This window comes from Panthera pardus, unplaced genomic scaffold (genome assembly GCF_024362965.1).
Source record: "Panthera pardus isolate Hobbes unplaced genomic scaffold, ASM2436296v1 HiC_scaffold_2, whole genome shotgun sequence".
NCBI classification, from domain to species: Eukaryota; Metazoa; Chordata; class Mammalia; order Carnivora; family Felidae; genus Panthera; species Panthera pardus.
This window is the reverse complement of record NW_026526765.1, coordinates 81,686,896-81,758,984: the sequence shown is the minus strand read 5'-3', so window position 1 is coordinate 81,758,984 and position 72,089 is coordinate 81,686,896. Positions and strand designations below refer to the sequence as shown.

The following is a 72,089-nucleotide window of genomic DNA, read 5'->3' as shown; positions in this document are numbered from 1 at the left end:
ATAAGGTAGTAATACTCTTTTTATTACTTATATTAGTTAGGATGTATCTACTTTAAGTAACAGAAAAACCTATTCCAGCTGATTTATAAAATAAAGAGATTGTATTGTTTCAAAAAACTTGAAAGTTTAAAATAGGGAAGTTTCAAAAGAGGCTTGACAGCACTCTGTGAAGTCATCCAGGATCTAATGTTTTCATTGTCTGCCCTACTTTTCATGGTTTTGCTTCATCGTAAGACTGGATTCATTACCCCCAACAAAGGTTTGTTTTTTGTCACAAATTAGATCAAATGAAATCTGCAGGCCTTATTTCTCACTTCCAGCTCCAGTGTTAGTGCTTGGATTTCTGTAACACTAGTGTAAACCAGTCACAAATCCCTGACTGATCACTGGTTTCCAAAAACAAACAACCAAAAACACCATTCTCACCCAGCATTTAAAGAATCAGAAAGGGCTGAAGATTTGCAGACAAAGGAGAGGTCACCTCAAGCCCAAAATGGTCCACACCTGGATACTCTCTCAATCTCCCACACGTCCCAGCAATTCTCCTCCCTCAGGAGCAAACCAGCCCTCACTGGCTTTTCCTCTCCTGTCCAAAGCCAGGGCACTGGTAGGCATGCTCCCCAGGAGATGATGGAGGCATTTCCCTTTAAAAACTGGTTTGCTCCACCTAGAGGCATACTCACCACACTCAGCTAATAGGGGAAGGGCCCCCGTGCAGGGACTGAAACATAGTCTGGGGCCATATTGTCCCCTATTCCTCCCACCAAGTGTGGGAGCAGGCTCCAGGTCCTTCCACTTGCGTGTGCCACCTCGAGAGATGTTAAGGACAAACTCCTATTGGGTATTTGGATGACTTTCTGCAGTTTTCATCATTTATTCAGTTCCATTATTACACATTTATTTATTTATTTACTTTTATTTTGAAAGAGCGCGTGTGCGCACACAAGTGGGGGAGTGGCAGAGAGAGAGAGAGAAAGAGAGAGATTGAATCCCAAGGGGGCTTCATGCTGTCAGCACAGAGCCTGACACAGAGCTCCAACTCACCAACCATGAGATCCTGACCAGAGCCAAAACCAAGAGTTGGATGCTTAACCACCCAAGCCACCCAGGCACTCCATTATTACACGTGTTAATGTTATAATGTGAACATCTTTTGTTCTCCTTCTTTCAATTCGAATACATTCAAACTACCTCATTGAATATGTAGGTTTATTCATAATTCAATACACTTGTATTTATGTATTATTTATTTATTACTTAAACAAACTAGACTAACAAAGAATTATCCAGTAGAATTCCCAAGGACTTTTTGAAGAGATTTTAAAATAAATAAGCAAATACATACATGTACATACATACATACATATATACCAGACATACTTACATAAATCCATTCTTCTGACTTTCTTCAAAGTAGTGAGGTTTTCCCTCATAAGTATCTTCAATTTCCCTCTTCAACTTTATTTATACCATTAGCATTTAGACTCTTGAGCTTTTTAAAAAGAGTTTACTAAAAAAAGTTATCAAAAACTTCAACCCTCATAAGATATCCCAGATTCTATACAATAAATTTGAATTAGTACAGTTATACTCAGTGTTATTTGCATAAGTTCACTTATTCAATGTCAGAAACCTAATATTAGATTACATTTGCATTTTTTCTTAAAAGTTGCATTTTTAAACTGAATTTGCAAATACAAAAAGTAAGTACGAAACATGGTTTAAAGGTAGAGACAGAGGTGACTGGAGACATTTTGGTAGATAGCGTGCTTTCGCATACAGGTCACAGGTTCACCCAGACACTTCCGTCCCACTGACTTACCCAGCTGGCTCCCCATCAGACCCTCTCCCTGCCACACTTCCACTACCTTCTGCCTTTTCCAGCCCCATATGATCTCCGCGGTGAACACTACTCTGCGCCCGCCTCAGCTGTGGGTGAAGCCGGAATGAATAGACCCTCTGTGGGATTTAGTAATACAAATGAAGAGTGCACATGAACACCAGCTCTGTAGCGTATAATACGAAGCAAGATGCAGATGGAAGGCTGGGTCTCCCCAACAACAGACAACTTCAAGAACAGTGTCCATTATAAGGCCAAATGTTGCTGGGGGGGTGGTGGTGGTAAGGAAATAATCTGCTTTGCCCATTTCATAATCTAAATTTTACTCTTTCTAACCAAGGGTATTTTAGCCATTTCTTATAGTCGAGTTTAGTCATCACCATGATTAAAGTAAACAATAGGATAAAAAACATAATTAAGTTCAGCCCAAAACTGCCTTAAGAGATACTCCAACAAGCAGTTGGAGAGATGCTTGGCTCAGAAATAATACTGTTTGTCTTATTAACTTGTATACCCATTACTCTTCCTGAACTGTGTTTGATGCAGTAATGAAAGAGAAAGAAGTACTGACACAGAGAGTTGGACTCTGTCTCCATGACACCAAATCAAGAACTGCCTCCTTCTCCGTCTTTCGCCACCACCTGGGAGACTCTGTTGGCAGAAGACAGAGCAGAGCAGTTTCTGTGGCAGACTGAGGTTGTGATGCAAACAGCTCTGATGACATTTCCTTGAGTGGTGCCCTGTCACCTGAAAAGCCACTTCTGCTTCTCGATCACGCCCCAGTCCTAAAATGGTCACAGAGAATTAATCATCTGAAACCCACATGTCAGCACAGATGGGGGAGGGAGGAGGCCTGTAGTGATAAATGACAATGTCTTCAAAGCAAGTTCTAAAACCACAGTTTCAGTGAATGAAATGCTTTTGTCTAATAAACTTTATTTATGTGGAGTTTACCCATAATGGACATATTTTAAACATATAGTTCAATAGAGTTTGACAAAGGCTACACGCCTCTGTAATCACCACCACAGTCAAGATTATAGAACATTTCTATCACTCCAGAAAGTTCCCTTGTGCCCTTCCCCAGAAATGGCCACAGGAAATATTTTTTATTTTATAAGCCATAGAACATTTATTTGAACATTTTTAAAATTGGAGTAGCATAAAGAAGAATCTGTTCACTTGCCAGAAAAAAACATTTAGATCTTAAATCCTTAACATGAAATCAGATAACACTTCCCTCAGCATAGTTTTAGCATGAACTAACTACTAATGAGAAGACATTGCCATAGTACTTTCAAACATGGCTAACATTTGAAGTGTAACATTCACCCAAAAATCTGAGTGGGAAAGGAATGTTTTAGCTTACTTGATATATCCTGAAGTTAAAAAGGTAGTACTAAGGCTACGTGGTAGGTAGCTCACATTGGCGAGAAGACTGGAAGAGGGAGGAAGCAAAAATGGAAAGAAAAAAGACCACGTAAAATACATATCATTCATGTACTTATGTAAAATTATACATATGTATGTACATATGTGGAAGTTGAATTTAAAATACAAAAAAAAAAATTACAGAGACCTCAATTCTTGCAAAATTTTAAAAGTCTCCTAGTGAACTCCCTTCAAAACATGTCCAGTTTTATGTCACATCAAATAACTTTCTCGTCCATCTTAAAAAATAAAAACAAACTACAATCTAGAAGAGATTATTGACTGATGGAAATAGAGTCTGAGATTTGGAGTGAAAAGTGCTTTCTCAGCCTGCAGCTGAACATTCTGCTCCGAAAGTGCTTCCCTGCCTGCTTCTCCACAAATCAATAATAGATCAGACAAGAACTTTTGTTGTTGCTACTTTCTAAGAGATGCAGAAAACTGGGCAAGTCGGGAACCCAACGAGAATTCTTGACTGTAAACCCCATATCCATCTCTGTCAAGTGCAGTCTGTGGAAGCATTTCGGAAGGAGAGCCACTTTCAGCCTGCTCTCTTCAAAGCAGTCTGCAGCTAGGAAGCTCCAGTGATTTCTAGTGTGACTTCTTAAGCAAACCTTAAGATTGGTTCATGCCATTAGAAAATGAAATTATAGCTGAAATTTTATCCAAAAACTGACACTGGTAAGGAAATCTAGGAGGAAAAAAACCCACAATTGCACAACAAAAGATTTACCTTACTTTTTAAAATATAAAAACAATTCACTAATAAAAATATGGCAAGGAAACAAAACAGATGAAAGTTGGGGGGAAAGAAAGGAAACATAAGATAAAAACAGAGAGGGAGGCAATGCATAAGGGACTCTTAAATACAGACAATAAGCTGAGGGTTGCTGGAGGGGAGGTTGGGGGGGGGGGGGCGGGAATGGCCTAATGGGTGATTGGTATTAAGGAGGACACTTGGGATGAGCCCTGGGTGTTATATGCAAGTGATGAATTACTAAGTTCTACTCCTGAAACCAATACTATACACTCTCTGTTAAGTAACTTGAATTTAAATAAATAAGTTTAAAGCTATGCCTGGGTGACTCAGTCAGTTGAACATCCGACTCCTGATTTCAGCTCAGGTCATAATCTCACTGTGAGTTCAAGCCCCGCGTTGGGCTCCACGCTGACAGTGCAGAACCTGCTTGGGATTCTCACTCTCTCAAAATAAATAAATAAACTAAAAAAAAAAAAAAGTTTAAATAAATAAATTTAAAAACAAAATAAAAATATGGTAAACTAGAAAAAAAATTATCCATAATTCTTCCTCCCAAAAAGCTTTGATAAAATTTAGTCTACAATATTTCTTAACATCGTGGAAATCAACCATATATAACATTTTGCATCTCAGTTTTCCACTTAACTATTGTAATGTATATGTTTTACAAATCATAAATAATTGTTAATAAACTTTTTTGTGGTTGTCATAATTAAATCCGACAAAAGTAATACTCTTGCATCCCCAGAGCTGGACAATTCAGCTGGTTCCAATATTTTGTTATCACTATGGCTAATGTATTTATATGTGAGTCTTCTTCTGTATTTTGGAATATTTCCCTAGAATATATTTTAAGATGGGCAGTCTCTGCATTTGGGTGTAAAAACTTTACATCTCTTGTGACATATTTCCAGTTTGCTTTACAAAGCATAATAGTCTCTTTTTAGGGCAATTTGGCAGTGTGTATCAAGATCCTCACAAATATTCCATTATTTTCCTAGGGAACAATCAGAGATGCATAAAATGGTTTTGTTTACAGTATTATTGCAGTACTACTTCCATTAAAAAAAGTTGGCCACAATCTAAATGTCAAAACTAAAAAAGCAGTTAGAAGAAAATTATGGTAGCCATAGAATATACTTATACATCCTTAAAATCCTTTTTTCAAAAAAAATGTAAAAACATACAACATGTCAAAATATACATATAATTAAGACAATGAAAAAACTAGAATATAAAATTATACATATATGCCAATTATATACCTAATTATGTACATATACACGTATAATTATATGTATGTGTTCACAGAAAAATGTCCAGAAAGAAACACATCAAAATGTATACAAGATTGTTTTCAATGATTATTTCATAAGGGATGATTATAAGTGTTCCTTGTTGTATACCTTAATGTATATTTTTACATATTCAGACTATTAATCTTTTATTGCATTTCCATGTTCTATCACATTTATGTAAAAGTATATATGTGTATATTAAAGAATAGATTGAATAGACTGTTTAAAACAAAAAAATAATTAGAGACACTCCAATTCTTACAAAATAAATTTTTAAGGTTTATTTTTGGTCTATTTTGTTTGAATAGAAAAAATGATTAATTTTTCAGGCTGAGTTCTTATATTTAAACACATCCAAAGTCCTCAAGTAAATACTATGTGACCACTCAGCTCTCCGTCTACAGGGTACATTCCAAACTCCTCAAATGCCCACACAGATCCAAGATCCCTCAGAATCTGGCTTCTACTCACCTACACAGCCTCCTCTCTGATTACCAACCCTCCCAGTTCACAACACTCTGCCCTCCTGGCCATGGGAATGGGCATTCGCCAAGCAGAAACATACTTCATCCATTCAATAGAGGCAACTCCTACAGGGCCACAAGACTCTCCTGAGATGTCACTTCTGAGAAGTCTTCTGTTCCCTCCTTCCCCGCAGGCTGCTGCGTGTCCTTCCTTTGAACTGTCAGCATGCCTTCACTTTTGCAATTCTTGATAATTGTACTCATCACACTTCATCTTGAATGCTTGTGTACTTACTATACCCTCCCTTTTAAAAAGTCAGCAAGGGCAGAATTTTTTTCTTGTTTTGCTCACTGCTGCATGCCCAGTGTCCAGAAAAGTACTTAGAGGTACCCAATCAATGTTTGAATGTTTCTATGACTGACTTACAGAATCAGCGAGTCAATGAATGATTGAATGGATTCAGCAGAAAACTTCAGTGTCTAAAATACAAGGTATCCAGCAAGGGGCAGAAGTAATGCCAAAAAGGAGGCAGAAAAGGAAGAAGATATAGAGAGACTTCAAAGATAAGTAGATTGGCAATGTGGAAAAAGCATAGACTCTCACCAGAAACTGCTATATGACTTTGAGAAAGTTCCTCAATTTGCACTTGTAAAATGGGATATAATACTCATTTGGTTGAGAATTAACTGAACTATATTTATAAATGCACACACAGTGCCTTGCATGTAGTAAGCATTCAGTGAATTTTTTAAAAATTTTCTTAATGTTTCATTTATTTTTGAGAGAGAAAAAGTATGAGCAGGGGAGAGGCAGAGAGAAAGGGAGATACCAAATCCATGAAGCAAGTTCCAGGCTGTGGGTGTCGGCACAGAGCCCACAGCAGCACTCAAACTCATGAACCATGAGATCATGACCTGAGCTAAACTGGAAGCTTAACCTACTGAGCCACCCAGACGCCCCAGCATTCAGTGAATGTTTGACCTTTTCCCTATCCCCTTCCAGTTTGATCTAGTTGTTTAGATACCTATGAAAAACTGGTCACAAATTCATAAGAAAAAATGCACTGGATAGAATTATGTTTACTATAATTTTTTCAAGATAAGTCATTCTAACAGTAAAGGGAAGATGCCCAAACTCTTACAAGGTTAGGCATCACAACCACAAGGAGATGCTTTTAATGTGACCCATACTGAAGGAAGGGGCCCCAGAGGTCGCTCAGGGGTGAGTTTTGTACAGAACTCACCTTATATACTTTAATGACGGAGCAAAGAAGTATTCCCAGAACACAGGAAAACTACTCTCTTATGGGTTTCGTTACCCTTTCTGTTGATGAGACAAACACATGCAATATTAAATTCTGTCCTAGAGCCATTTGGCTAAATGTGTGGATGTCTAGAACCAAAAATACATTCATCGATTTTGGGATTAGACTCTATTAATATGCTTTTCAAACAGATATTTCTGTTCACCTTGAAGCACTGGTGCTCATGTTAGGCTGGATGGTTGGGAACACTGGTCTTACTAAACAACAAAAATCAGCTCTTTGAGATCATTAGAGCCACACATGGGAGGGCGGCCCACCACAGCCTGTTCCTGATGAGCTGGCACCATCAGGGACGTCAAGGTGAGTTTTCTAGAGCAGAATGCTGCATCCACAAGCCTCACTCGGGGCTTCCCTGGCAGAGCAAGAAAATTTGCCACAGCAAAAGAGTTTTTTGCAGAAAAAAAGGGAAAATAAGCCATGGGATTAGAGCAGCAAGAATAAACATTCCTGCTGCCAGTATCATAAAGATTCTTTAACAATGAGCACAAGCCTTTATTGCTTCCACCAAAATTTATGGCTCCCATATCTGGCAGCAACACGATAAATCTTCACTCACATTGTCATAGCCTTTTTTATTTAGAACTTTTCATGCTTTTATTTTATTGTTTTAGTTTACAGGGAGAGAGTGCAAGAGAGAGAACAGGGGTGGAGCAGAGGTAGAGAGAGAGAATCTTAAGCAGGCTCCATGCTCAGCACAGAGCCCAGCACAGGGCTTGATCCCACAAACTGTGAGATCATGATGTGAGCCGAAATCAAAAGTCAGAATCTTAACCAACTGAGCCGCCCAGGTGCCCTCACTTGTCATTGCCTTTGAAGTATTAGTTGACCTACCTTGGTTCTGCATTATGAGCCACGTGGGATTTTGTCAGTATTCTTAGGTGTTGTGTTTTGCTTCTTTGTTAGTTTGAAACTCTATTTATACGTATGAATATGTGTGCTAGACTGATACAAAGATGAGTCCCCTTCTCCTGAGTATATATTTTCCTTTGCCATTTTATGTCATTGTAATCCTCAAACTTCCTACATTTGAATGTCGAGCACTCCTTAATTTGACTAGTCAACTCATTTGGCTGATATCAGCCAAAGTCAGACAAAGGGCAGAGGGAATTGTAGGCAGGAAACATAGTTAAGCAAGGTGGGAATTCACCACAGAGCTTGGCTACAATTAGGTGTCTGGGGAGAAGCTGTTTGTTCAGAGGTGGGGGAGACAGAAGGGGCAACGAGAAACCGAAGAAGGAAGAATGGCGCCTTGCCGGCAAGTGGAAGGAGGAGGAGCAGATGGATAAAAACGACAAGGTAGGAATGATAGCAAATTCACGGGTGGCACCTGAGGAGAGACTTCCTAGTAGGATGTGGTGTGGCCTTGGGGGAGGTGCCGATGGTAATTAGGAGCTGAGGCAGTTGTCTCCAGGGGAGAAAGCTCCCCTAGCACTGCTACAGTGCAGGAAAATTCACGTAGACACAAGATCTAAACACAGGTTTCATCCGTTATGAGATGGAAAACTATTGAAGGACTCTGAGCAGATGAATTCCATGATTGGTCTTAACTTTGAAAACATCACTGGCTACTTCGTTGAGAATAATTAACAGGTGGCAAGTTTGATTGACAGAAGGGAGATTGGTTTTAGAAAGCCATCGGCATAGTCCAAAGGAGAAACAATGATAACTTGGACCAGTGTGGCAGCAGAGGAGGCATATATTTTTAAGGTGCAACAAATATAGGGGATGAAAGAAAAAGAGAAGTAAAGGAGAATTCCAAGGTTTGAGGCCTGAGCAACTAGAAAAAGCCTGGTGCCATTTTACTGCAATAGGGACGGCTATACAGGGAGCAACTTTGGGAGAGGGAAGAGATTTGAGGGATCACCAGCTTACAGCCATGAGACTGGCTGAGCTCATTAAGGTGGTGAGTGTGGGAGTGCAAGGACTGAACTCTGGGGCACAACACTCACAGGAAGGGTGACCAGCTATTCTGGTTTTCCCAAGGCTGAGGATTCCCAGAACATGGGACCTTCAGGAAGCCTCTGAGAAAACTGAAATCATTGATCACCTGTTCAGAGGTCAGGGAGATGAATGAGAAACCCATGGGAAGGAATAGCAGGGCGATGAGAGACACGTTGCCCGGGGAGCCAAGTAAGGAACACACAGCCCTCAACTCTGTTAAATGCTGCTGATGGGGCAAATGACAGGAAGACTGACAGCTGACCACTGGATAGACAACAGAGAAGTCACAGGGGACCCTGACAAGGGCAGTTTTAGTGGAAGTCACCTGGGACAGAAAGCCTGATTCTGGTGATACGAGAGGGTCTTAATCTGCTTAGGCTGCTATAGAAAAATATCATAATCTCTGTGGCATAAATGACAGAAATTAATTTCTCATAGTTCTGGAAGCTGGGAAGTCTGAGATCAAGGTGTTAACAGATTCAGTTCCTGGTGAGGACCCTCTCTACCTAGCTTTCAGACAGCTACCTTCTCATTGGGTTCTCACCTTCCTGTGTGTGTGTGTGTTTCTGTGTGTGTGTGTGTGCACGCCTGCAAAGACAGAGACAGAGAGGTTGAGATTCCTTTCTATTCCTATAAGGCCATCAATCCTATCAGGTTAGGACCTCACCCTTATGACTTCATTTAACCTTAAAGTCCTTATCTCCACATAGGGTCACATTTGAGGTTAGGGCATCAACATATGAAGGGGATGGAAGAAGTAGGGGACACACAGTTTAGACCACATCAAAGAGAGAAATTAGAATGAGAAAAATAAAAACACTTTCAGGGAGTTTTCCTGTCCACAAAAGGTAGGGGGAGTGGTAGTTGATATATAGGATTGAAAGAAGGTTGTTTGTTTGTTTGTTTTAAGGTGGATAGAAGGGGGGAAAATGTGTTTGTATCCTGATGGAAATGATCTAGCAAATTGGGAAGCCGGTCCTTGAATAGTTGAGAGGGAGTAGGACCTAGGAACAACTGGGGGATAGGCCTGAACAAGGAACACAGATGGCTCATTTGCTGGAAGAGGAGCGAGGGCAAAATTTTTGGACAGAGATGCACGTGGGTCTGTAGATGTAGCATGTGGGCTCATCAAAATTCTGTTCCGATAACTTCTGTTTTCTTGATTACATATAAAGGAAAGGTCATGAGCTGAGAGTGAGGATGGCAGCAGCCGATGGCAGTTTGAGTGCAGAGGGAAGGTAAGAGAGTCATCTAGAAGAGTAGGAGAGTCCTGTGGAGAGGAAATCCAATATAATTGTGAGGGAGCATTAAGGACTCCCTTTGCATTGAGCATCCTTTACAATGGAAGTCCCAACACTTACAGCTTAGCAGAATCCAGTATGATCATCGCAGGGGGGCTGTACACAAGGCTAAGGGTTAGCCGCCCTGGGGTCTGGTCAGTCAGGGTTTCACCATCCACATATGTGAGTCAATCTCTCTGAACTTCCTTGCATTTTAATCTGTAAAACTGGGATATTCGTGTCTGCACTGCCTTCCTCAGAGGATTCAAGAGATGGCACCTGAGGAACATCTTCTAAACTGTGAAATGTTCAACACAACAGAGATTACTAGAAAATTGTCCTGATATACTGAGCTTGTTAGAATAAGATATTTTCTTTAAATTTTTTTAATGTTTATTTTTGAGAAGGAGACAAAGCGTGAATGGGGGAGGGGCAGAGAGAGAGGGAGACACAGAATCTGAAGCAGGCTCCAGGCTCTGAGCTGTCAGCACAGAACCGAACGCGGGCCTTGAACTCACAAACCGCGAGACCATGACCTCAGCCAAAATCGGACACTTAACTGAGCCACCCAGGTGCCCTGAGAAGAAAACATTTTCTTTACGTGTGAAAACTTGTAAAAAGTAGGAAATCTAGTTTTATCGCGTGAAAGATGCCCCTAGGGTTGTGTCGTGCATAGCACACAGTGGTTGTCTCCACTGACCCTCAACACTCACCAACCCCTTTAACTGCCCACCACATCACAATTATTTCTTTATGCCTATATTTAGAGTTATATCAGAATATAATGTCATTTTTAAGTTTTAAGATCTAAACTGAATGTTATTGGTTTTTGTGCTTTTGGGCTCTACTCTCGGTAGGCCTGGATTAGAATAGATCTTAGAAGATTACTGCCTTCTAGGAAGGATTTTACATACACATTGGTCAGGTGGGAATCCAGTGGTACAAATATCCTATTGCACTGCTATGTTAATAACCAAGCAACCATTTAGAGAACAAACAAATTAGATTCTTATTTCATTGGAGTCCATTTTCCTAGTCAAGTGCTATCGACTAAAAGCTGAATTTAAAGAGGGAGAGAACCACAAAAAGTTTCTTAGCAAGGTCAAATCCAGTTTTCCTTTCTCACACAGAGCCTGTATCTATTTCTTGGATAATTGCCACCTTGAGAGATAATCACTAATAATAGCTACCTTTTAGTGAATTCCCAGTCTGGCACTCAGCTGAGTACTTTAAGTGTATCATTGCGTTTAATCCTCAACCACCTTATGAGATCAATATTATTAGCTCACTTCACAGATGAGAAAACTGAGTCTTGAAAAAGTGAAGTCATTTTGCCCAAGTAGCCAGTTGGTTGAGGAGTCAGGGTTCTAACCCACTCTCTTGGTATCCATAGCCATTGACTCTCACTCATGGTGTGCCATTTCCCTTGGTGCTTGATAAAATGATGATTAGGATGGTGTAATGAGCTGTTTGGACAGCTTACAAACCACGAAATACTGTATTTCTAAGTGTTAAGGGCTAAGCACTAGAAGACATACCCCTGAAGCAAAAAATCATAGGCAGTATTTATCTGTGGGATCTAAGTTTGTCATTTGGCATCCTGAACATTATGTGTGTCCTCAGAGCAAGGCAAATCTGGCACCATAATTTGAAAAGTAACTCAACCAATAATATAATTTCTGTATATGAGGGCCAAGTAGTATTACCAAAATGTACAAATTCCAATTTTAGAACTCAGGAGAATATTTCAGAGCTGAAACAATCAACATCTTGTTGACCAAGTAACCAAGCAAGACTTTCTCTACAGAGCCAAAGTTCAAGATTTTATTTATTAAAAAAACAAAAACAAAAAAACAAAAAGCAAACAACAAAAAAACTCAAGATTTTAATTTGTTTAAAGCCAGGATCTACCACTCCCGTCATTATTGCTGCATTTTTTTGTGAGACTCCCCCTAGTGGCCTACAAGAGTTAGCTTCCTGAATGAGCACACTTGGAGGAAGACTGGGGAGTATGGCAGCAGTTCATTCTCTTTGTCTATCTAATTTGATGGAAACTGGTCTTCCATCAAATGGGAAGGTGAAATCAGGGGAAGGTGTGAATGTCAGCCTAAAAATAACCACTTTCCATCCAATGAGACCAAGAGGTGAAGGACCTAGTAATTTTATGACAATGAGCACTTTATGACAATGAAAACCCTTGAAGCTCTGAATCCCTGGGGGCTTGACTTAAAGTGTGGGGTCAACCCCATTGACATCACAGATCCTTCCTGCAGTCACAATGCTACTGAGCCACACCGGGAAGATGCCCTGGAAACATAAAGACATTAGTCAGATTGTAATCCAGTTTCTTTAGTGCTCTGGCTTTCTGAAAGACAAAACAAAAAGTTCTGCTCCCTTTAAAAAAAAAATCAAATCAGCAAAAAATAAAGCCAGGAAATCAAGCATCATGAGTGCAGGTATTTAACCCACGGATTACCCAAGGTCTCTAAATTCTCATTCTTTACTACCTTACTTATATTTCTTATTACATATAAGCAAGGTAATAAATCCCAAAGAAGATCCTTGGGTGGCTTGGGCACAATAGTGTGAGAAATCTTTTCCCATTATTTCATAACAGTTTGATCTAAATGAGTGTGTCTCAACAAAATTTCCTAAATGTCTAATGGGAGTACCTGGGATGATAAATTTTTGTAGCTGACTATGGGTGTGATGGGGGCCTGGTGAAGAAATGATGTAGGGGAGGACAGAAGAGGAGGGTGTAAAACCAATTAGAAGCATCCCTTGGGGCACCTGGGTGGCTCAGTTGGTTAAGCTGCCGACTTCAGTTCAGGTCATGATCTCACCGTTAGTGGGTTTGAGCCCTGTGTCAGGCTGTGTGCTGACAGCTCAGAGCCTAAGCCTATTTCAAATTCTGTGTCTCCCCCTCTCTCTCTGCCCCTCCCTGGCTAGAGCTCTGTCTCTTTGTGTCTCAAAAATAAATAAACATTAAAAAAAAAAAAAGAAGCCTCCCTGAACTTTTGCCATAGGTACAGAAACTGCCCTTAGTTTTAAAGAGAAGATTAACTACCACTGCAAAAGTTCACTTGCCTTCGTTCCTGATCTAATGCAGCATTCTGGTTGCCTAGATACAGATGTAAACATAAATGCCTCTCCGACTGCAGAGGAACAGCGGAATGAACCTGATGGCCACCTTCCTGGCTCAGTCAGTGACCAAGAAAAGAAAGCAAGTACTTTTAGACATTCATAGTAAAAATAGAATATTTTGTTCAGCTTCTTTAAAGCTTAGCGTTATTCAGAGAGTTCTAAGGGGTCCTAGAAGTGTTGTTTTTCTTTTCACTCTACCTACATTTCTTATTTGTTCTGCTTTTACAAAGTGACTGATGACAGCACAAGCTGAAAAGAAAAGGGGCCTCAATTTGTGGATACATTCATTGGACTGACTTTTAATAGGCAGGGCTAGGTATTAACAAAATTTGACAATTATTTTTTATAAAGATTCAAAGGAAACTATGATAAATTCGAGATACAGACTTTATCTCTAACATGAAAAAGAGAAGAGCTAAATAGGTTTCTTTTATTGGTACTTGTCATTAATGAAAAAGAACATTCAAAGAAGCAGTAGTTTTAGCCCTCATCAGTGGATGAAGCCTCTTGTGATAGAAAGAGCACTGGAAAGCTAGCACAATATCAATATCAAACATTGATCTTTGGTATCTGATGGCTGTACCATACCCAGGCTGTGTGACTTTTAGCAGTTACTTAACTTCTCTGTTTCCTCTTCTACAAAATGGGCTAATTAGGCCTAACATACAAAGATGTGAGATTTGAATGAGCCCTAAGAAAAAGGGCTTAGCAAGTAAAAGGGACTCCATCAATAGCTATATATAATTATTATCATCATCTATAGGATCCTGAGCAAGTCCACTACTTCTCTAATCCTCAGATTCCTCACCTATAAAAATAATCATCTTAGGGGTGCCTGGGCAGTTCAGTTGTTCAAGGGTCCGACTCTTGGTTTGGGCTCAGGTCATGATCTCATGGGTTCGTGAGTTTGAGACCTATGTGGGGCTCCTTGTGGAGCCTGCTTGAGATTATCAGTCTCTCCTTCCTTCTCTCCCTGCCCCTCCCCCACTCACACTCTCTCACACTGTCTCTCTCTCTCTCTCTCTCAAAATAAATAAACTTAAAAAAACAATAATCATCTTAAATTTTTCTGTGATGAAGTAGGATCTTAGTAACTACGATTCCCACCTTATAGGACATCATATATGTGAAAGGGTTTTTTTTTTAATTTTTTAATCTTTATTTATTTTTGAGAGAGAGACAGAGTATGAGCAGGGGAGTAGCAGAGAGAGAGGGAGACACAGGATCCGAAGCAGGCTCCAGGCCCTGAGCTGTCGGCACAGAGCCTGACGTGGGGCCTGAACCCACAAACCGTGAGATCATGACCTGAGCCGAAGTCGGATGCTCAACCCACTGAACCACCCAGGCACCCCTATGTGAAAGTGAAAGTATTTTATAGGCCATTTTATAGGCCATTAAGCCATAAAGGATCATAGCATTTTAAGGTATTCTTATAAAGCCGATGAAAACTGACACACATAAAAAATCCCATGTTGTTCCTGAGAATTGTTAATATAATTACATTCTTGCTTGTAGAAATAGGGATGAAACAGAGCTGACTCTTATATTCAATTACCAAAGATATAGAAATTTACATATTACCTTAGATACATCAAAAATTGCAGAGAAGAAAGAGGAAACAGATATGTCACAATGTGCTCTATGTAAGTAGTACAATTACAATAAGATTTCTTTTTTCTGTAACTTTTACTTTTCTATATTTTCCCAAATTCTTCTCCATTATCAGGTTTAACATTTATTACTTTAAAAGTATGTGAGTTGAGGGGCGCCTGAGTGGCTCAGTCGGTTAAGCGTCTGACTTCGGCTCAGGTCACAATCTCACAGTCTGTGAGTTTGAGCCCCACATCGGGCTCTGGGCTGATGGCCCAGAACCTGAAGCCTGCTTCCGATTCTGTGTCTCCCTCTCTCTCTGCTCCTCCCCCGTTCATGCTCTGTCTCTCTCTGTCTCAAAAATAAATAAACGTTAAAAAAAAAATTAAAAAAAAAATAAAAGTATGTGAGTTGTGTTTTTAAGAGGTGCTATTTACAGTTTTCAAAATAAGACTTAAAAATTAATAATATAAAAGTAAAAGATATATATCCAATTGTTTCACTTGAGAAGGGGGAAGGAAACAATAGACCAGTAATTTAGTGTCCTTGGACACAATAGTCACAGACTCTTTCATCCCACAAAAGGGAATGAAAGAACTACCAGGTGCCAAACATGTAAGGCCCAGGACCAGCCAGTTGCTGAGGAAATACCACAGACTCCCTCACACAGGCCAGGACAGCCATGGCAAGGTGAGAAAGGAAGAGCTGGCACAGGTCGGGAGCCCAGGACCCAGCGCTGTTCCAGCTCAAAACTGGAGTCAAAACACAAACCAGGGCAGAAGGCCAGTCATGTTCTCTAAGGAGTTAGGATGGTTTCCATAACATGGATACCTGAGTGCCCTGTGGATCAGTGTATATACATCCTCTAGGGGAAGACTCAGCTTCAGGCCATCAGACCCATTGCAGACTCCATTCAGCAAAGGGGAGGCAGGGCCTACAGCACTATCATGGCGATCACTGGCTCCATTCTGAGCATCCTCGAGCCTGTGCTGGTTGACCAATAGCAAGTCAGCAGGGTCAGGAGAGCCTATCGTCAGGATTCTTTATTAGCTTCCTTGATAATACATTTCTTTCTTTTTCTTTTTTCTTTTTTCTTTTTCTTTTTTTTTTTTTTTTAAGTTTTATTGGAGGGGAGAGCTTTCCAATTAAGTCTCTTAGGCCCTACATCAAGAAGTAAGACGTGGTAATTCCTTAGGCATTTGCAAAACGAATGATTCCTGTATGTAGGTCTTAAATTTTACTCTGCTCACCATTACAGTATACAATAATATAAACCAAGACAAAATATCCCAGGAAAATATTTTGTTTAAGTTTTAAGCAGAGGTGGAATACTACTCATACTCTCCCTATTGAATCCAGTTCAGTGACGGGCTATTAAAATGAACATAAATCTGTGTCCTGTTTTTAATCTTAAAAATAAAGAACATTAGAGTTTAAAACAGTTTTAGCATATGCCAAACAATGAGTGCATTTGGTGAACTCTCTCCTCCCAGAAATGCTGCAATATTATGAACTTTGATGCAGTGGAACTTTCTTTCTAGTAGCACCATGTTATTGAATTAGGTAAGTGTTCATACAGTCAGCTCTATTTAATACTAGTAAGTAATGTACATAACTGTGCTCTACTTTTATTTCTCGTTGACTATAATAATCTGACATCCAGGTTTCCTAGAAAACAAAGTTATCTGGATAGACCAGATTTCTAGTTTTGGAGTTTGTTTTTGAAAATTAGCTGATTCCCCGCAGAAATTGGTATGATGGAATAATTTACTCCGTGAGAACTTCTTTAGTAACTCAGCCAATAATCACTGGATATTTCACTTTAAAAATTTTCTAAGAATAATCCATGGTTTGACTTGTCTAAAAAGTTTTTTCTGACTGTGATACCAATCTATGAAATGCAGCTCTCTAGTATCTTTCCAGAACTTGACTTTGGTTTTAGTCTCCAGAAACACAGATGGGACATGTGCAAGTTTAACTGGGCTGATAGTCTATGGTATATATTTTGTTTAAAACTAAAATATTTATATAAAAATAATATGGATAAGACTTCCGTATAAAGTAGATGATGATACATTTTAAACCCGTGACCTTTATTTTAGGTAAGATTATCTCCAGCCACAATGTCAGCTAAGAATTCTACGGATCTAGTTGAATATGTTGACAGGTAAGTTGGTAAATTACAACGTGTTTTAACTACTTACTATATTTAGTGATTCAGCTAGAGATTCAAGTGCCTGAATGAGATGTTTGAGTTCATCTAAACTAGTTCTCTGCTTTCAGAAGAGACACATTAAATCATGTCAGAAGATGAACCTCTCTATGCTATTCCTTTCTGATTCAGAAAACAAGCCAGTTTTATTTTATTAATTTATTTAAAGCCTCCTCTTTAAATAACTTCCATAGGTTCCTATAGATTATGAATAATGCCACACGAGTGACATGAAAAGATTGATATAGGTACCTATGACTTTCAAAGTAAATCAATAAATCTATTAACAATTTCATGATTAAAACTCAGAGAATTTGTAAGTATGTTAAATTAATCATCAGAAAATTTTGTTTCTGCTGTCCAGTGCCACACCTGGAGCTCATCCAGGGAAGGACTGCAGAAGAGGGTCTACTCTGGGGACTTGGAAATAGGACATATTATTAATGAAAGTGCAATGTCCAAAAGATCCTAGAACTCTAGTTTGTAAAGGTGGGATCACAGAGGCAATGCATATTTGTTTGAATTGTTTTCTATTTTGTATGTCAGGAGATTTGGTCTGATGCAACAATTAATGCTTTTAGGACACTTGGGATTTAGTCTCGGGACTTGCACTAATTGTCTGTATGACCTCAATCAGGCCCATCATGTGTCTTGGCTTTAGTTCTTTCATTTGCCAAATGAAGAGGTTTGATTAGAAGCTCTTAGGACCCACTATAGTTTTTAAAAAATTCTGGTCATAAAATATACATTATGACAAACAAGAAAAATTATCAAACAAAAGAAATGATCAAACAACATGAGAAAAGTCTAAATACTGAATTTTCATTTTTTTAAATTACCTTTAACAATGAAGATGATAAACAATTTTTGAAGATGACAAACATTTTAAATTCACTGATTTTTTATCACAGTCTGTTCACATGAAGGATTTTCCTGATCCTTTGCCAATCGAATGAACACACCACACAGAGTTCAACCACAATATTTCAGCCCCTCTTTTCATGCTGCCCATAACTTGTACTTGTTTAGGTGACAATAAGGTCATAATCAAGGGAAAATGAAACCAAACAAGGGAAAAGGATTTTTTAATGTTTAAAAATACAGTATTTGGACAGGTGACATTTTTTCTGAGCTAAGGACAATGATTGTGGTGTGCATAAAAATAATTATTTTACAGGGACATATTAGCTACACTTGCCATCCAAGGAGGAATGGGAGACTTATTCTTACTTGAATCTACACATGACAAATAGAAAATAGAAATCATTCTTCTGATCTGTCAAATTCCAGTATGAACCCACGTGGATTTCTTTAGCCCAGGCTGGTGACCTATATACCAGGAGATGACAGAACAAATTTCTGGAAGACAATGACAAACCTACAAAGAAATTCAAGGAAATTTTTGCCCTTTCTTGGATTCCAGAGAAACTAAAATTAAGACAAAAGGGGAGAAATATTATGTAATTCAAAGCAAAAGTATAATGAAGATTATCTGGTGCCAACATTCATTTCTCCCTTGATCTCCTCCAAAACCCCTCTCTTGTGGTCTAAGCCATATATCTATAACTCCTAGGTACCACCTAAGATGGTTGGGTTTTTTTTGTTTTGTTTTGATCTTTCCCCTCTAATCTCCCAGAGCAGGCTGCAAGCTCCCGAAACGCAGGGACTATAGGATATTATGCTTTCTGATCTCCCCCCCCCTACAGTAGTAGCCTATCACGGAGTATTGAATATTGATTCCTGCAGAACCATAGTGGACGGACTGAATGGAGAGTCTAGTGGAACAGCTGAATCTTTAAGACTCTGCTTCATGCAGTAGACTCCTGGGTAGCTGATTAACTGGAAAAGCAAGGTGGCACACAGGCATGTTAATAATCAGTGAAGGTACTTCGAACTGACATGCTGACTCCAAAAACATAAACATAAAAAACAATTTAAAAAATAGCTTCATCCTTCAAGTCATAGTATTCATTGAGTGACAACAGACTTATTGATATGCAGAGAGGGTAATAACAGAAGCAAAAGTCATTATGAACTTAAGCTACCAGAATCTATATTACATATTCTCAGAGGTTCTGCCTTACAAATCTATATGGGAATATTTACAGGAAATACTGGAAAAAAAAAAAACAAAAAAACCAATAATAACAGCCCCAAAAAAGTGAGAATGAGCAATAAAATGGGTAATACATACCCTAAGAAAAAGGTTTGTCTAGAGACATGCACATTAAAAGACCTGGCAGACCAAGCACTGACAAGGCTCTTCCCAGCCTCAAGCAGTTGGAACAACACCCACACATTATAGTACTTGTTAAATATTAGGTCATATTAATAATCCATGGAACAGGGGGAGGCGGAATGCTTGCAATCATTTATAGGACAAGTACGGTGACATTATATTAAAGGCAGTAAATAATTCTGATTTCCACAATGTGTTCGTGGATTCACAGTGGCAGTGTGGCCAATGCTCATTTAAGCTTCATTGAACAGGAAAGCACCAAAGCCTTTTTTTTCTTTTTCTTCTTTTTGTCCCTGCTGGTGGAAGGATCACCGCATTGAGGCCAGGCGCCTCAGGTCCGCTCTTGGATCTGCCTCTCATTAATTAGCTATGGGACCTTGAGAAAAAGGAAATGCCTTTTCTTTGTGGGCAATCTCTGCCTCTTCTCTAAAATGGGATGGAGTTTTAAGTGATGATGAGCAGCCTGAGTCCCAAGGGCTGTCTGTGTTCAAAATCAAATCCAGATTTCACTTCCAGGATGCAGCTCAGAAAGCTGCCTCTATGTGCTACTTTCTCAACTCTGGCCATAATTTCTCATAAGCATTCTTTTATGTAATAAGGCAAATGGCTAAGATTTAAGAACATGGATTATTACCCCTTGGGATTTAATTTTGAATAAAAAACAAATTCTGCCTATAAATCTCTTTTTATTTTTCTTCAACTGACTGCTGGAAAAAAATTCTTAACACTGAATCAATAATTTCTAAGGTCTCTTCCATCCCTCAAATTCTTTGGTCTTCTAAAACTGGTTATTTCCTTTTATTCACTTAACAAATACTTACTGAGCATTTATTATGTGCTGGGCATTATGTTAGGCACTTAGATAGTCATTAGCAAACAAAACAAAGATCCCTGCCCTCACGGGGATTCCATTCTAGCAGGAGGAAGGGACTCACATTGTTAGATAGCCTGTCAGGGCAGGCCTCACTGAGACATCAGATGTGAGCAAAAACTAGGAGATGAGGGAGTTGGCCATGTGGACATGTGTGGGAAGAGTAACGTTTCCAAGGCAGGAACCTTCCCGAGGTGTGGCTGAAAAGGCAAGGGGGCAAAGATGGCTGGAATAAAAAAAAGAGGGAAGTATAAACTTGAACCACCATGCCCCCTGGGCCAGGGAAATGAAGTTGTTTGTTATGGAGGAGTTGTCCAGTACATATCTCAGAAATTCTCTCAGGAGTACAGTTTGGGAAGATGAGGGGTCTGGCTGACAACCAAAGAATGGTATTTAAAATTGGGATACATAAAACTCTAAGTGAAATAGGCAAAAGCATACATGATTGATGATTTCTCCTTGTGAGTAGGATATGGCATTCAGGGCCTGTGGAGTATTTATTTTCAAGGTTTATTCAAGTATTTATTTCAAGGTTTTCTCTTACTACCATTTTATTGTATTGTGATGCATTTCTTTTCTTGGTACAAGATGATGATAGATATTTCACATTACAGTACAAAAGAAAGGAAGACAAAACACTGTTGGTTGAGCTTTCTATGGGATAGGTCATGTTAGGTTTGAGGACTTTCTGGTTTTGTTTTGCAACATCATATCCATCATTGAGGGCAACCAGCTCCCAGGTGAGAAAGCTCAAAACAGTCTGGGCAGCTTGGGAAGGAAGGGATACATGGGGCACTCTGGGTTCATTAGCAAGGTTTTTTATGATCTGGCAAACCCTCTTGCACCCTGCACAACTCCCTGGTCTCACTGACCATATTTGTTGTTAAAGAGTCCAGTTCTTAGTCCATGCTAATCTTCTCATTTAATCCTCTCAATAACCCTAACAGCGGCATAGTGTCACTATTTTAAATATGAAGACCCTGGGGTTCAAAGGAGTCAAATATTTGTCCAAGTGCACATAATACTATGACAGAACCAAGATTCTAATCCAGAAATCTATGTCTAAGTTATTCCAAAGCCTGTTTTCTTAACCACCCCTCTATCCACATTCCCTGCCAGCTATCCTCTCAAGACACACACACACGCACACACACACACACACACACACACACACACACAGACGTTTCACCTCCAGCCCATCCCTGGACCATAGAAGACGTGATTCAACCATAGATTTCTGATCTTCCTCCACTAGGGCCCCTCTGGGAGGAGTGGCCAACCTGGAGTCACAGCATCCTAGCTGTGCCTGGGAGGTGCTGCCATCAGCCACAGTGCAGTCTCTTATTCCTCTCTAGCATCTACTCACTGCCTGCCCCACAACCTGTGATGGGCAAGACTCTGGCTGTGGGTGGACACAGCTACAGGAATTGGGCACAACCCACAACACCCACATATTGCTCAAGGCAGGGCCTGCCCAGATGAAGTTCCGTCCCTCCCACCCCAGGAGGCCCCCTGGATTCTCGCCACACCTATGAGCTTCTGCTCAAGTCTGAGAAATGCAATGAGGTCAGGTTGAGCCAGACTCAGTTCTCTAGAGCAGAGAGGGAGCCCCTCCAGCCTCTGGGCTTCAGTGAGGATCCTTAGGATTCCACAGTGAGATGTGAGCCAAGCAGAGGAAAGGTAACTGGTAATTACATAATGTATTCTGAGGTAACACAATATAACAGGAAGAGCTACTAAGTAGTCTAAGCAAAGCTGCTGTGATGTAGCAAAGAGTCAAAGAAGCAAATTAAAATATTTCCCAGCTGAGTGACTGACAATCTCCAAGTCTCCGTTTCCATCTGAATTGAGAAAAATTTTACCTATGCCATGGGGGTAGTTGTGGGGATGAAATGAAATGATGTATATAAAAATGACACGTCAGGGGCACCTGAGTGGCACAGTCTGTTAAGCATCCAACTCTTGATCTCAGCTCAGGTCATGATCTCACAGTTCGTGAGAGCAAGCCCCCCATCGGGCTCTGTGCTGATGGTGCGGAAACTGCTTGGGATTGTGTCTCTCCTCTCTGCCCCTCCCCAACTTGTCCTATCTCTCTCTCAAAAATAAATAAATAAACTTAAAAAAATTGTTTAAATGACATGTACACTATGAGCATTATATAAAAATAAGACTGTGTAATAATAAATTCCTTACATTTCTCCATGGCTAGGAACTCCCCTTAAATAACTTACCATCTGTATTAGTTTCCTAGGGCTTCCATAACACAGTATCATAAACTGGGAAGGTTAAAACAACAGATATTTATTGCCTCACATTTCTAGAGGTTAGAAGTCTAAAACCAAGGTGTCATCAGGGTTGGTTTTTTTCTGAGGACTCTGAGGAAGAATCTTTTTCATTCCTCTCTCTTAGCTTCTGGTGACAGCTGGTGATTGCTGGTGTTCCTTGACTTCTAGATACATCACTTCAATTTCTACCACCATTTCACATGGTATTCTCCATATGTCTCCATTTTTACATAGCCATTTTCTTATAAGGGCATCAGTCATATTGGATTATGCCCCACCCTCCCCTCTATGACCTCATCTTAACTAATTACATCTGCAATGACCTTACTTCCAAATAAGATCACATTTTGAGGTACTAAGAATTAGGTCTTCAACATATCTCCTTGTGGGGATACAATTCAGCCCATAATTCCATCTAATAATTACTAATAATTATGGTAAGAACATTTGTATATGACACTTATAGACGTTGCAAAGCACTTCAAGTACATTAAGTAAATTGATATCCTTCAGTCAATTGGTAGGGCAGGAGTCATGATCTCCACAGGACACAAAGATCTCTCCTCTGGATAACCTAAGAAAGGTTAAAGATAATAAGTGGCAGAGACAGCCCTTGAACCCTGGTCTTCTGACTCCAAATACAGTATTCTTTACCCGGGAGACTGACATAAATAACACGTACATCCCCAAAATAGCAAGGCAATATGGAAAAGTGTCACAAAATAACTACAAAATGCTGTAAGAACTCCAAATATCATCAAAACTACTTGCTAGAGCAGTTTACATACACTTTGCCTATAAGTATAACTCATCATGCCCTCATTCACACAGAGACTCTGGAACACTTGCCAACTGAATGCCTCCCACAAGGAAGCCAATCACAACAGGTGCATCATTAATTCTGTAATTTTAATGAAAATTTTACTAACAAAGTGTTTGCCTCATATAGCATATAACTATTTTGCTAGAAATTATCTACAACCAGTCTCCTTCTCCAGTGTCTCTTGGCCATGTCCTTATTTAGAGTCCTCTCATCCAGGCTCCTTTAGGCAGACCTCATGCTGGCACAAACCTACTGGCTTTGGTCTGCTTCTTCCCCACCTGTACCCATGAACCTGGAGTTGCCTCCATCTCAATCCTAAAGCATTCAGTCTTGTGTAAAACCCAGAAATGGAGGCTTGTCTAGCTGCCAAAATCCATTCGCCAGGGTGGTTAGAAATAAGCAACAGAGAAACTACAGAAAATATTTTTTTCAATTTCATTGTTCCATAAACTTACAGGTTATTTTTGTGAGGCATCAAAATGTTCTCTAAAATTTCACTTCACGTGTGTGTGTATTGTGTGTGTTGCAGGACTGTATGCACTGAGAATGGAACTAGGCATAGAAGATCTCCCAAAAATGAAAATTTTTTTCAGTTATACTCTTCATTGTTCTAGAAAAGAACTCAAATTTTCAAGTTTCTGCATCTTGAGTATCACAGGCTGACAAAATAGTTATCAGAATCTCCTAAGTAAATTTAGTGCTCGATTCACAAGAACAGAACAGGCAGAGAAGTGAGAGGCTCTAGGTACAGATGCCTCTGCCAGCAACAGCACAGCTGGTACAAGTCATACCGAATCACAGAGAAACAGAACTCAGAGTTTGTGGAAAATCTGTTCAGATTCAGTTGTCAGCTACATAATCAATGATTTATGTAAAGCCCAAATATCTCTCTGAAAAGGCCCCCTGGGAATTCTTTCTCCTGTGCTTAGTAACTCCATCTGGACTAGTCTGGAATATTCAGTCATTTCTTTCCTTTCACAGTTAAATTTAGATGTAAGTCCCACTGATACAATACACTAATAAAACAGTGCTTTCTTTTTTTTTTTTAATTTACTGAAAATTAGAGTGACCACATCTTGTTACTCAGTTTTTAACCATTTGGATGGTCTTTGAAAAATGGTATCAGGAAACTCTCTTAGAAGACTGAGACCGTTCATACGTGTGTCTTTCCAGTTGTTGATTTACAAAGGTCAATTGCAAAATAACATTCTCTTTTTTTAAGTTATTTTTGAGAGAGAGAGCGCACACACACACACACACACACACACACATGCACATGGGAGAGGGGCAGAGAGAGAGAGAGAAAGAGAGACAAAGAATCCCAAGCAGGCTCCACACCGTGGAACCCAATGCAGGGCTCAAACTCACAAACTGAGAGATCATGACCTGAGCCAAAATCAAGAGTTGGACACTTAACCGACTGATTCACCCAGGCACCCCCATGATATTCTCTTTAGTTATAGTAATGGAAATGGAAAAATATATAAGCTCTGTGTTTATCTTTCAGGAATTGTGTAAATAGAACTAAACAGCATTATTTTGTGCTTCATTAAGCATCATTAAGCTTCATCTTTAATGCTTCATTAAGCATTTTTTATTAATAAAAAATAATAAAACTCCTAATTTATAGTAAACCTTAGGCACAAAAAGGAATGCTTTCCACTTAAATATAAAATAACTTCTAAAAATAAATTTTACAAACTAAAGGAAACTATATATCATATATATAGTTTATATATCATATATATGATATATACTCATCAATATATATCAATATATATATTGATATATATATCAATCGATATACATATCTATTGATATATATATCAATATATATCAATATATATCAATATATCAATATATAATCAATATATATATATGATATATATCATATATATCATAAGTCACTTAATGTCCCTATTGTTGCAGGAAAATACATTTGCATAACACTAGGTGCTGCCCTCCTTACTGGGTTCCTTCCATGTGCCAAATAGCAACATCATTGAGGCCAATCATGACAAATGGGACCACAGACTGGCATCTGAGCAGAGGTGGCAGCCTTGTTCCACTGGTCCCTCTGCCACCTTAGGTCTGATTCCTCAAGTTCTTTCTGGACACAATCTTGACACCAGCCAATAAATAGCACACCCAAAGAGTGAGTGAACGGGGGCTCCCCATAACCCTGGGCTGCATTGGTTTTGCCACCCTTACCACATGCTTCTCACATGTTATCTCTGTATTTACAACCACGCAGTGAAGTAGGCCTGTTAGCCCCATTCAAGGATGAATTAACTGAAACACTTGGTTGGTCAGTGGTGGAACCTGTATTCTACCATCAGTCTGTCTTGCCTACCACCTTGCTAAATTGCTTCTGACTCTCCATATAACTTGAGAGCTCATATTCTCTATTTCATACCTCAGCACTTTATATATTCTGCCTTATCACTCACTGATCACAAACTGAGAATCACTCACTGATTCACATGACCAGTTTTAAATAAATAAATGGGTTTCAATATTTAGAAGACATAGAATCATCTAAGTGCTTACTTAAAATGTTTATTCTTGGGGCACCTGGGTGGCTCAGTCGGTTAAGCGGCCGACTTCGGCTCAGGTCATGATCTCGCGGTCCGTGAGTTCGAGCCCCGCGTCGGGCTCTGTGCTGACAGCTCAGAGCCTGGAGCCTGTTTCAGATTCTGTGTCTCCCTCTCTCTGACCCTCCCCCATTCATGCTTTGTCTCTCTCTGTCTCAAAAATAAATAAACGTTAAAAAAAATTTTTTTTAAATGTTTATTCTTGCTCTGTCCCCCTCAACACCCAAGATTGTGATCTAAAAAATCTATGACAGAGCTAAGGAATCTGCATTGTAACAACTTCCCTCCCTTCTCCACCCCCATGATATTAATTCAATTTTCTTTATGAGAAACCCTGAATTAAACTAAGTTCCTTGAGGGACAGACCATTATCTATTATGCATGGACTAGAGTAGACATTTAGTAAATACTAATAGAGTTTTATTTTAACTGAAATTTTATCGGTAGATTGTTAGATATAGATACAGTGCTTTCAGCTACACAGAACAAAAACTACAACCAAAATGATTAATTCACATTTCTAAAAATCTAGAGTTTAGTTAGAGGCTTAGCATCATCAAGCAAGTGTTTTCTATCCTTTTTTTCCGCTATCTTCTTTTCCCTCATGGTCACAAGATGGCTTCAGAAGTTCCAGACATCACACACAGGCATGACAACATCCAGCAAACAAGAGAGAAGTTTCTTCTTATGTGTTTTTTCTTGAAAGCAAAGAAACATCATCCAGAAACCCCACAATAGGTTTTTCCTTTCACCTGACTGGCCAGGTCAGTCCTACCTAAACCAGCTTCATCTCAACCCAGAAGAATAAGACCACCATGATTAATTTGCCCCCTCCCAAATGACGTGGGTTGTGGGAGGATGAACCAAATCAGGCAGTGGTGGTGCGGGTTGGGGGGTTGACTATCAGGAAGTTAACCAACAATGCCTGACACACTGGGAACATCTAAGAGAACACAAATACTAAATTTTGAGAAGAATGTAGCATAATTTATAAGTATCTGTATAGGATTGATGGCTAAGGACCAACTTCACTTTCCCTGGCACATCCAGGCTGCAGACTGTGGAGAGGTCAGAAAGCAGCACTAGCTCAAGGAAGGTAACAAGTAAATCTGCCGTCTGCCACTAGGCTATGTGTCACCATCAGCAGGGCCTGACATCCTCTTCCCTTCTGCCTGTGACTCATACATCTAATCGACAGAGCACTGTCAGCATGCTGGGGTTTTAGAGAAATGGAATATATATATATATATATATCCCCATATCCATTTGGTAATATTCCAGAAGAACATTTTTAAGCCAAATGAGTGGTAGAGGGAATCTAATGAAACCCTTAACAAAGCCTTCTTTGTTCTTAAAATGTGCAGATGACAGGAAAGGGGAACTTCACCCAGGCTGAGGTTATTTTGTACTGCTCAAGAGAAGACACTGTAAATCTTGAAGCTCTAACAACTGTAGTCTTCATTGTACCTTCCTCCACCCCCAATTTCCAACAACAGAGCCTTAAGGGAACAAACAGTACAGCCAGAAAAATCAGTCAATAAACATTTACTGATGACCTACTATGTGTCAGGCACTCTTCTCAGTGTTGGAGGCATTGTGAAGAACAACTTAGATAAAGCACCTGTCCACGGGGAGCTTTCATTCTAGTGATGGAGGGCAGAAAATAAACACAATTAAGGTCATTTTAGATAATGACAAATGCTGGGGAGAAGAAGAAATGGGGTATTATGATAGAAAGTGACCTAGGGGAAGACTTGTCTGAGGAGGGGATACTGGATTTGAGACAAAATCAATGAGAAGGAGGGAGCCATGAAGTGACTTCAGGGAAGAGCAGTCTAAGCAGAAAGAACAGCAAGCGCCAAGGCTCTGAACAATGCACTAGTTTTGCATGGGTGAGGGATGGAAAGAAGATGCATGTGGTTGAATGAGAGTAAGCGGATGGAAGAGCAGGAGGAGATGGGGTTGGAAAGGGGAACAAGGATTGTATTCTCAGAAAATGGATAAGCCATTGGAGGGTCTCAGACTTTGAGAAAGACCACTCTAGCTTCCATGTGGAGGATGCACTTTTTGTTCAGATGCAGAAGTAGAGGAGATAATGGCGGTCAGGACCAAGAAAGGAAGAGACAACTAAGGAAAGAGTGTATATGAAGCCTGGGGACACTTCTGTGTGTCCTCACTGCTGCCACTCTATTAGGTCACATGAGTAGCATCAAAGTGAGGCCCCTGCTTCTGCTTATTATCTCTTGGAATTCTAGGAATATAGGAGAGTTAAGCTTAACATTGGATTTTGGAGTCACACAGATGAGTTTCAAAGTTTGACCCTGACATAACTAAGTTGTGTGACCCTTCCTTCTGTCTGATTAATTTTTTTCATTCTGGTATTCTAAATCACTAGTTCATTCTTCAGCTATTTCCTCCTTCATATTGTCCCATCTTTTTCTTTATTTCAACCATTATATTTTCACTTGTTTACTTTTTTAACATTTTCTAGTTTTTTGTTTTCATTTTGCTAACATCTTCCCTTCTTTTAATGTTTATTAGCCTTTTAAAAAATGTCTTACTGCATATATCTTGGTGTTTATCTTCTGTAGGAATCTATAATCCAGTAGATTATTTGTTGGCTAGTTGGTTTTGGAAGAGACTGTGCTCCTCAAATGTCTTGCTATCTTGGCCTGTGAATTAATTTTCCCCTGGGGGTTTTGGCCAGACCCAGGTCTCTACTGGAGTCCTGTCATCTCCAATAAACTCAGGGGGCTGGCACGGATAAGCCCCAGGCCCAGTAAAACCTCCCCATCCTACGAAATAACTTGTCCTGTCAGGTTTTCACCTTTGTTCCTCAGAAAGAAGTAGCATTAGGAGACCAGTGGCTTTCCCACCCCTGGAGCCTGTGGAGGTAGGAAGGTATAAAAGCAAATGCTGCAGATCTGTTTTTACCCCAAGCTTTTTGTTACTGTTGTTTGAGGTTCTTACAGGTTTTCTGCCTTGCCTGATCTGACTCTTGAGGACACTTAAACAAGAATCTGAATTTCACACAACTAGAGCAGTTTATCCCAAGGCTATCTAGAAGAAGCAAGAGTAGAAATACAACAGTCCTTCTTCCCCATTTTACCCTCCCACAGCCTTGCTGAATTCTCTCTTGCCCCAGGCCAAAGCAGCCACCTGACTATGGTTGGGTTGCCCAGGAAACAGGCTCTGAGACAGAGATTGGTGAACAGAAGGCTCATTAAGGAGTGCTCTGGGGTCACTGCCAGGAAAGGAAGGAAAAAAAGTATTGTGATACAATTCCACAGGGAGCCATGAAGCTGGGATGGTCCTTCCAACTTGTTCTGAGATAGAGCAAGTGTGCCAGGCCTTTATAGCTATACATTGACCCATCACTGATTTCACGCTGCCCCAGGAAATGGGCATGGCCTTGAGCAAAGTGACTGTCTTCACCAAGGCGGTTCCCAGAGAAGCTATCAGCTGAGGGCTGTCAGCCAGCAGCACACCCAACACTTAGGAAAATAAGTCCCGCCTTCCTGAAAAGGGAGCTGGGGGGCACATCAGGGCACCCCCTGCACCACCCCACACCCTCACCAGTTTAAAATAGCCCCTGCTGCCCAAGGAGGGCAGTTTTCTAATTTTTCTTTCCAGTCACTCCAAGGTTTTAGGAGGGAGAGAGGATAGAAAACCAGCAGTCATGCTAGCTGAGCATTTTGGTCAAGACCATAGGACACCCAGGAAATTTTACTCCTGAGGAACTGTGTAAACTCATTTCTTTCTTCAGAGTCTGGGTCACAGAACCAAGCAAAGTGAATTCAATGAAGAAAAAAGACACAACAAAGTAGCTTGTCCTTCGAGAGGCTTATCAGTGAAGGGAAAGAGTAATATACTAATGCCAATAGGGGCTATCAGGATTTTACATGCTACTTTACCCTAATTCTTAACAGCTCTAGCCTATTTCTTTTTCTCATTTATTGTGTTTACTTTTTCACTGAACTTCTGACTCTTTCATGAATCTCTGCCTTTGAACTATCATTTCTTCCAAGTTAGTAGGCAGCACTCTCCTCAATGTAGAATTCTCAAGTATTAAATGTTTGTGGATCCAAGTTGGCTTGTTAGAATAGTGGGTAAAATATAAAATTATTCCTGCTTAGAAACATGAAAAATGCATAATGTAAGACCAAGGCAGAAGTCAGATCTTGTGAGATGAGAGACAAACCGGGAATCCAACCTGGCCGATTCCTATAAAGTCCTCCCAAACCTCTCACAGGGGAGATGGTACAGAAGTTAAGTGAAGAGACAAGTTCTGGTTCTGGCTCCTCCAACTCATTCTTGTAATGTCCCTGGTGTTGTTTCCTGTTCCTGACTAGGGGTCATTCTTTTCTTCCTGTGATTCCAAACACCCAGAGAAGGCAGCTAGAAGACAGATTGAACACCCAGGAGCGTACCATCGCTTTCCTCCTTGAACAAGCCTTCCGCATCAAGGAGGAAATCTCTGCTTGTCTTCAAGGGGCCCATGGCTTTCAAAAAGAGGAGTTGCTTGCCAGGAAGCTACTGGAAAGCCACATCCAGACCATCACGAGCATTGTCAAAAAACTGAGCCAAAATATTGAGGTAATTCTTCATTTCCCATACGTTGGCATCATTGTTTGACAACGATGATCAACCACCAATATCATTTTCAACTACAGAAATGACTCACTAGAGCTTAAGTTTAAATGACTACAACATGTAGCCCCAGAGGAAAACAGTTCAACTTTTCAACTGCTCATGTATGCTAAAAAGTAGAAGGAAATTCTATTCAAAAAGCATTTAATATCTATTTTGTGACAGCAGAGAGAATTGTTTAACAGTATGTCAGACATTGTGCTAAGGTGATTATTTTAATCTCAATTTCTGAGATTCTTTTTGTGTAATTGTTTCAAATAGAGCTTTTCATGGTGCACTGGCAATGATGGCTCACAGGCCCATCACAGTCTGACCCAAGCCATCTCTCTCCCCATCTCCCACCCCCTCACTTCTTTCATTGTGACCACACTGGCTCCCAGCTCTTCCTAGAACACACCAAACATGTTCTGGTTTCAGGGCCTTGGCACTTAATATTCACTCTGGCTGAATCATCTTCCCCTAGACATTCCTGTGAAATGTTCTCCATTGCCTTGAAGTCTGTGCTCAGTTATCACCCTATCAGAGAGGATTTCCTCAGCATTCTGTAAAAAGGCACCCTTCCCTACCCAGCAGTCACAATCTTCGTTAAATCTTACATTATAGATATTCATAGTACGTATCCATGTGATAAGCAAACTCATAGTGTATATTTGTTAATTGCTTGTTTTCCCCTTCTAATATATGAATATATATACACATGTGTGTGTATATACCTATATATGTATGTATGTATGTGTGTGTGTGTGTATATATATATATATATATTCTAATATATAATGGTAAAGATTCTGTTTTCTTCATTATTAAATAACACAACAGATGACAACAGCACATGGTAGGTAGTCAGCACTCTACATATTTCCCAAATGAATGATGTTTAAGATGTTAAAGGGAAAATAGAATTTCTGATCACAAAAGAAAATATCTATCTTGGTTAAACCAAAATAAACAGATTTTCACTACAAGTCTTTCAGCATTTTTAAGGTGCCAATAGGCATGATGAATCTGGGGTAGAAACTTTCAAGCAAGAGTCCCAGAGAATATACTTTGGGAAACTGACTAAAAATTTGCAGAATTATCATTAAAATTCCCACAACAAATGTCCTCTTTTACTGTCAGGGAATATAATATAGTGGATCTGACAAACAGACAAACAAAACTCATGCAATTAACATCAGCAAAGGCTTCCTTAGGACTTTGTTTATAAAGCTAAGGATATTTATTAATTTATTTTCCATCTGTAGGGTCTGGCAAACCCCAGGATGCATTAGAGGGAGTATGGAAGTTAAAAAAAAAAAATCTTAGTGAACTTTTAAAAGGTACTTCATTGGTATTTAGCACATACTGAATTGACCCCAGTGCCTAAAAGTCAGTACCACTTCTCAAAGTGGTCAAAGATGTTTCCAGCATAACAGTGGTAAGAAAATGATGAGGTTAGCGGCTCAGCGCCTTTGACATGATGACCAAACCAAGTATAGCACTCGCACTAAACAAGATACCAATTTAAAAGTCAAAACTTGCTGGTAATTGAAAAGAGAGTAGCATTCTCAGAAATGAGAAATGGTTGTTACATGTTGATTATATTTGTCAAAATCCATTCAGATATATACTTTGATTGGTACCTTTTAATACCTATTAATTATACCTCAGTAAAATAATCTTAATTTTAAGAAGGAAACTATTTCCAGAAGTCTAGAAATCTGTTTTTTTTTATTTTTTTAACATTTATTCATTTTTGATTGAGAGAGAGAGAGAGAGAGAGATTGCTGCCAGCACAAAGCCTGATGTGGGGCTCAAACTCACTGAGGGCAAGATCATGACCCGAGCTGAAGTTGGATGTTTGACTGAGCCACCCAGGCACCCCATTAGAAATCTTGTTAAGGGCTTTTTCCCTATAATAATTGGTTGTCTTAGATTAGCTCTGAAAAAAAGACAAAATATTTTCCCAAAACTATAAAATCTCAAAATATATGCCATCCTGTTAAGGGGATGAGGAGGACTGGTCTATGAGGAAAATGAATTAGAAAATATTTTAAAGTCTGTAGACAACATAGTTAAACATCATAAAGAAGAAACTATTAGGCTACCTTTAGTAAATAACTAATACTATAACGTGCTCTTTATAGTGAAATAGGTGCTATTCAAGTATTTTTTAAAAGCCTAAACTCATTAACGAGCTCAGTCCATTGCAAACTGACCAGCAAGACAGGTTCAAGTGTGAGCTGAAGCTTGACTTGGGCCTATGAAAGGAATTAAGAAAAAAATGTTTTTAATCAACCATAATTGCAGCAGTTGCTTGTTCCTTTTTATATTCAAACTATTTGTTTTTTAAGCTGGCAGCTAATTACAAATTTTAAAATTAATTTATTTTAAATTTTTTTTTTTTTCAACATTTTTTTATTTATTTTTGGGACAGAGAGAGACAGAGCATGAACGGGGGAGGGGCAGAGAGAGAGGGAGACACAGAATCGGAAACAGGTTCCAGGCTCCGAGCCATCAGCCCAGAGCCTGACGCGGGGCTCGAACTCACAGACCGCGAGATCGTGACCTGGCTGAAGTCGGACGCTTAACCGACTGCGCCACCCAGGCGCCCCTAAAATTAATTTATTTTAAACTCAAGGAAAGAGAATTTTATGTATCACATTTATTTTGTTTATTTATTTTGTTTCTTTTTCCCACCAACTTGTAAGAGCAATACTTGTTCATTGTAATTATTTTGAAAGCTTAAGAAAAAAATGTTTAAACCTGGGGAAAAAAATTCTCAATTCCACTACCAAATGGCAATTTCTACAAACACCCAGATTCATTACCTTCAAGTCCTTCCACATATTCCATTAGGAGGCTGGGACTACATTTGTAAGCATAATCTTTAATATAAAATTATATCATACACTCACGTGATTAAAGGTTCTTTGTACAGTGCACACACCATGATTTGCTAAGTCATTCTGTTAATATTAAAATACCCTTGCTCATAAGTATAGGTCTGTATTTGGATTATTTCCATAGTATAAATTCTTAGAAGTAGAACTCCAGAGTGTGGACACTGTAAAGGCTCTTGATACATGTTGCCAAATTGGTTTCCGGAAAGTTTATACTTACACTTCCATTAGCATTACACAAGAGTGCTTTTTCATGGGCCTACACCAGCATTGAGATGTATTGTTTTAACTTCACTAATTTAATGGGATAGAGATGAGATCTTTCTCTCGTTTTCACTTTTTAAATTTTTTTTTTTTAACGTTTATTTATTTTTGAGACAGAGAGAGACAGAGCATGAACGGGGGAGGGTCAGAGAGAGGGAGACACAATCTGAAACAAGCTCCAGGCTCTGAGCTGTCAGCACAGAGCCCGACGCGGGGTTCGAACTCACGGACCGTGAGATCATGACCTGAGCCGAAGTCGGCCGCTTAACCTACTGAGCCACCCAGGCGCCCGTCGTGTTCACTTTTTAAAAGTGACTATAACGCTTTTCATTTTCTCTGTCCATCATCTATTAATGTCGTTTGCCAATTTATCTTTTGGAGTTTTAGTGCTTTTTAATTCTTATTGATTTGATGAGCTTTTTTATTAATTGAGGATAATAGCTGCTGGTAGCTTGGCAAATAGTTAGCAACCAGCAAGCAAATATTTTCTGGAGAATAAAAACTTGGTTGGAGTGTTTGCCTATTTCCATGGTGTTAATAGTCTCACTGTGATTGATTTCAAACATCAAAACACCAAACACAAAGATGGGAAAAGATACGCACAACTGGCTTTCGCCAACAAATGCATGCTGATTGCAGCACTAGACTGAAATCTGTGGCAGTAACATTTGTTATAAATGTTTTTTCAGTTCATTGTTTATATCTCAGTTATATTTACAATGTTTCTGTCAAGTTTTATATAAGGTTGTTAAACTTTCCATTATTTTGCTCTCGTTAAGCATTCCAATATTTTGCTCTGTGATTCCTCTCATTATTTTTAAGAATAGAAATTTCTTCATTTAGAATTGAAATAATCACCTTTATTATCTGTTATTTTTATGGCTTAACTATTTATATTTTTAAACTACTTTTCTAAAATGTGTCATGAGGTAAGGATCTAAACTGATTGTTTTCTGAATAAACAACCAGAGATCCCAACACCATTCGTGAAATTCCTCCCCCACTAATTTGTGAGCCTCAAGTATAGTACATTCGTTTTTTAAAAAATATTTTAATGTTTATTTATTTTTGAAAGAGAGAGACAGAGTGTGAGTGAGGGAGGGGCAGAGAGAGAGGGAGACACAGAATCCGAAGTAGGCTCCAGGCTCTGAGCTGTCAGCGCAAAGACCTATGCAGGGCTCAAACTCATAAACAGCGAGATCATGACCTGAGCCAAAGTCGGACACTCAACCAACTGAGCCACACAGGTGCCCCAGCACATTTCTTTCTTACGTTTACCGAGGTCTTCATTACATTACATTGATTTATTTACATATGCAGATCTATTTTGCTACACTTATGTATTTATTATCATCTCATATGTTTTAGTGTTTAGTAGGGCAAATTCCTTTTCTTCACTATACTTTACCAAAACAAAGAAAAGTAACATCTTTTGCTATGGTCTGAATATTGGGTCTCTCCCCGCTCCTCCAAAATTCATATGTTGAAATCTAATGTCCCATGTGATGGTGTTAGGAGGTGGGGTCTCGTGATTAGGACCAGTGCCCTCCCACAAGATACCCCTGACTCCTACCACCACCTGAGGATGCAGTAGGAAGTAGACAGTCTGCAGCCCAGCAGAGGGCTCTCACCAGAAGTGGTCCAAGCAGGCACCCTAACCTTGGACTTCCAGCCTCCAGAACTGTGAGAAACATATGTCTGTTGTTTATTAGCTACCCAGTCTGTGGTATTTTGTTAGAGCAACGTGAATGGACTGAGACACTTAGAGTCAGGCAAAAACAAATGAAAACAAAAAAACTCCAGCTAGCATTCTTGATACTTCTAAGTTTTCAGTTAAAGATTTTTTTGTTTGTTTTTGCTCTTGGGTTGTTTCAATCTGCCAGTTTACAAATGAGAAAGATCCTGTATATGGTATTTAAAATTTCTATGATTCATTTGCTACAAAAATCCTTCTTTCCTCAAAAAATTGATAAACATAAATTCAGACATAGTTCAGGCCTTGATCAAATATAGTAACTAAACTTTAATGCTTCCCCAAATCCTGAACTTGTCGTATACTCTCACTTATTTTACAAATAAATATGTTTTTTTTTTAAATATATGTCTTCACTTTACTTTGGATTTTTCTTGAGTGTCAACTAAGATAGAAATTTTTGCTATGGACAAGCAGAATTTTTTTTTTTTAGTTTTAAATTAATGTTTACATGTTAAGTGTGAAAAATTTTTAAGCCGCTGTTCTTGAGACCACCGACCTGGTAGTATAAGATAGTCAGCTCTATTTCAGAATACCAAGACCTACCTAAGACATGACTAAGAATACCCAAGGACAAAATCTGAATATACTTCAAGCCATAAATCTCTCATGTTCTCTAAAAATCTAGAATAAACCTTCTTCACTCCTTTTGAGTGGAACAGTTTGATTCACATTTACTCATGTTAGTTGTATTAGCTTCACTGTGGTTCTGATTCAATCTGCAAAGGGCCTTGCCTGATGCCGTAGTAAAGATCCCTTTCTAAACTCTGCCACCAATTCTGAGATAGGTTTTCGTGAAAAGCTTTTGTATCAATGATGGCCAAATGGCAACTCGTGGCCATAACAGCGCAATAAGTATGTTTTATTTGGCCCGTAGTGCGTTTATGTAAGATTTTGACTAAGATGTCAATATTTAAAAATTGAAAGATTTAACATAAAATCTAGATTTCTGGCTTGTGTTGAAACACTGTTGAGCCATCATTCCTACCTGGCAATAATCAACTGGAATCAGGCCATCACTACCTTCCTCAGATAAAGTAGGGACTGCCTCTCTCTGACATAGGACTCTCTCACTCATTTATACTGTCAGCCTAATTAGGAAAGTCTTTTGATTTTGAACCTCTGCTTTAAATTATACTTTCTTATCATGTGGGGTAGGAAATTAATGGGAATTTTCACTTAAAATTACAGATTTTAGAACACCAAATAAGAGCGCGAGACCAGGCGGCCACAGGAACTAATTTTGCAGTACAGGAGCTAAACACCAGACACCTTCAAGGAGTTGGAGATCTTCGAGGAAGAGTAGCCAGGTGAGAAGAAGCATATCAATGAATGGCAGTCAATTCTTGCCCATTGAATTCTCATTCCCAACTAAGTTCCATATAGTAAAAAAGTAGATATTGTCTTTACGCTAAACTGATGAGGTGGTGGTTGAGAAAGTCTATGATACACCTTGAAAGCTTCATGCTACCTTGAGAATCAAGGGTTCTCTAAAAGGCCCCTTTTACAGAATGTCCAGTTTTGGTTCTGTCTGCTAGTGACGAGAATCATATTATATTTGCAGCCCTCAACTGTCTAAATGCCAATATCTATACAAAGACACACCCTCAAGAACACCTACAAATATTTAAAATACTTTAATTTAATTTAATAATTAATTAAAATTTTTAAAATGTATAAGAATTACATATAAAAGTCTAACAAAAGGAATGTACTTCCAAATCGATAAAATTTTGAAAAATATGGTTCATATGATATTTCTAAATCAAAAGAATTAATGCTATACAGTTTAACAAAAACCTGTGGGTATTGACAATGGCAGGACCACTCTAGTAGAAATATCAAAGATCACCTGTGAATGGCTGACTGTAGTCACCTTTGCAACTCAGCATCTTCTGCCAGCACATCTTTACTCTCTCCTGGAATACTCAATCTCCATCTTGTTAATCTGCTCTGTAGTGTTAATGACAAAATAACAATTAGGTGATTAACACCTAAGACGAACTCCTTTTAGAGCATCTATCCATTCAATTCAACAACAACAAAAAGGTATTAAGCTTCATGCCCTATAAGCACATGCCAGGCAGTGTATGGGATTTGGGGATTCAGCAACATGGTCCATTTCCAATTCCTCATGACCCCAGATTTGTGGTCTACCTGGGAAAACAAGCTCCAAATGTAAGTGATTAGATAAACAATGTAATGAAAGTTTGAGGTGCTATGGAAATATCCAAATCAGACTGAGGCATAGGGAAGTCTTCCTGGAGGAGGTGACACTGAAATTAGTTTTGAAGGATCCATAGCAGATATCTAGACAAGGAAGGACAACAGGAAATGCACTTTACATAGGAGGGATAATAAGTGCAAACGAACTGAGGGATGAATTACTGAGACATGTTCAAAGAGCTACCTGTAAGAAGAGTGTTTTAGTTTTGGTATTTGGGGGTTTGCTTTTAGGGAGAGATGGGAGATTGGGAGATGAAGCTTACAAGTGGTCCAAATTGGATGCTGAGAGATCTTGTGGGTCAAGGTAAGAAGTTTGAACTTTATATAGAAAGTTATAAGTAAGCATGGGAAGATTGATTATAAGTAAGAGGGATGACATATATAGGAACATTCTAGTATTAGCTAAGTTGGTGGGGTACAAAAAGGAAAAATGAAAATGAAAGGAAGCCTACTGCAGCAGTCAAGGTGGGAAATGTCAAGGGCCTAAACTAACACACTAGCCATGAAAGTCCAGACCAGGTAGCAAACATTAGGAAAACAGAATCTTCAGGAATAGTACCTATGTGTACACACACACACACACACACACACACACACACACAGATAGATATGTAACTATGCTATGTATAAGTACATGTTTATTCATCCAAAATATACAAAATTATATATTTCCTTATATAATATCTGATACACACAAAAGAAAGTTTATAGTATTTGGGTAAGTTTGAAGCAAGGTAATAAAACAAACACGAACAGACCCACCATCCTATTTAGATGTGCCATGATTTCTCAAAGACAAATACCAAACATCTGTCTTGAATAAAACTTGGAATTTGGTTCCACTTGGTGGTGTGCTGATGACACGTGAACTATTTATTTTTTCTGCAAACCATTACAAACCCAGTATTCAATTTTTCTAAATCCTGCCTTACATGTAAGACACAATAACAGATTTCAATGAAACCAAGATATGAATGGAATAATATCTAGAACAAGATGGATCAGCTTCAATTTCTTTTTTTCTTTTTTGTTTCCTTTTTTAAAAACAAAAAAATGTTTCTGTTTAAAGTCTACAACATGATTTGATATATACAAGCATAGTAAAATGATTACTACAGTCAAGCTAATTAACATATCTTCTCACATGGTTACCATTTTATGTGTGTGATAAGAGCAACTGAAATCTACTTTCTTAGCATATTTCCATTCTTCAGTACATTATTAACTATGGTCATCACACTGTATATTAGGTCTCTAGGCATATTCTTCCTATTTAACTGCGACTTTGTACTCTTTGACCAACATTTCCCCATCTCCCCTACCTCTGCACCCTGGGTAACCACCATTCTACTCTCTGCTTCTGAGTATTTGACTTTTTCAGGTACCATATGAGATCATGCAGGTTTTTTTTTTCTGTGTCTATCTTAATTAACTTAGCATAATGTCCTCCAATTTTATCTGTGTATTCACAAATGGCAATATCTCTTTTTTTGAGTCTGGATAATACTCGGAATGTGTGTGTGTGTGTGTGTGTGTGTGTGTGTGTGTGTGTGTCACAATTTATTTTTCCATTCGTCTGTCAACAGATGCTTAGGTTGTTTCCATATCTTGGCTATTGTGAATATTGCTACAGTGAACATGGGAGTGTGGGAGTGCAGATATTCCTTCCAAGTACTGATTTCACTTCCTTTGGATATACATCCAGAACAGGGATTGCTGAATGATGTAATAGTTCTATTTTTAGTTTTTTGAAGAACCTTCATACTGTTTTCTATAATTGCTGCACCAATTTACATTCTTACCAATAATATACAAGGGTTTTCTTTTCTCTACCTACTATTCGACATTTGTTATGTTTTTATTATTTTGATAATAGCCACTCTAACAGGTGAAGGGTAATATCTCATTGTGCTTTTGATTTGCAGTTTCCTGATGATCGGTGACACTGAGCACCTCTTCATGTACTTGCTGGTCACTTGTATGTCATCTGTGGATAAATATCTATTCAGATGCTTTGCCCGTTTTTTAAAAATATTTATTTATTTTTAAGAGAGAGAGAGAGAGAAAGAGAAAGAGAGAGAGATTGAGATGGGAGAAGGGCAGAGAGAGACGGGGACAGATTATCCGAAGCAGGCTCTGCACCAACAGCAGAGAGCCGATGTGGGGCTCCAAGTCACGAACTGTGAGATCATCACCTGAGCCAAAGTCAGGGGCTGCTTAACCGACTAAGCCACCCAGGCACCCCCACATTTGTCCATTTTTTAATCTGTGGTCATTTACAGCTACTTCTTTTTTCTGTGGTCCTAGGGGACTTGCAAATGAGTCCCATCAGCTCTCAGAGCTAGGTGATTTGGAAGCCAGTCTCTCAGGTGGCAGCTGTAAAAGTTGAAGTGCTCGATGTATGGTCCAAACCTTTCACTCCTCAGGAGGAAGCTAAGATTTGGGGGTCCCCTCCCAACTGTAAGGAAGGCACTGTGCCAAGAATGGGGTTTACAGCATGAATGTGTCTCAGCTTTCCTGCCCATTTCAATGTGGGTATATTCTTAGATGCCTGATAAGCAAGAGTCTTTAAATTAGTTTCTGGGTTTTTCTCAGAGGAAACTGATCTGTGTGTAGCTGTTTATTTGGTACATCCAGAGAAGGGGAAACCAAGAGCCTCCTATCCCTCCATTTTATTCTTCAATTGCTTACCTTCCCCTTGAATCTTAGGTAGTGATTTTAGGACGAGGTCTTATTTTTCCTTGAAATATCTTCTTATTATGAAAATTTCTTTATTGTATTTGCTAATCCGAGACAGAATCTGGCTAAAAGCCATGAGACTTAAATTCACCCTTCCTCTCCCGTTCTGTGTATTTTTGCCAGGCAAGGGACTAATAGACAAGCTGAGACAGATTAATTACTGTCTTTCCACATATATTGACCTTAATTCCAATGAGTATTTTGGCATAACTGAGATTAAGTTGATTTTTTTAACATAATTCCTAGGAAACATTTTACTGCTGCATAAATCAAACTCAATATTTAATAATGGCAACGTGCTTTCAATTTTACACCGTATTTCCTACTCCAAAACAGGGGCAGTGTAAAAGCAAGTAACTCCAATGAGACGAGGTTCTCAAAGGCGTCTGGTCTGCTTTTGATACCCTCTCCTCTATTCAGTAGATGATAATCTCAGGTGCAAATGAGGAAAAGCAAGTATGTAAAGAACATCCATAGAGATGGCCATGATTTACAGTCTGCAGCAGCAGTCAGAGGACGCAGGACTTCCAGCTACATTTGGCTATTTGGGACCCAAAGGCAGATTTTTCTTATTAAAAAAATTACAAATTGTGTTGATATGAAATTAAAAGCAAAAATCATATTCTTTGGAAGAATGATATCATGGATATTGTCAACTTTTGAAAAGTTAAGAGTAGAAACTTCTGGTTAAAGATAATTGAATAAAGATATATTTATGCCACTCCTCTCACTTGCGACGTCTTAAAGCCAGTTAAAAATAGAAGGGAAGCAAAAATTCCATCTTTTTTAAAAAAATGTTTATTTATTTTTGACAAAGAGAGATAGAGCATGAGCGGGGGAGGGGCAAAGGGAGAGGGAGACACAGAATCCAAAGCAGGCTCCAGGCTCTGTCAACACAGAGTCCCAAGCGGGGCTGAACTCAGACTGCGAGATCATGACCTGAGCGGAAGTCGGATGCTCAACTGACTCAGCCACCCAGGCGCCCCTAAAAATTCCATCTTTAATAGAACTTGGAAGTTGCCACAACTGCTAACCACAACCACAAACAGAGTACACTTACAAATACCGTCATGTCTGTCTTCCTCGGACCTTAGATATAATGACTTGCGCCAAAACAAGAGTCGTAATCCTAAATAATTTGAATGGAGTAATATTACTCCATTACTCGGGGCTCAGGCGGGTCACAGGACACACAGGAAATGTCCCTTCAGGGAATCAGGTCAGTAACACAGAGCAGCTGAGGAGTGTAGCTGAGGATGCATTTGTGTTATTTATCATCTAGAAGCTCTGTGCTTGCAAATTCATACCCGAGAGAAATGCTGACATGCTACAGGCAGAGGAAGTAGAGCGGGCCTATAGCGTCACTACAGAAAATCTAGGATTCAGTGATTGGCTGTAAAACACACCAATCCCGTTTTTGAGGAGGAAAGGGGGGGATGTGCCCTCCTACAGCCTGTAGGGCTTAAGAAAAGAACAGATTTGATACTGCAAGCCTGAGTGGAGGATGTGGTCTACTCCTCCCCCCCACACACACTTGGTGATCTTCTGTAGGTAGTCAGAATCAGCCAAAGATGTAAGCATGATAGGTAGAATCTAGCCTGTGCGTAAAAATCGGCACCACCAATATCGATAGTCAGACAGAGAAAACTATGAGGCTGATGATGTGCAAACCTCAATGAGAGGAATTACCCAGAAAAACACACGAGGGGTTCAAATCAGAGGTTCTCTTGGTTTCAAAGAAGTTAAGAACAAAGGAAAAAGATTAAAGCAGATTGCTGATTGAACAGCAATCAGCAGTAATTTTGCTCCTTCCCAAAGTCCCACTAAATCTACTGCAAAAAAAAAAAAAAAAAGTTTCTCTTTAAAACAGACCCACCAAAACAGAGGATATCAGCATAGAAATGTTGGGACGAAGAAAACAGACATGTGGAAACTGACTTAGCAGATGTAATAAAACCAGTTTTAAACCTGTGGGATAAACTGAGAATGATCTGGTTTTACACCACACAATTCTCAAAAGGCTTAGGTGTTGGCAGCACTAGGAAACTCTGAAACTAGGTAAAGACAGGCTCTTGTCTCTAGGGAGAACTGGGAAAAGCAGGAAGAGGGAGAGCAAAGAGCCACTGTAGTTTGTTGTCGTAGACTCTGGGCCTGGAGTTCTCTTGTCCAGCAAGAGAGCAGACACAGGATTAATATGCAAGTCACAGGATTAATATTCCAAGTCCGAGAGGAGACAAGAGCTCCCAGTAAGTGTCCTTGCTCCGTTTTTATTAGGATCGGAAGATTTATCAGCATGATGGACATGCACAAAGAGACAATGAAATTGTGAACATTAATTCACGGGCGTGATGGAAAGGGGGTTTTGAAGATATGTGGTGTTAGGGGTTTGGGTCAATACAAAACAAAATCCAGGTGCTGAGCAGATGGTTGTTTACAGCAGACATGAGGCGCCTTGTCTGTTTACCTAAACTTGCCTAGGGGGACAAGAAGGACAGAACATGCTACCTCAGGGTCAACAAGGCACCTTTCTTTTGCTAATTAGCTCCACTCCTGGCAACTTTGCCCAGGGTGGTCTCTAGCCCCTTTTACCTGTTTACCTATTTTGATCCTTCCTTCCCATGAAAGCAGTTTTCTGCTATTGTACTAAATTGGGGGGCACTGCTGCCCTGAATACCTAATCTCTACCCATTCTTGGATACTTTCATCCTGTGGCTTTCTATTTCTTCATGCCTTGTTAACCCTTCAGCGCAAGCTCAGGGAATTCTTAAGCTTAATTCCCGCAGTTTATTATTAGCCTTTTAGTTTTTATTGACTTCTAAACTATAGGCATGTTTTACTTTGAAAAAATAAAAATTTTGAATAAATACGAAATAAAAGGCCTTCCCCAAAACAGAGATCATCACCTAACAGAATGAGATGGATATACTGGAATTGCTCAGGGATAAGGTGGGGAAAAAAAATTAAAATATCACAGAGATCAAATCTGTTTTGGAAGGCGCCCCCGCCCCATGGAATAAATACAACTAAAAATAATTATTTTTTAAATGCTAACATGAGAAAACCACAAAAAATGAAAAGAAAATGTTTTTTTAACATAAAAATTGTTGTAGAAAAATGATGTGTATAGCAGACAAGTAAAACTCATTCAACATAGACTCTGTAGGACTGCCTGAAGAAGAAAGAGAAAAAATTCTTTAGGAAAAAAGAATGGGTATAAGAAAAGAGAACTTCCTTGAAACGGAGATTTGAATCCATAAATCAAAACTAGAATTTAAGAAAAATTGCTATAAGAACAATTGAATCAAAATATACCAGTTGAGAGGCCCCTGGGCAGATCAGTTGGCTAATCATCCTGTCCAACTCTTGATTTTGGCTCAGGTAATGATCTCACTGTTCATGAGATCAAGCTGGTGTGCTGTCAGCATGGAACTTGCTTGGGATTCTCTCTCCCTCTCTCTCTGCCCTTCCTCCACTCGTGCTCAAGGGTGTGCTCTCTCTCTCTCTCTCTCTCTCAAAACAAACAAACAAAAAATCCTGGTTGAAGTTACTGAACATCAGGAATAAAGAATCCTTAGACAACCAGGTGGACCAAACAAATCAGCATGTGGTGTTAGGCTGGCAGTCTGTGTTTTTGCATGGGGAGATAGGAATTAATAAATAATAGCTACTGATCTTGTAGGGGTGCTTCCTCAGTGCTAGGTGCTGGCTAAATCATTTGATTCATTACCTCCTTTCATCTTAAAATAACCGTATCAAGTGACATTTTTTTCAGGATAGCCACTTATGGTTTTGAAGGTTGAGCGTAAAGCATTCCAGGAGATACTATCTATGGCTCCTGTGTTCATGCTGCCCATGTAGCTGGCAAGTCTGGTGTTGTGTGGTAGACAAATCGTGCAGCTATGTTCAGTGGCCTTGGGGTCATTACTCCCTTTTCTCAGTTAAGGAGAACTGAAGATCATAGACCGTTAAGAAATTTTTCCCAGATCACAAAGCTAGGAAACGGCAGAAGCCAGATTCAAAGCCTGGTCAATGTGACATCAGAGACAAATTCTTAACCGTTAGCCTACAATGTACAGGCCAGCTGTCTCTGAAGGTCGAACAAGGAGGGAGTTGGGTGACAAGTGGCTGGGAGCAGTGATAGCAGCAACTGTTTCTATGTAATCTTTGGGGATCTTGATGTGGATTCACATAGTAGCCTAATTAACTGACAACAGAGCTTGTTTTGACAACAGGTTTTATGTACAAATGTGTGAAATGGCTTTTGCCTGTGACTTTGCTGCAATACAAGCCAGCTCCCATTTTTGATCAGATTAATTCCTAATTTTTCCTCCCAGCAGTCTCCCCTCCCCTACAACAGTCCCCTGGTTTCTCTTCTAAGGATTTCTCAGGTAAAATTACCACCATACTCATTTTGGGCTCAACTTTGGTACCAAAAATCTTAAGAAAAAAAAATTCATTTCTAGATCCTAAAAAAATATTGACAGCCATAAAATAAACTATATTTATAGCACTTTGCATAATAGCATGAAAATGTAGTTCCTAACAAATATTATTTGAGGACAAAGAATTGTTTTATAAAATTACAAACTTAACAGTGATCTCTGATAACTTTACACAAAAAACACAGTCCTTCAGCATTCTCCATATCTTCCATGCATTTATGAGTGCATGTATTTCATGCATATATGAGTTTATTGATAACAAAGTACGTAACCTGCCGTCTCCCAAGAGAAGCCTTGAGTAGTGATATGGGGTGGGCTTCCCTGACATGCTGGAAAGATGGTTAATCTTCAACTCCAACCCCGTTTCACTAGAATTACTTCTTAAAATACCATGTGCAACTTTATGAGCCAAAACTTCATTCACATGTTCCTGTGAATTGTTTTTGTCCTAATATAACACTTGACTGAGCCCACTCCAGGAGCAGGAGTTGTGACTGGGGCTAAGAGGAGGGAAATTGGTTTTTGAAGATGGGTTGGAAGATGATGGTGAGCTAAGACTCTTTGTAGCCAGAGGAGAATTGACAGTCTTGGACCCAACAAAGAGACTAGAGGAAAGTGGATTCAGAATGCAATATAGAACAGGATAAAGTTTCAATTTTACCTAACCACAGGCAGTAGGGAGTACGCCCCCAATATCAAAACCTGTTGGAACTCCTATGACCGTATTAATATATCAGACTGAAAATCAAAAATTCCCCCCATTTTCTCCCAATGTCTTCATCTACCCCAACCCAGTTGTGTGATTTTGACTGATGTATCATTATCCAACCTGGTTTCTCTCTCATCAGAAAAAAGAGAGAAAAGTGAAGATTTCTGTTTATGTTCCTACGTCTACTAACTCGTTATTCAAAGAACTTTAGAGCTTTTGCCATGAATGAATGCACACATCCTACTGTACTATTAAAAATGTTTGAGCCTATTGATCTCACAACCAATTTTCGTCTTGCCACTAGATGTGACTCCAGCATTGTGAAGCTTTCTGGAGACATTCAGTTCATCAGGCATGAGCACCAGAAAATTGAGAAAACAATTCAAAATTTCATGTCTGCCCTAGAAACTGTTTCTAAGAACTTGGATATGAAGGTAACCGAAAATATTTGGAACTCTTACATTATGTGTTATTGCCAGAAGATCATTATAGCTTATCAAAATGCCTAGTCGGGTGGAAAGTTTTCAAAAGACCTCTTTACTTCCAAAGTGTTTAAATATGACAGGCATGCATATATACCATGAGCACTGTCAGTTGAATTAACAAAACTTTAATGAGTACCTCCTATGTTCCAATGTAGCCACCCATTATAAGCCTGTGCTACTTGATTCCACTGTTGCTATTCTTTTACTCTCTGGGATTTCCTCAAAGACTGTAGAACCAAAGATTATAAGCAAAACATTTTTTCATGGACTATTATTATTAAATAGCCAACCTAAATGTGAGTTGATTATGTTATATCCCTACAATAGGTTACATCTCTCACAAAATAATGTACAAATCCATTGCCCTGGTTTTAAAGGCCATCTCTACACTGGCCCCCTGCTTATCTTTTCAGCTCACCCCATTTTTCCTGGCTCACCCCTCATACCCAGTGGTACTGAACAACCTGGAGGTAGGTCTGTACTCATTCTAAGACATTACACAGGCTCCATATTGTTTGTGCTTTTTTTCTGCCTGAAATGCCTTTCCTTTTTCACCCTCCCAATGGCTTAACTAAAAGAGCCAATGCAAAGTATTCTGTGCCTTACTTTGTCATGTACCTTATGTGACAATAAGCACTTCTCTGAAGTCATTTAGGCAGAACAAAGTGGAAATCCTTTGAGAATAGGGGGACATGTAAGTTTGGTGTATGATTATTTGTTCATAGGACCAAATAATCAAGAGCAGAAGGTTCAAAGGGGCACATAGATTACTCCAATCCCATTGGGCTCACCTTGCCCACACCTATGCGCCCATCTAATTAAGTCCTAATAGTTTTTTGGTTGAGTCTCTTTGTTTTCCAAAATACCTAGTCATATCAAAAATAAATCATAACCATGTTACCTCTGGTTTTCTGATGTAACACCTCAGTACTTTTTTTTTTAAGTACTTTAAAGCCATGACCAGATCTTCCAGATGATTGTTAAATAAAAGTGGTCATAGAAGGCAATTTATCTAGTTTCTTATTATACTGGAGATGTCTTTGTTGTTTTCTTTTGGATGTTGGTGTGATATATTTTTAACCATGTTAAAGTAACCTTCAATTCCTACTTACTTCCAGTAGTTTTAATTAGTGCTCAGTTTTTATTAGGACTGAACATTTCACCTTAAAAAATGCCTTGTAGACATCAAAAAATGCCTACATCATCATATTAGGGTTTTTTTAATTTGGGTTTTTATTTGTTCACTCGTTTATTTCTTTGGACTTCTAATGTGCTATGTCAATACATTTCCCAATACTGAAACATTTCTGCATTTCTGCCATACAGTCATTGTGTAATCATTCAGCATTTGACTTTGCACCTAGGTTCAAAATTTGATTTGGGGTGCCTGGATGGCTCAGTCAGTTAAGCCTCCAACTCTTGATTTCAGCTCAGGTCATATCTCATGGGTCATGAGTTCGAGCCCTGAATTGGGGTTCGTGCTGAGAGTGGGGAGCCTGCTTGGGATTCTCTATCTCCCTGTCTCCCTCCCCTTCCCCCCGCTCTCTCTCTCTCTAAATAAATAAACTTAAAAACTTTTTCAAAAAAGTGACACTGACTGAAGTTTATTCTTAGTTATTTTTTTAAGGTAATACAGATGATATGTATGGTTCACAAATCAAAACTACATAAGAAAATATACACTGAGAATTTTCGTGCCCACCTCTGTCACCATTATCACATTCTTTCATTTCCTCACTGAAAACCATTTTTATTATTCTGTTGTGGATTCTTCAGTATGCCTTTATGCAGATACAAACAAATGCAAATATATTCTTTTTTTCTCCTTTTTACAAATAAGGTTGCATATTACACACACACACACACACACACACACACACACACACACACTAATATGTACCTATTTTTTTTTAACTAAACAAATACATCCTGGAGATCAGTCATACTAATACATGGAAAGCTTCCTCATTCTTTTTTTACAACTGCATATTCTCCTCTGTGTTCAATAGCTCACTCATTTAACCAATCTCTCACAGATGGACATTTGGACATTTTTAGTATTTTTCTCTTTCAAACAATGCTGCAAGGTGTAACTTGCACCTATGTCATTGTGTGTATGTCCATAGGTATGTTTGTAGGATCAATTACCAGAAGTGTGATTGCTGGGTCAAAATACATGTTTGTTATTTTCAGGTATCTTGCTGTCTGTAGGGTTTTGATCATATTACATAGCCATCGGCGATATGTAAAATGTAAAAATGAGGACATTTTACATATTGCCTCACCAATGGTGTTGACTTTTGAATTTTGCCACTCTTATAGGAAAAAGAAAGCTAAAATCTCTGTGTTTCACTTAGCCTTTCCTTTCTGTTTTTTTAATTTTATTTATTTATTTATTTATTTTTGAGAGAGAGCGTGTACACAGCAGAAGAGGGAGAGAGCAGATCCTCAGTAGGATCCGAGCTGTCCGTGCAGAGGTCAACATGGGGCTCAAACTGATAAACAACCATGAGATTATGACCTTAGCTGAAATCAAGAATCGGATACTTAACCAACTGAGCCACACAGGCACCCCTTCACTTAGCCTTTCTCATTGTGAATGAGGTTCACATCTTCAAGAGCTATTTTCATTTCTTTTTCAGCGAGTTATCTGTTCATCTCTTTTATCCATTTCCTTATTGGTCTGTTTTTCTTTTTCTTCTCAATTTTTAGGAGCTCTTTATATGTTCTTTTGACTTTTGTCATGCTTATGTTCTATATTTATAGCTAAATTTATCAGCTTTTTTTTTTGTAGCTTCTTTTAAGTCACACTTAAAAAGAAATTCCCTAGGGGTGCTGGGTGGCTAAGTTGATTTTGGCTCAAGTCATGATCTCAGTCATGAGATTGAGCCCCATGTTGGGCTGCATACTAACAGCATGGAGATGCTTGGGATTCTCTCCCTCTCTCTCTGCCTTTCTCCCACTTGCACTGTCTGTCTCCCCCTCTCAAAATACTCATATTTTCTTCTAGCACTTTCATGGCTTTACTGTTTATATTTAAATTCTTGATCCATTTGGAGTTTTTCTAATATAGAATGTGCCTTAATTATTATTTTAATCATTGAGACCTTATAGTACTTTTAGTATCTGGTACAGCAAGTACCTTTCATTGCTTTCTTTTCTCCCTTTCCCTGGTGATAATTGTTTGTTTTTGCATATGATTTTAAAATCAGTCTGTCTATTCCCAGCAAATAATAACTCATTTTTAATTTTTATTGAAATCACATTAAATCATAAATTAACTTTTGAATTTACTGAATCATAATGCTGAGTGTTTTATCCAAGAACATAGTGTGCTTCCTATTTGTCAGGTTTGCTTTTCTATCATTCAAGAATAGTTTGAAATTTTCCTCATGTTCACATCATCTTCAATATATTTTGGGATTTTGTTATCTTTTTTCTTTTTAGTTTATTGTAGTGGGGTCTCATCATATCTTCTGATGAATTGTTAGTTGTATATAATGAAAGCTATATTAATTTCATCTTCTGTTAGGGAATTCTCCTCTTGATTATAGAAATTTTCCAGTTTGTTGTTGTTTTTCCAGGCACACAATCATATGATTTTTAAATGATAATTTTACTCATTTTTTTTCACTTTCATACACACAATTTCTCTCCCTGCTATAATTGCCTTAATAACTCCAGTATGGTATTAAATAGTGTGGGAATAGTGGTCATCCTGCTCTTGTTCCTGACATTAATGGAAATTCCCCCAGGGTTTCCCTTATGGTGAGGGAAGTTAGTTTCCTCAGTGAACATGTTTGATGCACTATTGCTATTATACTGAGTTTTTGTTTGTAATCCAGAATGATTACGAATTTGTCAAATGCCTTTCAACATTATTTGTGGAGATAATCATGTGAGCTTTCTCCTCAACTATGCTGGCATAATTATTTGTATTAATATATTTCTTATTAAACGATTCTTGTTTTAAAAATTAAATTGTGCTTGATTATGATGTTTTTAAAACTGTTCTGATACTGTTTGCTGATATTTTATTTAAGAAGTTTGCATCAATATTTATAAACAAGATTAGTCTTTTTGTGCAACCTTTTTCAGATTTTAGAATCGATGTTTTGCTGACTTCATGAAAATAATTTGGAAGTTTCCCTTCTTTTTCTATGCTCTGAAACAGTTTTAAAAACATTGCAATGACCTATTCTTTAAAGATTCAGTAGTTTGCCTCCGAAGCCATTTAGGCCTAATGATTTAGTGGAAAGAAGAGTTCTTTGATATCTTTGCTCAGTTTTTTCCATGGAAAATCTTTTCAAGGGTCAGCTTTAGTAAATTACTTCTGCTTGGAAAAAAGTACCTTTTTCATCCAGATTTCGAAATTAATTTGCATAAATTGTGCAAAATACTATGAAGATTATTTTCATTCCTTCTGCTTTTATATTTTTCCCCTCACCATTTTATTTGTGCTTTTTTGACCTTTTGATTAATTAGGTGTTTGTGCTTTAATAATTATATTGATTCCTCTCCATTGAGCCACTCTTTTTATGTATTTTTAAGTTCTTCTATTTTGTCCTCCATGTGTTCTCAGCAATTCAAGTTTTTGTCTTTTTTTCCCTTTTCCTGTGATTTGTTTTGCTGTTAATTTTCTAACTTTTTGAACCAAAAATATTTGTAATCTTTTGCTGACAGGATCATTTTTGACTATGAATTTTCCCTGAGCATTTATTTACTTCCCTGTATCTCCTAGGGTTGATATAGTGTTCTCATGGTTTCCTAGAAATTCTGCAGTTGTATATTGTATTTTGCCCTTTGATTGAACAGATTAAGAGGGGTTGTTGTTTTTCCTGAGTTAAGGATTTTTTTGTTATCCTAGTATTCATTTTTAGTTTTATCTCCCTGTAATTGAAATTTTTATGTATATACCCGTTTGAGTTTTTGGAATACTTTGAGGGATTTATTTTGGCATCTGGATAGAAAAATTTTCTACACGTTCTAAAAGAATATATTCTGTATTTTTAGGGCACAAAGTTCAGTCGCTATGTAAAACATTGCTTATTGTTTAGGTCTATTGTATCCTTACGTATTTTTTTGGTTCTTTCTTCTGTCTTGGATTGAGAAAAGTGAATTAAAATCTATAATTATTTGGCTTCCATTTCGTCTATCACTTCAGCTTTGTGAATGTTCTCACTACATTATTTGGATCGTATTTATATCTACTCTATTTTTCCTTATTCTTAATTTTAGTATTTATTTGTTTTCTTTACGTTTAGAAAAGTTTACGTTTAGAAAAGACAACAAGAAAAATGTTGTCTACTACCTTTTCAAAGAAACAACCCTGGGATTTACCTATCAATCCTATAATTTTTTTACTTCTCAATTTTTTTAATGTTTGTATATTAGTTTGCTATTGCTGCCATAACAAATGACCACACACTCAGTAGTTTATAGCAACATAAATATATTATCTCATAGTTGCTGCAAGTCAAAAGCCTGGTGGGCTAGAGTAAATCCCCTGCTTAGGGTCTCACAAGACAGAAATCAAGATATCAGCAGGGCTATGTTTCTTTGAGGTAGCTCTGGGAATTAGTTCTCTTCCAGACTCATTCAAGTTTTGGCCAAATTCAGTTTCTTGAAGTTGTGTGACTGAGGTTCTTGCTGGAGTTGGAGACATGTTCCCCCAGATGCCAGCCTTCTTTCTCATGTTTTCCATGTGGCCTCTCTCCAGGAACAGGCCAAGTCCTTGTCATGCTTCAAATCTCTCTGACTCTGGCTGGAGAAAGTTCTCTGCTTTTAAAGGCTCATGTGATTTAATTGGACCCACTTGGATAAGACAGGATAATCTCTCTATTTCAAGGTCTGTAACCTTAATTACAGCTACAAATGCCATTGGCCATCTAACATATCATATACACAGGTTCTAGGAATTAGAGAATGGACATCTTAAAGGAGCCAGTCCACCTATCACAATTTGTCAGTTTCTTCATTCTGCTTTCCCTTGGTTAGGTTTGTTATCCTTTTTAATGGTTGGTTTACATAGCTTTATTCTCTTTAGTTGTTGGTTTACATAGCTTTATTCTGCCTTTTATGTAATTATGGAAACATTTAATGCCACAAATTTACCACTGATTATAGATGTGGCCGTGTCCTGTTGATATATAATGTCTTATTATCCTTTCCTAAGTAAATTGTAATTGCAGAGTTGAGTTATTCTTTGACACTTGTGTTAGTCCTGTGAGAAGCAAATGCCATAAAAGAGCTGATGAGCAAGAGATTTACTAAGGAAAAAAAAACAACTGTGAAGGAAAATGGGGAGAGAGCTGGAAGAGATGGAAAGAGCCATCAGACTACAAAATAGTTCTGACTCCAGTGAAAAAGAGAGAAGGTCTTAGACAGCCATTCTAATAGTTTCATTAAGTTCTTTGAACCAAAGTCCCTCATCATAGGAATACTATTCAGACACTCACTGGAAGCAGCCAATGGGAAGTATGATATCCACACATGGTAATATGTATGAAACATAGCAGTCGGGCCCTTGGCCAATTATGCTCCTCCTAGTAGGGGATCTGAGAGGCACATTTCCATGTGAAACACTGGAATTAAACAATAGAATTAAAAGAGGTTTGTTTTTTTTTTAATACAAATTGTCAGATTTTTGTTTCTTTATACTTTTCTTATTAATTTCTACTTTCTGGGCAGTATAGAGTCATGATCTGTACTTTTCCCACTTTGTGGAATAATGTGAGCTCTTTATAGTCACATATCTACTTAGTTGTTGCAAAGGCTGACTGGGCACTGGGAAAGAATGAGTGTTTCTTGCTGTTTGCAAGTTGGATTGCTTGGTATATAAATTGACTAAGTTATACTTTTCATATTTTCCTATATCTTTATTTATATTTTACTTATTTGGCCTTTGTTGGTGACAGAGAAATCATTTAAAATCATTAATATATCATCTCCCTTTATCCTTGTAATTCTATAGCTGTTACTTTTTAGTCAATATATAATGTAAATAAAGGTTCAAACTTCTTCACTGTGCAGTCTACTCTTCATCTGTAAAAATGACCACCTTTGTCTCATTTAACATATTTTGCCTCAAATAACACTTTATCTAACAATATTGTTCTGCTGGCTTTCCTTTTTAAGACTCTTTTACATTTATTTATTTATTCATTTATTTTGAAAGAGAGAGAGTGAAAGAGAGAGCAAAGGAGGGGCAGAGAGAGTGGGAGGGAGGGAGGGAGGGAGAAAGAGAGAGAGAGAGAGAGAGAGAGAGAGAGAGAGTCCCAAGCAGGTTCCATGCTGACAGCACAGACATGGGGCTTGAACTCAAAATGTGAGATCATGACCTGAGCCAAAATCAAGAGTCAGATGTTTAACCAACTGAGCCACCCAGACGCCCCTGGCTTTCTTTTCCTTTGCTTTTGCCAGTGATATATTTGCCTGTTATTTTATTGTTAAGAATTCTGCCTTTAAGTATACCTCCTATAAGGAGCCTGTTTTAAGTGAATCTTCTATAAATAGCCATTCATGTGCTATTGGTTGCCCACCCAACATTTATCTATTCAAACCCTTCTGTTATCCATCTCTTTCTTTTCTAAGAGAACTTAGATTTTGGTGGGTTGGGGGATTGACTCAATGGGTAATAGGCATTAAAGAGGGCACTTGTTGGGATGAGCATTGGGTGTTATATCTAACTGATGAATCACTACATTCTACTCCTGAAATCAGTACTACACTGTATGTTAAGTAACTTGAATTTAAATTAAAAAAACAAAAACAAAAAAACAAAACTTAGATTTTGTTAACTGCCCATTTTCCTCCCTGCGACTGTTTCAGGAGCTGAATTCTGTTTGGCCAAAGCCCATCATGTAGTTTCATTCCCCTAGACAGTGATTAGTTTACGTGTGATTATGTGCTACAGTTCTGTGTCTATTTTCCAAACCAGTCCTTTTACCTAAAGGAACTTCCTCAGTGTTTCTGGATGTGTAGAAGACCCTCTTATCCTAACTTCCAGACCTGGAACTTGTTGTTTCCTATCTTTCTATGCTCTAAAGTCATTTCACCTAAGGAAATTCCTAAGGCCTAATCTTAGGCCACTCATGTGTTTTCCTCAGAGCCCAATTAATTGTACATTTAAACATGTATTCAATAAGTATTTGGTGGATATTTATCATTGGTCAACTGATGTGCACTAAGGTTGTAGTGGTGATCGAGGATACATACCGGCTTACACAGTAATTGGGGGAAAAGTAAAGAAGCAATAAAATTAAACAATTGATAAACCAATATCAATAGCAGCCTTTTGTTATATCATTAGGTAGCCTATTATCAAGATGAATATTATAGACAGCAGAATGGAACACTTCCCTATAAATCTTTCCTTGAAGATAGTTCTGTAACTATTGAATCATTCCTTTAGAAAAGATCATTTTCAAATGCAAATATGCTTTAATTTAGGATCAAGTCTGTTTCTTGGCTCTTTTAGGAATAAAGTATAATTAATTTAAGTGCTAGTGATTTTGTTCACACACACACAAGCTCCCTTTTGTACTTTCATTAGGTAATGCAGCTCTTAGGAAAGATTGAGGCTTCCAGTTCTGAGCAAACCTCAAATTTAAAGATGGTCCAGGGGGATTATCGCCATGAAATGAACCTTTTGGAGTTCAAGTAAGTGAATGGAAGATTTTTAATTCTGTTAAGTACATTCCAAAAGGTTTTGCCTAATGAAAGCATTGGCTTTAAATGAAAATCTATCCCAGGAATTTGAAACTGGCCAAGACATAAAGCAACAAACTGTTAGAGAGAATACTCTACACTAAAGTAATTCATACAATATTCATAATAAAGGAAGTATGAGGGGAGGTGGGTGGGGGGATGTGTGAAAGAGGTGACGGGGATTAAGAAGGGCACTTGTAATGAGCACTGGGCATTATATGTAAGCATTGAATCATTAATTTGTACACATGAAACTAATTACACTGTACGTTAGCTAATTGGAATTTAAATAAAAATTTTTTAAAGAATGGATATTGTCATTCTCTTTGTTTATGTATTGCAACTGAATTGATATACATCCTGACCTTTTCCAAAGAAAAAGGATGATGATAATTTGAACTTATCATCAACTATATGTCTCAGTGTAACACACTTCATTGAATATACATCAATTCCCCAAGACTACCAAATAATTATTAAAACAACTTTGATTTACAAGCTTTCTTTTTAAAATTTCTTCTAAGATTCTCTACCTTCTTTACATTATCCTTTTTTTAAGACCAGTTTCTGTCCTATCTTCACTCAGTTCTCCCCTACGCACAGTAAAAGAGACAAGACTCCACAAACATTCAAATTATTGGCCTCCTTATTCCCCAATCCTCCTTTCTTGTATAAAAGACCACCATTTCCTGGAATCCTGGAACAGGCAAAGGAAAATTCTAGTCTCTTGGATGATACTACCTTACTGCCTCTTCTCTCCTTGTTCTTTTTCCTCTTGGATTTTCCACTTGGGTTTAATGACTTGGTCAAATCCAGTGTTCTGAATATACTCTGCTTGCTCCATTTTCCCCCATCCTTACAGTATTTCATCAAATCTAATTTTTAAGATACCTCCTGATTTCAGAGATGTTAAATTGGGAAATACGTGTGTCCTAGAAACTGATGGAAAACTATACTCATCTCTAAAATTCAAAGAAGTAAATGTCTTGTGTAAAGAGAATATAGCCACTTACTTCATACAATAAAAAAGCATGTCTAGGTACTTAAATTCCAGTACAATGAGGATGCCCAGTAAATATCTGCGTGGTGCTTGGTCTAATCCCATTAGCTTAGAATTAAATAAAGTGTTCCAAGTAGAAGAGTAAACTGTTTCTAGAGGTACACTTTAAGAAATGATTTTCCTGGGGGAGAAAAGGGACTTATAATCTGGAATGGAATACTGGCTTAAATGGATGAAGTACGTTAACAAATAGAAAATCAGGGCACCTAAGTGGCTCAGTTGGTTAAGCATCCAACTTTGGCTCAGGTCATGATCTCACGGATTTGTGAGTTCGAGCCCCGCATGGGGCTCTATGCTGACAGCTCAGAGCCTGAAGCTTGCTTCAGATTCTGTGTCTCCCTCTCTTTCTGCCCTCCCCCACTTGCACCCTCTCTCTCTCTCTTTCTGTCTCAAGAATAAAAATTAAAAATAAATTTAGAAAAAGGGGCGCCTGGGTGGCTCAGTTGGTTAAGCGTCCAACTCTTGGTTTCAGCTCAGGTCATGATCTCGTGGTTCATGAGTCTGAGCTCCGCATCAGGCTCTGCACTTACAGCTCAGAGCCTGCTTGGGATTCTCTCTCTCTCTCCCTCTCTCTCTGCCCCTCCCTTGTTCACGCTCTCTCTCGCTCAAAATAAATAAACGTAAAAAAAATTTTTTTAATGAAATAAAAAGTAACAAAATAAAACAAAGATGAAAAAAAGTTCTCCATCTCAGCTTCCTTAAAGTAACCAATGCTAACACCAGAGATATGTCCTCCCACACTGTCCTCCTTGTTAATACAAATATCTAACAGAAAAAGGATGTTTATATATATTTTATGTATCATACACTATTTGTATAGAAAGAACATGGCTTTTTAAAATACAACCTATACACATTACTCAATAATTTGCTTTTTTATAGTGCATTGTAATCATCTCTCTAGATCAGTGAGTATTATTCTAACATTAGTTTAATAGTTGTGTAATATTTTAACTTACAGATGTGCTATAGCTAATTCAATCACTTATTATATTGATTCTTTCCAGTTTACAGCTATCCCAAACAAACCCCAAAATTATTGTGTGTATATATCTTTAAATATCCTTAAATTTAGATGTTATTTCTACCGGCAAGATTCCTAGGTCAAAGAGTTCATTTATTAATTTTTATAAATTTATTATTATTATTTTTTTAATGTAGCAACGCCCACTTCCACCAGCAATATATGAGAAGACCTTTCTCTACATTCTTATCAACACTGGATGTTCTTTTTAATATGTGCCAGTTCAAGGATGAAGATTGAATGTTTTGTTTCTATTTGCTTTCCCTTCACCATTTGAATTTCCTTTTCTGTGAATTACCCATTCTTATCATTTGTCAAAGTTTATATCATGACTTTCCTCATATTCTTATCAATTTGTAGGATTCCTTCACATTAGAGATATTAACACTTTGACTGAGATATTTATTACAAATATATTTTCTTCAAAGAGAAAGTAAGGCAAATAGGGCTCTCTTTTTTTTCTTTTCCATTCAGAGCATTTCTCCAATTAAAATAGATGGGGTATAGTATTTGCTTTTCCTTTTTTAAGAAACTACTGTCTCTGAGAAAAGGGATTTAAAAAAATTTAATAGCATTCAAAAATGTGTTTAATTGGACAGTGTTACCATTTAGAAACTTTAACAATTTCAAGTTTAATGGCCAATTAAATTTATGTCTTATATACAACTTAAAAGCCCCAATACTGTCTGTGGTTTTCTAGTGAATTCCTAGGACTTTGGCATTCAACACTAGACCTAACAAAGGAGATGCACAGGCTCTTCATCTGAACACCAATATGGAGACTCCTTTTTCCAGAAAGGTCTTAGTCACATGTTCAGCTAAATAACTTCCTAAGCTAACCACTTAGTGCTTATAGAGCAAGAGTCTTAGTCATCATAAAATATGGCTATCTTTTTAGGAAGGGTTTAGCAGGGGAAGTACCTATTAGTCACTCCCTAGATAGTTCTTGCTGCTGACAATGTTTAATTGATAGTGATTTATTAGAAAAGAAAAAGTATATGGTCAATGAAGTAAATGCATAGACTCAAATCTTGCCATACAGCTTTGAAAATGCTACCACAGTATTATGTTACAAACTATTCAAGTCGAGGATACGTCTCATCCATCTTCGTATTCTCAGCACCCAGCACATTCAGATGCAAATAGCCAATGAATATTTTGAAAATCAATAATGTGTAAGTTGTGTTTTGGAATACTCAAAGACAACATCATAGCCATATACAGTTGGGAGGAAATATACAAATAAGTGAAAAGCTAAACACGAAGTAAAAGTTAAGACAGTGTTAGAGGAAATAGATCAGTAGACAGAAATAAGAAATGTACTAATTGTTATTTCTGAATGTCTACCAATCCCTAAGTGACCAAGATATTCAGGTGCGTCCGTCTCTGCAGTGTAAGTCTTCTCCCCATTTTAATGATGAGAAAACACAATCATAGAAATTAAATACTTTGCCCAAAGTCACATCACTAGAAAATATCTGACTCCAAACCTCAGGTTGTTTTGTCAATCTATGACACCTCCATCTCACAACTCCAGCCATTAGTAAGCTAATTGTACTACAGAAATTTAGGGAATGGGAAGATCACATCTGCTTGAAACTATGAAGGTAAGAAGCTATGAAGGTATTGGGATTTAAGCTCAAGTACAATATGTAACAACAAGCAAAAAGCTTCCTATCAGAATGGAGTTGGAGTTGCTCTTTACTTGCGTCATTAGGACATAAAGAAGAAGTTGAAGTAGATAGGCACAAACTTAGTAGAAATAATTTTCTTAGAATTAATTTCTTTCTTCTGACATGAAATTTAAAATCTTAGGTTCAGTCTCCAAAACTGACTTGGTTAAAGCCACTATCTGAATTCTTGAGAGCCTATTAAGAGTAACATTTTTCAAGAAATCAAACTTTTCATGTCTTCTGGAAAAGTTCAATTGATTATTAAATGCAAGACAATGAGTTTGAGACTTAAGAGAACTGGTTAAAAAAAAAAAAAAAAAAGCCCCAGATTGGAGCTATGTCCTCATTTATGTATGTCAACCATAACCACAGCGGTCACTAGGATGACTGTTGCAAGCCCTACACTCTGTCCTCACCATTCATGTTCATCACAGCCATCTGCTGTGTCTATGACTCCCCATTAAATTTTATTTTATGCTTTTGTGACTTTCTCCCTTATAATTGCCCTTGGTGTGTATATTAAGTTGATTCCACCAATATAAAATTTTTTTTTAACTGTATCCCACATTATTCTAGTAAGATCTGTGGTCATAACTTAAAAGTCTGACTTTTGTGTTTTTTGAAAAAGAAAATCAGCTATCTATGCTACCTACTTACTTACCTATCTACCTACCTATCTATATCTAACTACATATTTTTAAAAATATTCATTTTTGAAAGAGAGAGAGAAAGTGTGCAAGTGGGGGAGGGGCAGAGAGAGACAGAGACAGAATCTGAAGCAGGCTCCAAGCTGTCAGCACAGAGCCCAATGTGGGGCTGGAACCCACGAACTGTGAGATCATGAGCTGAGTCGAAGTTGGACGCTTAACTGACTGAGCCACCCAGGCACCCTATATCTATCTACATCTGATAGAAATACTACCGTAATTATTGGAATAGAGGATTTGGGAACTAAAATGTGAATGTCATATTTCACCCTGTTGAAATTTTAATTATAAATACTGTAATTCACAGAAAAGTCATTCTCTCATGGAAAGCATGCCCATTATGTTAGGAGAAAGTCTAAGTAAAGGAGACGTATATAAACCTTTATTTTAGCTTCTCTTTTTTTATCTTTCAAGGAGAATGCTTTTTAAAAAATGCTTTCATATTTTCATAAACTACCAGTTCTGACTTTTCATGGTAACCAGTAAAGTCAGTCTCTAATTGCAGGCAAAACCTTATAATAAAATGATCACAGGTAATAACTCATTCTTTATGACTATTTTAATTTCAGAATTCTAATTACTGATATGCACTTCTGGAGATATTACTTGGTCACATTTAATGGTTCCCTGGTTTTCAGAGGGATGTTAATATCACATCAGTAGTAAATGTTCCTATTTACACACACAGTAAAAGTGCATACTGAAGGCTGGATTTCCAATTGCAAAGCTACCTCTTGATTATCTGGGGATTTACTGTCCCTCTTAACAATCACTATTAATTAATATTTCCACCACAGATAGGAAAGACAAGATGAAAATTGAAGATTAGATATCTAAATATCTAAGCAAATGTACAATTTGTTATTTGTGAACAGCTCTAGTAAAGGGTATTAAATGAGAAACAATGAATCATTTATTCAACAACTATTCATCGAGCGCTTTCTAAATTCCAGCCACTGTTCACAGCCATGAACAAAGCAAATTCCTTGCTTTCATGGAGCTTAGATTCTAGTGAAGTAGACAGCACACAAATTGTATATATCACATGGTGATCAGCATTTCGGAAAAAATAAAGTAGGGTAAAGGAATAAGGGAGGGTCAGATGGGGAAAAAGAAATTTTTTTTTAAAGTGTGGTTTTAAAAAGTCCTGGGGCGCCTGGGCGGCTCAGTCAGTTAAACATCAGACTCTTGATTTCTGCTCAGGTCACGATTTTACAGTCGTGAGATCAAGCCCTGAGTCGGGCTCCTTGCTGGGTATGGAGCCTGCTTAAGATTCTCCCTTTGCCCCTCCCCCACTTGTGTGCTTGCATGCTCTCTCTCAAATAAAAATAAAAACAAACCAACAAACAAAGTCAGTCCTATGTTAAGGAGAGAAATGGTGCTTGAAAAGATATCTGAATGAAATGAGGGCAGGAGCCACTGGGTATTCTAAGGAAGAGTGTTCCAGACATAGAAAACAGTTGGCTAAAATGAGGCTGTCCATGTGTCAGTTGGGAACTTATTTGAGATCCATCAGCTGTTAGTCAGTAGCACAGGTGTTTGGAAATCATGATTAGATTAGCAGGAACTGTGGCCGATGGTATCTTCTTGATGTGGAAATACTCACCTGAATCAAGATACGCTTTCTATGTGAAAAGTATCTCTCTCCGTATCAAAACATGTGATAATTCAAAGCGATGAAGATTAGAATTCAGGTATTATACCACAGCTAATACAGCTACTGGAAAATTAACTTTTCCCATTGCTTGATTTCATCATCTAAATTATGGTTTCTCAACGTGGGCACTATTGGCGTTTGGGATGGGTAATTCTTTTCTGTGAGGCTGTTCTGTGCATTGTAGGATGTTTAGCAGTATTTCTGGCGTCTACACACTCCACATGTCAGTAGCACCTCCAAGTTGTGACAACCAAAAATGTCTCCGTACGTTGTTAGAGGGCCACTGCTCTAAATAAAAACTGGAAATGGTCTCATATAATTTGTCTTTTCCAAATACTAGTCCAAACACTTTTTCAAGGAAGCTAGAGACACATACATGCAATATATGTCCAGCATGTCTTAAGCAATTTCCAGTGATAAATACTGCAAAATTATCGAAATATAATTTTTCCTGAAAAATTACAGTATTATAGCAATGATTACTTCAAGCCATCCACATGTTGTAAGTTAGTCTGAATATTTTCAATAATAAACAACATGCAGTACTCCTGCCTGTCTAATATAGTGCCTATTCTAGAAGGGAATTTGAAATTGACATTTTACTACAAGCTAGTCACATGCAGAAAACATACAGAGACCGTTTGCCAGTCCCCATCCTCATCCTTCCTCTTCTCAGACCATATTTCTCAGTCATTCCAGCTATGGATTCTCCTTTTTACTCAAACCTCAGCCATTCTAGAGTGACTTTTCATATTGAAGCTATATGATTCCAATCTTTTCAATCTCTGTAATAACATCCACTTCCATTTTAAAAAAATCATTCATTCTCTGTCATTTAATATTCCTATGGTGCATCATTTTTATGCCAGCGGTCGTTTCCTGCACCTTAGCGTATTATATATCTGTTTTTGCCCCACATGAGTAACTCAGTACCTCTTTAAGCCCTCCCTGAACCCTACTCCCTAAAGAATCCACAGAGACCCACTGGAGGCAAAGGGGACTTTACTGAGGATCTCACCTGAGACAGAAAAGACAACCAAGGACTGTCTCCCATGGGCACTCTGCTTTCCCAAAGTCCTTCTGGGTCTTTCTTCCTGCTCCCTTCCCTACATCCTACCTATGATTTTCTCTGGACCAGCTCCTCCCCCAGCTGGGTAGTGACCTTTGCAGGACAGAGATTCCACCAACTTCCACCCTTAGCCAAATCTGCCCACTGCTAAGAATGATTTGCATACTTTCTACTAATTTTTTACATTAGAAAATGTATTTCATGATGTGATTATCTGTTGCTTAAATTTCAGTGTATGTAAAGTTAGATTAGACAACCAAGTTCTTTTTTCATTTGTTTGTATTGTATGTGGCTGCTTTCCCACTGCAATGGCAGCACTGAGTGGTTAAAGAATTGACTGGTTGCAATGGAGACCATATGGCGCACAAAGCCTAAAATATTTACTATCGACCTTTCATAGAAGAAGTTTGCTGACCCCTACGTACCCCGGAGTGATATCGCCATCCAAGTGGCTTGTCAAGGTGTTTCTTCCACATATACAATGTACCCCAGGCCCTAAGAGGAAACCTGCATGGATGGATGATACATGTGTTTCTGTGTGTCCATGTGTCTGTCTTTGTGTATATGTGTATTTTAAGGTATGCAGAGGGGTGTTGTCAGCAGCCGGGTCGAAGCTTGGGGCAGGGACCCAAAATGTGCTCCCTTGCTCCCTACCTCCCACATCAACCCATAAGTACTTGTTAGACATCTTGAACCTCATCATCTGAAAAACTGCAGTTTGTCAATACTAAATTTTGGTTTTATGTTTAAATTTACTTTATTAAAATATAACTATTTTCCCCCTTAGATTTAATTCAGTTTCAAACAACCTATATGAGGCAGTTGAGAACCATCAAAAATGGACAGAGAAACAGTTCCTCAACTATGAAAAAGACCACCTTGGCTATGTAAATCAATGTCTGAAGCTCCTACAGGAGAAGCTGGTAAGTAAACAGCTCCATAGTCATTGTCTGGATGTTGAAAGTTTCACTAGGACATTCACAGTAACCTTCACTGTGTCAGTAATTAACCTTTTCTGGCACCAGAATGGGAATCCAGAGGCCTGCCTTTTGGTTCTGTGTGCTACTCTCCAACTCCGGGAACCCACACTCCTGAGTGTGCTCTACCCATAATAATCTAAAGAGAGGTGTTTTGTTTTTTTTTTTTAAATACATATTCTCGGTTCCAACCCAGAGCTGAGGTCCCTGGGGCCTCTCCTGGAGATCTGTGCGCCTAGGCAAGCCTCCTGGAGGACACTTAGACACAGTAAAGCCTGAAAACTTCTGCCATAGACAAGCCAGTTTACCTCTCTGAAGATCCATCCGTCAATCAAAGGTTTTCAAAACTTCTTTTCCAGAGGCAACCTCATAGAGAAACTCCCAGCTTTGGGGCAAGACTACCAGGATGGAGGGGAAATCTGTTGATTGCAGGTACCCCTCACTCCAAGCAGTGCATCCAACCAGCTGCTGGCCCCAATGGGAGAGCAACACAGGCCCATCCGTGTCATCAGTGACTGCCAGCCTTGCTGGTGATTCAAATAAGATGTTTCTGGAATTTCGGTAGAGGGGCTTTGGGCAGCTAGGTTTGTAGACAGCTGACAGAGGCAGGAGTCCAAGAGATGTAGATAACCATTCCAGCTTTATCACTGATAAGGCTATTGAAGTCTGTGTGGTCCAACATGCAGCCAACAGGGCCTGCTAGTTCTCTAGGATTTAGACAGACTCATCCACCAGTTATAGGCAGCACTAGGTGACCACAGGGTCACCTGCAGGCAGAAGCTTTCCACCACAAGTAAGAAAGAGGCTGGAATCCACTTCCCCGATGCAGGCAGGGCCAAAAATAGGAGGGGGGCGCCTGGGTGGATCGGTCGGTTGGGCCTCCGACTTTGGCCTAGATCATGGTCTGGTGATTCATGAGTTCCAGCCCCGCGTGGGGCTCGGCGCTGACAGCTCAGAACCAGGAGCCTGCTTCTAGATTCTGTGTCTCCTCCTCTCTCTGCCCCTCCCCTGCTCATGCTCTGTCTCTCTCTGTCTCTCAAAAATAAATAAATGTTAAAAAAATAATAATAAAAAATAGGAGGAACAATGGGGCCAAGTCACTGTCACCCAGTTCCTGCTGGCAAGTTCCCTGTGAGAAGGGTAAGAAGGAGCAGAGAAGCTCCTGAGCCTGGGGCATCCATGAAGTCCCCACCTCACTGCAATTAGAATCATCTGGAGAGTTTTTCAACTAGATAAATTCCTGAGTTCCACTGTGGACCAATTAAATCAGTTTCGTGAGGGGCGGGGTGGTGGTAGTGGTTGTGTGATGGTCCAGGTGATATCAATAGATAACAGAGGTCAAGAATCACTATTCTAGCTGAACTCTGTCCACGTGGAGATACGAAGCTCGAGGGAATAGGAATGTGTAACAGGAACATGACCCAGGAGCTTAAAGCAGTGTCTAAAATGCCTCCCTTCAGGCGCCTGGGTGGCTCAGTCAGTTGAGCGTCTGACTTCGGCTCACGTCATGATCTCACAGTTTGTGAGTTCGAGCCCCGTATAGGGCTCTGTGCTGACAGCTCAGGGCCTAGAGCCTGCTTCGGATTCTGTGTCTCCCTCTCTCTCTGCCCCTCCCCTGCTTCCACTCTGTCTCTCTCTCTCTCTCTCTCAAAAATAAAGATTAAAAAAATAAATAAAATGCCTTCCTTGACCACAATTCTTTAAACACTAGACTGTAATTCCAACTCCTCAAGGCATTTCAGCAAAACCACAGTCCTTTCTTTTCTTTTTCCTATCACATGCAGAATTCTAGAAACTGCAAACAAGGTCAAGCAAAGGGATGAACTCTCACACGTGTGAACACAGTTTTAGATACAAAGGAACCTGGTTGGAATTTTCATGTTTAATATGGAAAAGTGAACTTGTTGGGGCGCCTGGGTGGCTCAGTTAGTTAAGTGGCTGACTTTGTCTCAGGTCATGATCTCACGGGTGATGAGTTCGAGCCCTGAGTCAGGCTGTGTGCTGACAGCTCAGAACCTGGAGCCTGTTTCAGATTCTGTGCCTCCTTTTCTCTCTGCCCCTTCACTGCTTATGCTCTCGCTCTCACTCTCAAAAAAAAAAAATAATAATAATAATAATAATAATAAATATTTAAAAAAATAAAATAAATAAAAGTGAACTTGTTAAAAACATTCCTTAAGCTGAAGTACATATCCATCTAAGTTTTCTTTTCTGCAGAATTTTATCTCATGATATCTTTTATAGGAAAAGTCTGAAAATAAAATGGAAGAGAAATTACTGAAGCTTTCAAGCAAATTAGAGAATTTCATTAACACAGAGAAACAGGAAGCAGAACTAAGTACAGTAAAGCATATAGAAAATAAACTGTCCAAAAAGATGAACCAACTGGAAAAGCACATCTGGGGTGAATTAGAGAAAATTCAGACTGAATATCAATCAGGTGAGCAGACACCTTTGATTAAGAACACTAGTTCTTGCTTATCCAATTCCTCAGAGTTGTCTACTTGGAGCTCATGGCCATGGATCAGTCTTGTCATTATTGATATCCTTCCGTATTTAATCTCACTTTTCTAACTATCCCATAGAATGTCAGCGTGCCATTGGAAGGTAGATAAACAAGTTCACATTCTTCATTCAGACTGGGCAGTGTCACAAGCTTGCCAACACTGTGAGGTTGTTTTTGTTTGTTTGTTTTGTTTTTTGTTTTTTTACGGAGATCATAGAATCATAGAATTGTTAGACTTGGAACGTCCTTGAGATCAAGACCTGACTTGTGGTATGTCATGAAATCAGGACTTGAAATCGAATGCCCCTCATTGAACTGCAGGTAATGAGCCTGGACGGATGTCAGACTGGAGACCTGACCTTTACAAGTGAGAGAGAGAGAGATGAATTAACAGAGTCCGGTATAATGACTGCTTTTCTTCTTAAGGAGGCTAATGGCAGCAGTGTCAAGCTGAGCTAACATCAAAGAGGATTAATTTGAAAGGCTCATCTAATTTGTCAAAGGGAAGGACATGGGATAGGAGCTGGGGAGCAGCCATCTGCCTCCAGTCACAATTCTGAGCAAATTACCAGAACCAGAGGTTCCTTTATTAAAGAAAGTCCCAATTCATTTTCCGTCTTCTAGTTCTCAGAAAAATGCCTGCAAATTCTCTCAAATGTTGATCCTGTACAGAGATGCCTTGAAGGTGTCTTGGGAAGATATTATGGTCTCATTCTCCCCGATGCTTGATGCTCGTAGCATATAAGTAAAATTTGCTGCCTGGAAATCTGACCCACACTGCCCCTATCCCCATCTCCCATTGTCAAACCAAAATAATGAATTATCTGGTCAGGAATCACATTCCAAACTTAACTCGCCCTTGTTTTAGGTCCCTGCTTTCTACTTAAATACCAGAGGTTTCATTATATTCATCCCATTAGTATATCCCCAGGATGAGCCAAAGAGGAATTTGCATTCTGCTTTTTTTCTGCATTTTACTAACTGGAAGTTCTAGGAAAGGGGAATTTCAAATTAATGGTGTGCTCTTTTATGACTTTAATAAAAATGTGTTGAGAAATGACTATTTGAAAGGCCCAGTGAATAAGAAATGGGCTGTACCCTAAGAAGCTTGCAGTCTGGTGGGTCTGTGGTCATGAGTGACTAGACCTGCATAAAAGAGAAGGTGCTGGCGGTGGGGGGTGCAGGGGGAACAGCTGGTGGCCACTCCTTAGGTCCCTCAACAGGTCATTTTCTGAGAAGTTTTAAAATCTCACCTGTGTTCTTTATCTTCAATTTGGTAAACAAGGATTAAAAAAGAGATCATCCAAATCTCTTATTAAAGCATACAGAGAGAAGAAAATATTTTAAATTTCTCTCTTGAAATATAGAATTATTTAGTTATGCAATATATTTGGGCAAGGAGAAGGAGAGGAATCGAATTAAAATTTCCCGATGAAGCCAGATACAAGCGGAAACACTATCGCTAATATATCTTCATGATATAGAAGAAATGGGTTATTGTACATTTTTACACTGGTCTTAATGGAATTTAATATGCTTTAAATGATGATCAATTATGGCAGAAGCGCTGATTAGCAACTTTTGTTTAAAAAAAAAATTCCAATGCATTGTTTAATTTCAGTATACCTTTTCTCATATCCTCTTCCAGGATTTAAATCAATCCATGACTCTCTCAGCTCCCTCCAACAAATACAGAAAACAAAGATGGATTTAGAGAAATATAAAGTACAGAAAGACCTAAAGAAATTACAGCGTAAGATAGTGGAACTCCAGGAAGTATAAAACTTTTCTGTCATCTTTTTCACCAGCCAATATAGTGGTTTGCTGGCAGAAGTTGGGAAGAAGTTAATATCTCTGGGATGTTGACTGCTTCTTATACCTCTGTATTTCTTACCACCCTTTTCAGGAAACGAATGTGCCAGAAAACCCAATAAAGCAGAGAAGTTTATGATGTCTTCACTAATTTATTAATGAAAAAGTTAAGGAATTTTTTACATACATGCCTTTTCATATTTTTATTTGCCTATAGAAAAGAGCATTCAAATAATGTACATATACAAGTGAAATGGGACTGGTGTAAACATAAAACGAGGGCAGGAACTGTGGCAAATTGGACCACTTACCCTGTCTACAAAGGAATAGCCACCATGCAGTCCTGGTTCATCATTAATATGCATATAATCCATTGGTGCCAAGATTTCATTTTTCAAGAGAAACTAGAAATCTGGTTTAATTTATTTATTTTTTTAACGTTTTATTTATTTTTGAGACAGGGAGAGACAGAGCATGAACGGGGAAGGGTCAGAGAGAGGGAGACACAGAATCCGAAACAGGCTCCAGGCTCTGAGCTGTCAGCACAGAGCCCGACGCGAGGCTCGAACTCATGGACCGCGAGATCATGACCTGAGCTGAAGTCGGCTGCTTAACCAACTGAGCCACCCAGGCGCCCCTAGAAATCTGGTTTTATATGAAGCCATTTATAAGCATTAGCAACTAGTTCAGAACAGTTCTTACACTAGGAGGGAATATCTGCGGGACAGATACAACTAGCAGGCTATCAAATTGCAACTTCGAATCCAGAGATTCTTGTCTTCTAACAATCCCAATATTTATAGCAAGTCTAACTTATTCATATTTAAATGATTGATTCATTGTACTCATATCAGAAATATGAGCAAGTAAGAGCTAACTATGCAAAACAAGAAAATACACCAGTTTCCATGAAAAATCATCCAACATAATTTGATCTAGGTGCTAAATTCGGGAGTACTTCAAAAACACAAATTAGTTTCCTATAAAATTAAAATATTTCTAATTTTTCTAGACATATATGTTAAATGTAGAGTCTAGTATTAGGCAATAAAATCATTAAAGGTAAAAATAAGCTATGCATGTCTTATACTGTCTGCTGGAAACAAAGACTATTTCCTTTTTTTTTTAAGTTTATTTTTAGAGAAAGAGTGCATGTACAAGCAGGGAGGGGCAGAGAGAGAGAGAGGGAAAGAGAGAACCCCAAGCAGACTCCACACTGTCAACACAGAGCCTAATGAGGGGCTCTAGCTCATAAAATCATGAGCTGAGCCGAAATCCAGTCAGATGCTTAACTGACTGAGTGCCCAGATACCCCCAAAGACTAATTCTTAATCACAGAGCTTTCTGTAAATCTGGTAAGAGGACCCTTGCTTCAGACTTAGTCTCCTGCCTTGGTTTAGGGAGAAGTGATAACTTTTCCCCTAAGAAAGTACAAACTTACCTTCCAAATAAAATTTTGACCAGTGCCAACCTATTACATGAAACATCTCCATTTATTTTTATTAATTTACACAAAGCATCGTGGACTATATTTCACAGGATTTTCATAGCAGAATTTAAGAGTTTAAAATGCAATAGCAAGTATTCTTTGCAAACAAGTGTCATGCTAAGACATAGGGTCAATACCTCAAGTAATACTAATTAATTCTTATAAGTTGATAAGAAAATAATAATACTGAACAGGCAAGTCACAGAAGAATACAATAATAAATGAAGATATGAAAAGACATTCAACCTATTAAATACAAGTTAAAGGAACCATTTTCATATTGTCATAAATTAAAACAATTGATAATATTGGTTGGCAAGGCTATCGAGAAATGTGCACTCCTATATTATAGGTTAGTGTATAAATTGGTAGAGTGACTAACAGGGCAATTTGGAAACATCTATTAACATTTTAAAATGTATTTATCCTTTGACCCTGAAACTTTAGTATTAGAAATTTATTTTGGAATAAAAAACCTTCCAAAATATGCAAAGATGTATGATGAAGGATGCTCATTACAGCACCATTTGTTATAATAAAGTGAAAACAATACAAATATTAGGAATTGCCTGACTAAATTAATGATATCACTGATAAAAATGCTATCCAACCCTTAAAAAGAACACAAAAAGAGGGGTGCCTGGATGGCTGAGTTGGTTAATTGTCTGACTTTGGATCGGGTCGTGATCTTGAAGTTCATGGTTTGAGTCCCACGTGGGGCTCAGTGCTGACAGCTCAGAGCCTGGAACCTGCTTTGGATTCTGTGTGTGTGTCTCTCTCTGCCCCTCCCCTACTTGTGTTCTGTCTCTATGTCTCTGTCTCTTAAGGATAAATAAACATTAAAAAAAAAAAAAAAGAACACAAAAAGATATCCAAGATTCACTGTTAGGCAAAAAAAAGTAACTTGAAAAGCAATATGGGTATGATCCCACTTATGTCAAAAAATATTTTTAGGGGCACCTGGGTCACTCAGTTGGTTGGATGTCCAACTTCAGTTCGGGTCATGGTCTTGCAGTTTTTGGGTTTGGCCTGTATCAGGCTCTCTGCTGTCAGCACAGAGCCTGCTTGGGATCCTCTGTTCCCTTCTCTCTCTGCCCCTACCCTGCTTGGCGCTCTCTCTCTCTCTCTCTCTCTCAAAAATAAATAAGCATTTAAAAATATATATGTTTTTAAATATGTTAAACAGAATATGCATACTCTCTATGATGCAAAAATGTAGGAATTTACAACAAACTTAGCTGTGAATGGATTATGAAGAACTTTGCTTTCTACATAAGAATTTATTAATGTTTTACATTAATGTTTCCAGTAAAAATATATTTTAAAAACATTCACCACAACAAATACACTACTAGATTGAAAGAGTAATTCTTTGTAGTGAACAAAATAAGTGATTGTAGGAAGGGTTAAATTAGGAATCCAGACAGCCAAGTCATCTCACTCATACCCATTTTTACGCTAGTTTTTTTTTACCTTGTGAGCAAAAATGCTCTAAATTGAAGTTGAAATCATAACTACACTATTATTGTAACGATCCTATAATCAAGCCAAAGGGTTTTCAGAATGGATCTCTCTCACTGGTGGCGACAGGGTAGTACCATGTAGAAATGAATGCAATGCAAGAGGATAGGAGGGGAATCAAGGGGTCTTCTGTAGTATTCTTGCTTGGAATCCCAAGCTGAGGTGTTCACAGGTGTGCATAGATGCTAGATAACCTGAGAGCTATGCCTAGTGAGAAGGTGGATCCAGGTTTTGTAGGGCTTAAAGCTATACAGTTTTGATTTACTATTTTTTTAAAATTTTTTTAATGTTTATTTATTTTTGAGACAGGGAGAGACAGAGCATGAACGGGGGAGGGTCAGAGAGAGGGAGACACAGAATCCGAAACAGGCTCTGGGCTCCGAGCTGCCAGCACAGAGCCCGACGCGGGGCTCGAACTCACAGACTGCAAGATCATGACCTGAGTCGAAGTCGGCGGCTTAACCTACTGAGCCACCCAGGCGCCCCTTGATTTACTATTAATGCCCCATCCTGATGAATTGGCACACAAGTCTATAGGAATATTCCTGAAAGCCATGGCTACCTCAGAGCAGCCGCAACTTACCTCCCTACAGAAGTGACTATGAACAACAGAAACATGTCCCTCTAATCCAATGTTTCCCCAACTCAACTTCTCTTTTGCTGGATCCAGACATGCCCATAGCCCCTCCCGGGGTACCTGACATCAAGGGAAGGGGGAGTTGAGATGATGATCTTAATCACCGGCCTTATTGTAGTTACAGTGTCTCATTTCTTCATATTTTACAACCTTGTAAACACATTTTTAGGGCTAAGTAAGGGAGGCACCCTGGAGCTTAAGAGCCACCGTTTTCAACAAATTCACCTCTGCTCAGGGACCAGTGGAACCCTGGGACTCTTTTCCCTTGCATCTATTTTGCCACGGATCCACGAAGATGACAAGGACGAACAATCCCCCTAGAGAACCTCAGTATACACTTTATTCTCTGTGAAGCAGCAACTCTTAATCCCTTGGGAAATGTCAGACTTCTCTCCCACAAATACAGGAGAATGTTTGAACATCACAGAGTCTGCAATCCAGATCCGCCCTGTGGACCTGGGGCATATGTTAAGTTATCTCTGAGGGTTCTCAATTTAGGCACAAACACCACCTAAACAGGTTTGGATGGCCCAAGGGTACTGCTGCCTCCCAGTGTTTCCTGCCATTTCCTTCCTCTTGTGCAACCTGCTTTTAGGGGTAAAAATGATATGAAATTATTTACACTGAGGACTAAATGGTAATGTTCCAAGTACTTTGCTTGGTGAAGGACAAATGCCTCACCTTATGCTACATGGGTTAACACCTTCTCAGCCCCATGGTGGGGGGACATGCTCACCACCTGATAGGCAGGAGAGCAATAAGGCCCTAGGTCAAAAAAAAAAAAAAAAAAAAAATCCCCAGAGTTCACTGGACATTAGCAGCTTCCCCATCTTCTACAGAAACTTACCAAATGTCTTCTCACTTCTATCGGTATGACAGCAGCAAGTAACACCCAAAAACATCGAGGGAAAACTATAATATATACACGTGCATACATATCTGTGTTTTTACCTTTGGAAGGTAAGGATCTCCAAACCCATGTGAGATACTACTTTTCATAT

The 72,089-nt window shown here is 38.6% G+C and overlaps 1 protein-coding gene across 3 annotated transcripts; it reads left to right on the top strand.

Annotated features, from left to right (window-relative positions):
* Window positions 1-12,663: 12,663 nt before the first annotated feature.
* FAM81B (family with sequence similarity 81 member B) lies at window positions 12,664-67,577 on the top strand. Of its 3 annotated transcripts, none has more exons than XM_019428815.2 (10): window positions 12,664-12,795; window positions 13,465-13,562; window positions 17,176-17,240; window positions 30,450-30,693; window positions 36,838-36,956; window positions 46,067-46,196; window positions 54,802-54,908; window positions 62,934-63,069; window positions 65,368-65,563; window positions 67,278-67,577. In XM_019428815.2, exons 1-10 carry the CDS (start codon window positions 12,786-12,788, stop codon window positions 67,409-67,411), a joined length of 1,239 nt encoding a protein of 412 aa, XP_019284360.2. In that variant the 5' UTR covers window positions 12,664-12,785; the 3' UTR covers window positions 67,412-67,577. The 3 variants fall into 3 exon arrangements, with proteins under 3 accessions (XP_019284360.2, XP_019284361.2, XP_019284362.2); XM_019428816.2 differs by having other exon boundaries at window positions 12,670-12,795; window positions 13,471-13,562; XM_019428817.2 differs by lacking the exon at window positions 13,465-13,562 and having other exon boundaries at window positions 12,671-12,795.
* Window positions 67,578-72,089: the final 4,512 nt, after the last annotated feature.

What these genes read in the sequence shown, in the direction of transcription:
- FAM81B (XM_019428815.2), top strand. An exon ending in AGCTCCTACAGGAGAAGCTG is followed by an intron (nt 63,070 to 65,367) that starts GTAAGTAAACAG and finishes TATCTTTTATAG; the next exon opens with GAAAAGTCTGAAAATAAAAT. An exon ending in TCAGACTGAATATCAATCAG is followed by an intron (nt 65,564 to 67,277) that starts GTGAGCAGACAC and finishes ATCCTCTTCCAG; the next exon opens with GATTTAAATCAATCCATGAC.